The sequence below is a fragment of the Ranitomeya imitator genome, chromosome 7 (assembly GCF_032444005.1).
Source record: "Ranitomeya imitator isolate aRanImi1 chromosome 7, aRanImi1.pri, whole genome shotgun sequence".
Classification (NCBI taxonomy): Eukaryota; Metazoa; Chordata; class Amphibia; order Anura; family Dendrobatidae; genus Ranitomeya; species Ranitomeya imitator.
The window spans coordinates 32957656-33029744 of NC_091288.1; positions in this window are offsets into that span (position 1 = coordinate 32957656).

Sequence of the window (72089 nt, forward strand, 5' to 3'; positions counted from 1 at the left end):
GAGAAAAAATGAACTTTAATCCCCCTTGCAGTGTTCCGGTTTCAATCACAGGAGCGGCGCCGGTGCTGCTTCAGTCACCGATCTGAGTATACAGCCCCATATCTGCAGGTTAATAGCATTTTTTATGGTGACAGGTTCCCTTTAATGTTGGTGTTGCTGCAATGAACAGCTGATTGTGGTGGGTCCAGCCTTTGAGACCCCTATCAAACAGCTGAAGAATCTGTCAGCTGCTCATTTTCTCCACACTACAAGCAAACTGTATTCTTCCATGCAGCCCCTGGATCATAGAGATGGTGCTGAATTGATCGCCAAGATCTTCATGGACACTAATAAAGGATTATCAAGCTGTTTTTTGTTTGCTCTAAACATTCCACAACTCCTCTAATCTCGTGAACTTTTATCAGGTTCCCAGCTGTCCATGACAAGAGTACAACAAAATATTAAATCAGACCCAGTTGACGACGATTATAAGAAAAAGAAAAAAAAAACTGAAATCTGTGCAATAGTGCGATTACTTATTTATGTGGCAATAATGCACTTTTGCAGTACTGGGCGCCATGCCATCTTACCCATATCCCTCTCTTCCTGGGCTTGTCTGTTCTCTAATGTTTTGTAATGGAGTGATTGCAGTGGGCATTGCTGTGTTGTGTGAATGTTCAGGATATCCAACTAGTTCCCAAACTCTGTAACGGTCCTAGTCGTCCTCTCATGGGGAAACATCCAAATCGCTGTCCGGTTACAGTAGTATTGTTCTTCTGCATTAGTGTTATCAGTCATTAGGGTGGTGCCAGTCCACAGACCTAGAACTTTGCATTTACATTTCATCTACAGAGGTGATCGAGTATTAAAATGACCAGATGCTCGTTACTCGATCCGATCAATTCCTAATGCTCGGATGATCGTTCCGAGTAACGAGTATAATGGGAGTCAATGGGAAATCTGAGCATTTTTCCAGCAGACCCTACAAACAGGTCAGCGGGGCAATGAAAATGTTTAAGTGGATGGAAGGAGAACAGCATGGGGAAGACCCCTGGAAGCATCTTTGATTCCAAGATCACTGCTGAGAACAACTTATATTTGAATTTTGGACGTGTACATCCTATAGAACGCTCAGACCTATTGTGGACGGATCCTTGCACCGTTATCTTGATACAGTAACCTACTTCTGGGTATTTTATTGTTATAGATTTCCTCTGCAAAGCCATAAAAACTACCGGTAATTTTGAGTTGGAGATCGTCAACTCTTCCAATTTCTTTTTTTTTTTATTTCCTCTTTTTTTTTTCCATAGTTCTGAATTGATGAAGCCATGGACCCGTCCGCTCAGCCAGTTCCTTTTGTTTAGCGACAGGTCTCGAACAATGCGGAATACACAGGGAATGAACTCTCCTGTTTGAGGCGTCCATCCGAACACACAAAGCAGTGTACACATTGTAATGGGCTCATCATCACCCTTGGAAGGCCGGAGTCTGCCGACAATGACAGGACAGATGGGAGATAGCAGTGATCTATTTTTATATGAACTCTACTCAGGCTGATTGTGTTTTCCCGGCACATCTAAAGGCAGGAGACACACTTTTTTTTATGTCAAAAGTAACTCCACCTACAGATTTGTAAAGTTTATATATTTCTTTTTCTTCTTCCAAACCGTGAGTAGAATCGTAGTTATGAGTCACGGATAAAGACATTATTCAATGAACATGTTTCGACTGCTCAAAAATATTTTCTTTATTAATGTTCTTCTCAGTTGTACGGTAGGTCGCTGCAGGTCAGGACGGAAGGAAAATACGTCGTTCCCTTACAATAGCTGGCTGCCATACAGCCCAGGTTGTTGAGTGAATTGGAATCTGCAAATGTCTTATCTGCAAATGTTAAGAGAACTGTGTTTATTATTATCCTTATATTATCTGCAAAATTGTATTGATTTACTTTTTTAATTCCTTAATTTTCTGATCCATTTGGTTCAGAGTGATACATTATGGATTTTAGTTACCATAGTGTGTATGTGACTAAATGTTTAAAGAAGCACTCCTCCTCCCAAAGTGTTAATATACTGGAGTCATCATATTATTTAATATATTTCAGTCATCATATTATATAGCACTGTGTACTTACAATTGCTCATTTTGCCTTTCTTCCCTGATAATTCTTCTCTCTTCTCTGTTGTATGTAGAAACAGGAAGTTTCTTTTTTCTGCATGAGTCATCCCCTTCTTCAGTTGCTCTGCTCCTCCCCCTGCCAGGGACTTTTGCAGTGATGTCTCATGCAGAGAAAAGAGACTTCTTTTTCTACACAGAGCAGAGAAAAGTCAAGAATCAACTAGGTAGAAAGGCAAAAGGAGCAATTGTAACTACTCATTCTTATAAAATATAATTGCAATATATTAAGAGTATTAAGAAAATCCACCTCTTCAGGAAAGCCTACAGCCTGCAATAACCATTCTGCCATCTCACCACCACCCGAGTTGCCACCTCACCACCACCCAAGCTGCCGCCTCACCACCACCCGAGCTGCCTCCTCACCACCACCTGAGCTGCCACCTCACCAACACCAGAGCTGCCTCCTCACCACCACCCAAGCTGCCTCCTCACCACCACCCGAGCTGCCGCCTCACCACCACCAGAGCTGCCGCCTCACCACCAGCCGAGCTGCCTCCTCACCACCACCAGAGCTGCCTCCTCACCACCACCAGTGCTGCCGCCTCACCACCACCCGCGCTGCCTCCTCACCACCACCAGAGCTGCCGCCTCACCACCACCAGAGCTGCCGCCTCACCACCAGCCGAGCTGCCGCCTCACCACCACCAGTGCTGCCTCCTCACCACCAGAGCTGCCTCCTCACCACCACCTGAGCTACCACCTCACCAACACCAGAGCTGCCTCCTCACCACCACCCAAGCTGCCTCCTCACCACCACCCGAGCTGCCGCCTCACCACCACCAGAGCTGCCGCCTCACCACCAGCCGAGCTGCCTCCTCACCACCACCAGAGCTGCCTCCTCACCACCACCAGAGCTGCCGCCTCACCACCAGCCGAGCTGCCTCCTCACCACCACCAGAGCTGCCGCCTCACCACCACCAGAGCTGCCTCCTCACCACCACCAGTGCTGCCTCCTCACCACCACCCGAGCTGCCGCCTCACCACCACCCGCGCTGCCGCCTCACCACCACCAGAGCTGCCGCCTCACCACCACCAGAGCTGCCGCACCCTCGACCTTGTGTCTCTTCCCCATTATCCTGTAGAATGTAAGTCCGCAAGGACAGGGTCCTCTCCCCTCTGTACCAGTGTGTCATTGTTTACTGTAAACAATATCTATTAATCTATTAATGGTGCTATATAAATAAATAATAATAATAATAATAATTAAGAGTATACCATTTTTGCTTAGCGGACTTCTTTAAAGGGATGTGTTAAAAGGATTCTCTTCCTTCCATCAATGTCAGATATGTGAAGGTCCAACTTCCGGCAACTGCACTCCATCAAGTGTTAAGACATCTTTATTGTTTACCAGGAACAGCACTGTACACTTGGAAGAGGTATTGTCTGGTATTTCAGTTCTGGCTCTGTCACCTGGTTTTTGTCACCTAATCTGAGAGCAAAGACCCTTATTCCATTGATGTGTCACTTATTAGGCTGCTTTCTTTAGTTTGGATAAAATCATAGTTTTATCAACAGGAGATGATCACAAAAAGACTAATAGACCTGATGTCAGTTAGGTCAACCCCATCCTAACCAAAGATTGGCAGCTTTTTGCCTCTGCACAGTGTACACAAAAAGCTGTCCATCAGTGGTGTGTGCGGGGTTATACAGAGCTCAGCATTCAGAGAGCCACTAGATCTGCGGAAGAAAAAACTGTATTTTTATTAAAACTACAATCTGCCCCTACGCCATGCTGCTCTTAGATGGGGTCGCAAGAACTTGGAGACAGATTCAATTTAATGGGACATGTTTCTTCCATATTTTGTATGAGATTCGCCCATTGTGTATGGGTGTGCAAAACAAAATGGATTCCATATGGATGTCATGCAAATGTAAAAAAAGTCGATGTTTTATACACTATAGCCTAAGGTAATTTTACACAGTGCAGAGTGCGGCAATATTTAGCATTTATATTACAATGTCATGTGTATATATAAAAAAAGAAATCTTTCCATTATACTTTTTCTTTAAGGATTTACTCTTAATTTTGGCTTAAAGAGTAACCATCATTTTAATTTTTATTTCATAAATCAATAGTACACATGACAATAATAATATGCAGCTTTCTCCACCTGGACTGATCTTTCATTTTCAACATTCTCAATTTACAGGTAAAATCTGTCTTCCGTGAAGACAGATTTTTACATTACTGAGGTAGGAGATGACAATTGCTGCTGATAATATTGTATGTAGAAGGAAGAAGGGTACAGCTGGGGGAAATGCCCTCCCTTCTACATAGAATCTTATCGGCAGCAACTTCAATCTCCTCCTTTTTTTCTATCAGTGAGTATGCAGTGGCCATAATACTGCAAGACTGTGGGGCCGCATTATACTCTATGGGGGGCTGCATTATACTTTATGGAGGGATGCATTATTCTCTATGGGGGCTGCCCGATACTCTATGAGGGGACTGCATTATACTCTATGGGGGCTGCATTATACTCTATGTAGGGGCTGCATTATACTCCATATAGGGGCTGCATTATACTTTATGAGGGGGCTGCATTATACTCTATGGGGGGCTGCATTATACTTTATGGAGGGGCTGCATTATACTCCATGTAGGGGCTGCATTATACTTTATGAGGGGGCTGCATTATACTCTATAAGGGGCTGCATTACACTCTATGAGGGGGCTGCATTATACTCTATGGAGAGGCTGCATTATACTCTGTGGAGGGGCTGAATTAAACTCTATTGAGAGGCTGCATTATACTCTATGAGGGGGCTGCATTATACTCTAAGAGGGGGCTGCCTTATACACTATAAGGGGGCTGCATTATACTCTCAGGGTGTTGCCTTTTACTCTGAGGGGGGCTGCATTATACTCTATGGAGAGACTGCATTATACGCTATAGAGGGGCTGCATTATACTCTATGGAGGGGCTGCATTATACTTTATGAGGGGGCTGCATTATACTCTATGAGGGGCTGCATTATACTCTATGAGGGGGCTGCATTATACTCTATGGAGAGGCTGCATTATACTCTATGGAGGTGCTGCATTATACTCTTTTGAGATGCTGCATTATACTCTATGAGGGGGCTGCATTATACTCTATGAGGAGGCTGCTTTATACTATTAGAAGGTGCTGCATTATACTCTATGAGAGGGCTGTATTATACTCTATGGGGGCTGCATTATACTCTGAGGGAGGCTGCATTATACTGCAGATATGGTGCTTATAACATGATATTGTAGGTGGACAGATTGATCTATTAGTTCTGTCCCTATCATTGATCCTCAGTCGGTGTAAACAGACTGGGAAACAGGCGTGGAACAACTTCAATATTGTCGATCTCACTCGTTTAGCGGCCTGAACTCAACTCACGTAAATACACCAAAATGTTTCCTTGTGATGGTGCAATATGTTAGCATTTGGGGCCCCATTTTAAACTTTTGCCCAGGGCCCCACTTTGTCTAAAACTGGCCTTTTCTATTGTGCAAAGTAGACCCTGTGTTACTGATATGAAGGTGATATATTTTATTGTAATCCTGACTGTGATGATAATGAGAATGCTGAGAAGTGATCTTTAGAAAACAGGAAGTGTCGGTCTAATACAAGGCTCAGCAGCAAGTGTGAAAACTGCAAGGACAGGTTTTTTTTAATACAATAACAAGGAACAAAACATCTTGAAAAATTCTTTGAAATAATATTTTCAGGATTTTTTTTATATAGAGTCATTTTTTGATGATACATTCCCTTTAATATTGGATTTACACTTTCAGTGCAGTTTCTGGTACTTTCTTTAAGATGGTCTTTATCCAAACATATGTATTAGAATTTTCTTTATAATTTTCGTTCATTTTGGATTCTTCAACTTGGCTTTCACTTAGGAAACTTCAACAGAAACTGCACCCAAAGCTGCACAAAAACTGCAAGGCTTGATTTCAGCCTGTGTGCTTCAATGTATTTTTTTAAACTTTTTTTTTTCAATTATTTTCAAAATATATGTTTCTTTTTTAATATTATATTTTGAAGAAAAATAGCTAATGATCCATGACTTCAATAGAACAAATTGCGCATAAAATACTCTCCGGTCCCATTCAACCAACATTGTCTGTGCTTCCAAATGCCGCTATTATTCACATCTGAATTACTTCTATCATCTCGGCGTTAAATCCATGTTAGTTTTGCATTATCTTTATAAATTGGAAACACAAATCAGACGAATATTGCAGCATCTTTCTTATCAAGAAAGAATAAAAATACAGGACGTTGAACATGAAATCTTTCCGGATGGCTCAATTCATACCAAGAAGGGAGGATTTTTAGGTCATTAATTTCAATGGGATGCACTGGAATTACTACATAGTGAAAATTGTAATGTGCAAAAATCATCTGAAACATACATTTACCATCTGGGATAAATTATTTATATTACAGGATATTTTATAATAACCTATTTCCATTAAAGCAGATTAGTCACCAGATTTCACATTACAAATGGCGTGTATATATATACAGTGGGGCAAAAAAGTATTTAGTCAGTCAGCAATAGTGCAAGTTCCACCACTTAAAAAGATGAGAGGCGTCTGTAATTTACATCAAAGGTAGACCTCAACTATGGGAGACAAACTGAGAAAAAAAAATCCAGAAAATCACATTGTCTGTTTTTTTAACAATTTATTTGCATATTATGGTGGAAAATAAGTATTTGGTCAGAAACAAACAATCAACATTTCTGGCTCTCACAGACCTGTAACTTCTTCTTTAAGAGTCTCCTCTTTCCTCCACTCATTACCTGTAGTAATGGCACCTGTTTAAACTTGTTATCAGTATAAAAAGACACCTGTGCACACCCTCAAACAGTCTGACTCCAAACTCCACTATGGTGAAGACCAAAGAGCTGTCAAAGGACACCAGAAACAAAACTGTAGCCCTGCACCAGGCTGGGAAGACTGAATCTGCAATAGCCAACCAGCTTGGAGTGAAGAAATCAACAGTGGGAGCAATAATTAGAAAATGGAAGACATACAAGACCACTGATAATCTCCCTCGATCTGGGGCTCCACGCAAAATCCCACCCCGTGGGGTCAGAATGATCACAAGAACGGTGAGCAAAAATCCCAGAACCATGCGGGGGGACCTAGTGAATGACCTGCAGAGAGCTGGGACCAATGTAACAAGGCCTACCATAAGTAACACACTACGCCACCATGGACTCAGATCCTGCAGTGCCAGACGTGTCCCACTGCTTAAGCCAGTACATGTCCGGGCCCGTCTGAAGTTTGCTAGAGAGCATTTGGATGATCCAGAGGAGTTTTGGGAGAATGTCCTATGGTCTGATGAAACCAAACTGGAACTGTTTGGTAGAAACACAACTTGTCGTGTTTGGAGCAAAAAGAATACTGAGTTGCATCCATCAAACACCATACCTACTGTAAAGCATGGTGGTGGAAACATCATGCTTTGGGGCTGTTTCTCTGCAAAGGGGCCAGGACGACTGATCCGGGTACATGAAAGAATGAATGGGGCCATGTATCGTGAGATTTTGAGTGCAAACCTCCTTCCATCAGCAAGGGCATTGAAGATGAAACGTGGCTGGGTCTTTCAACATGACAATGATCCAAAGCACACCGCCAGGGCAACGAAGGAGTGGCTTCGTAAGAAGCATTTCAAGGTCCTGGAGTGGCCTAGCCAGTCTCCAGATCTCAACCCTATAGAAAACCTTTGGAGGGAGTTGAAAGTCCGTGTTGCCAAGCGAAAAGCCAAAAACATCACTGCTCTAGAGGAGATCTGTATGGAGGAATGGGCCAACATACCAACAACAGTGTGTGGCAACCTTGTGAAGACTTACAGAAAACGTTTGACCTCTGTCATTGCCAACAAAGGATATATTACAAAGTATTGAGATGAAATTTTGTTTCTGACCAAATACTTATTTTCCACCATAATATGCAAATAAAATGTTAAAAAAACAGACAATGTGATTTTCTGGATTTTTTTTCTCAGTTTGTCTCCCATAGTTGAGGTCTACCTATGATGTAAATTACAGACGCCTCTCATCTTTTTAAGTGGTGGAACTTGCACTATTGCTGACTGACTAAATACTTTTTTGCCCCACTGTATATATATATGTATATATATATATATATAGATAAGAAAAAACGAGAGCAGCACAATGCTCACCGGTGGGTGCCAAGCCTCCTGGATAGGACCATCCACATGTCCAACCACGTAATATGCCAAGCAGAAAAAGAAGGCAGCACTCCAACAACAAATGAAGGTGAAAAAAGGCTGTGAAGTTTATTTCAGACCCACATCTCGCGACGTTTCGGCTCGCACTGAGCCTTTCTCAAGTATATATATATACTAGATGGTAGCCTGATTCTAACGCATCGGGTATTCTAGAATATGTATGTATGTATATAGCAGCCACGTAGTATATAGCACAGGCCACGTAGTATATAGGAGCCATGTAGTATATAGCATACAAATACTATGTGGCCTGTGCTATATACTATGTGGCTGCTATATACATACATACATACATATTGTAGAATACCCGATGCCAAGCATACCAGGCCAAGCAATATATAACAGTGGCCATTCAGTATATAACACAGGCCAAACAGTATATAACACAGCCCACGTACTATATAACACAGCCCACGCGGTATATAACACTGGCCACGTAATATATAGCACAGCCCACGCAGTACATAACACAGCCCACATAGTATCTAACACTGCCTATGTAGTATATAGCAGCCACGCGGTATATAACACAGACCACGTAGTATTTAGCAGTGTGGGCACCATATCCCTGTTAAAAAATATATTTTAAATAAAAAATAGTTATATACTCACCCGCCTGGATCCAACGAAGCTCTGGCGATGCTTGCGCGGCTGCCGCCATCTTCCGTTCCCAGGATGCATTGCGAAATTACCCAGATGACTTAGCGGTCTCGTGAGACTGCTAAGTCTTCTGTGTAATTTCGCAATGCATCTCTAGGAACGGAAGCTGGCGGAGGCCGCATGCGGCTCGGCGGACTACGGAGGGTGAGTATAGCAGGTTTTTTTTTTTTTATTATTATTTTTAACACGACTTTTTTTTACTATTGATGCTGCATAGGCAGCATCAATAGTAAAAAGTTGGGAACACACAGGGTTAATAGCAGCGGTAACCGAGTGCGTTACTCGCGGCATAACGCGGTCCGTTACCGCTGGCATTAACCCTGTGTGAGCGGTGACTGGAGGGGAGTATGCGGGCATCGGGCACTGACTGCAGGGGAGTAGGAGAGGGACTAATCGAACTGTGGCCGTCACTGATTGGTCGCGGCAGCCATGACAGGCAGCTGACAAGACCAATCAGCGACGCGGGATTTCTGTTACGGAAGTTGCAGACAGAAAGACAGACAGACAGACGGAAGTACCCCTTAGACAATTATATTTATAGATATATATGTATTCTTTCAAGTCTCTTGACTTCATGATGCAGGTGTACTTGCTATGAAATTATAAATGGATTATGAAGGCTGTATAATCCTGAAAATAAAATAAATCCATTCTATGAATATGCTAAGATGTTTTCTTGGCGAGTCCGGTGAGATCAGTACACACGAAGCACACTTTATATAGCTCATTTTTTTATATTAGGCTCTTGCTGTACTTGTTTTAATAGTAGGCAGGAAAATGTTCATTATGGATTATATAGCCATTCTGAGATGGATTTTTATAGTAAGTACATCAACATTGTCAGGTCCAGCATATCTATATAATAAGGCATGCACTCTGTATTGTGAAATCAGGTGACAAATCTGTCTCAACATAGTCCTAGCTAGACTAAAGCAGAGCTAGAACGAAGTTATCTTTCAACCAGGGCAAAGATCAAGTTTGCAAGCCCTAAGGCAGCGTAGCTCGTTGGTGCCCCCTGTCACTCATCACTTGGGGGACATGCATTATTAGAGCATATGAATGGCATAGAAAGCACCCCTCTTCTGACCCCACTGCTAAAGCCCTATGGAATAGCCCTAATAATACATATTAGTGCAAACCCTTATAAATAAAAATATTCAAATTGTGCATTTCTAGGTATATACTAGCAAAATCCAGATATAGTTTGTAGAAGGGAGAAGTTGTAATACTGCTGTGTTCTGTTTACTCCAAGAGATCCCATTCTTCTGATTGACTCCTCTTAAAGGGGTTGTGCAGGATACATTTTTAATTAACCAAAGGCTTATACATATATAAAATAATAAACAAAGCGAGTATTCGCCCTCCCTGGGTCCAGCACTGCCCCTCTTCCACTGTTCTGGTCTTTGTTGATTATTATTATTTATTTATATAGCACCATTAATTCCCTGGTGCTGTACATGAGAAAGGGGTTACATACAGGGTTATAGATATCGTTTACAGTAAACAAATTTACAATGACAGACTGGTGCAGAGGGGAGAGGACCCTGTCCTTGTGGACTTACATTCTATGGGATAATGGGAAAGAGACAGAAAGTCGGGGGTGCGGCAGCTCGGGTGGTGGTGAGGTGACAGCTATGGTGGTGGTGAGGCGGCAGCTATGGTGGTGGTGAGGAGGCAGCTCTGGTGGTGGTGAGGCGGCAGCTCTGGTGGTGGTGAGGTGGCAGCTCGGGTGGTGGTGAGGCGGCAGCTATGGTGGTGGTGAGGCGGCAGCTCTGGTGGTGGTGAGGCGGCAGCTATGGTGGTGGTGAGGAGGCGGCTCTGGTGGTGGTGAGGCGGCAGCTCTGTTGGTGGTGAGGTGGCAGCTCGGGTGGTGGTGAGGTGGTAGCTATGGTGGTGGTGAGGCGGCAGCTCTGGTGGTGGTGAGGAGGCAGCTCTGGTGGTGGTGAGGCGGCAGCTCTGGTGGTGATGAGGTGGCAGCTATGGTGGTGGTGAGGTGGCAGCTCTGGTGGTGGTGAGGTGGCAGCTCTGGTGGTTGTGAGGAGGCAGCTCTAGTGGTGATGAGGTGGCAGCTCTGGTGGTGGTGAGGCAGCAGCTACGGTGGTGGTGAGGCGGCAGCTCTGGTGGTGGTGAGCAGGCAGCTCTGGTGGTGGTGTGGGGGCAGCTCGGGTGGTGGTGAGGCGGCAGCTCTGGTGGTGGTGAAGTGGCAGCTCGGGTGGTGGTGAGGCGGCAGAATGGTTATTGCAGGCTGTAGGCTTTCCTGAAGAGATGGGTTTTCAGGTTCCGTCTGAAGGATCCCAGGGTGGTGGATAATCGGACGTGTTGAGGCATGGAATTCCAAAGGATGGGGGATATTCGGGAGAAATCTTGGAGGCAGTTGTGTGAGGAATGAATAAGTGTGGAGGAGAGTAGGAGGTCGAGTAGGAGACGATAATCTATATTGGTTATGTAACGTCAATAGCGCATATGACCACTGCAAACAATCACTGGTCTCAACAGTGATGCCACTGTTGATGGCATGAGCCACTGGGCACAGTGACTCGCGCTGAAGCGTTTACTGGTACTGTCGACATGACGTCACCACTGCAGTCAATCAACAGAGGTTGGAGTAGAAACACACGAGCAGCACTGGACCGAGGAAGGGTGAATAACAACTGTTATGAAATGTTCCCTGGTTGCAGGATGACTTCGGAGAAGGGATAAACAGTGTTCTGGTTATTGTGTAGGCTAAGAAGTGTGGACTGGCCAACCAGCATACATGGTGCTTTTTTGGTGGGCCCCCACTCTTACCCCAAAAATGTTATAGAAACCCAACTCCAATTGTAGCCGTAGCCCGGGGTTTGGGAAACTCCTTATAGACACAATAATAAATCTTCCCCATTGTTCTTTCAGTTGACCTGATACAATATTAAGAACAAACATTTTCACTTTGATTCCATTTATCCAGATGAAAATTTTAGTACCTAGTAATTGATGTGGAGACTGTAATGGCTTAAACATCTTGCACGGTTCCTGAAGGAATACTTTGAGCTTTGTCTACTGGGATTTCTACTTCACCATTAGGATGATAAATAGGGGATAGAGTCGATGAGGCATTGTGGTTTAGTCCTTGATAGACGAAGAAATGGGTTGATGTCTTCAGACCTGCCAAACCTCTCACAGAACACATTGAGGGTAGGCTCACCCAACTCTATAAAAAATCATCAGCGTGTCATCCAGAAAAATGCGACTTTATTCTCACTTGTCGTCTGTATTCAACCTGTCTTCTTTTCTTTACAGCAGCTTTTAATCATTTAGGCTACGTTCACATTTGCAGTGCGTCGGGCGCAACCGCGGCGACGCATGCGCCATGTGCCCCTATATTTAACATGAGGGGCGCATGGACATGCGTTGTGTTGCGTTTTGTGACGCATGCGTTTTTTGGGCGCAAGCGTCAGGGCGCAGAGGACGCTGCTTGTTGCATTTTTTTTGCGCTATAAAAATCAACGCATGCATCACAAAACACAGCGTTTTGCTGCGTTTTGCATGCGTTTTTGCGTGCGTCGTGTGTTGCGTCGCCGACGCAGCACACAACAACGCAAATGTGAACGTAGCCTTACAGGACAATTTACAGTTATAATAATTTTTATTTATATAGCGCCAACATATTCCGCAGCGCTTTACAAATTATAGAGGGGACTTGTACAGACAATAGACATTACAGCATAACAGAAATACAGTTCAAAACAGATACCAGGAGGAGTGAGGGCCCTGCTCGCAAGCTTACAAACTATGGGGAAAAGGGGAGACACGAGAGGTGGATGGTAACAATTGCTTTAGTTATTCGGACCAGCTATAGTGTAAGGCTCGGGTGTTCATGTAAAGCTGCATGAACCAGTTAACTGCCTAAGTATGTAGCAGTACAGACACAGAGGGCTAATACTGCATAAAGTGTATGAGAACATGCAGTTTCTCATACAGTTTCCTATGTACAGAATTACAATGTATATAATGTATGGTATCCGATTTTTTTTTTCTGCACACCTGTAGACTTGAATGAGTGAGTCTCGTCCAATATACTGCAGAAACTCATGAATGCTGCGATTTTTTTTGTACTTGCTGATTCGATCAGTTCATCTGCACTGCCCCATCGAATAACATTGGTCAGAGCGCGATCTTTTTTTTTAATCGAATAACACTCAAACCAAACTTACAGTCGTGTGCACAATCCCGTATACAAAGAACCGCCGAGTTGTGAGACTTAGTCGGGCGGTCACAGAGTATCTTTTTATGTATTATACAGCTGTGGATTCTGCTATTTGCTATTAACTTCCTAAATTTATGTGCAGAACACCTATGTTGATGAAGGGTATAAAATAAATGAACACTCTGGTAAATTTCGGAGATTGCTGGAAATTTGTTCTGTCTTCTGTTCTTACCAGCCATAAACTGATTACTAGAAACTTCTAAGTTGGAGTTACGGCTGCTCTAACACCCCCATTTACTGAAAACGATGCTATCCTGTGAAGTAACTATTCATGCTGCCCATGCATACTTCCAATATAGAACTAAGTAGATTGCCTTTGCAGATAGCTGCACCTCTCGCCTCTACATGGCATACGAAAGTACTTCCGTTTCACTCATGACTTTGAATAAGTAATGGAAAAGCTAACTCTCATACATAAGCTAACTTTTTTTCATGTGAGATGCAGCTTCTCTAATTTAAAGAAGCGCTGCTCCTCCCATAAAAGTTTTTATCCTCTTAAAATTTTGAAGTCATCATATTAGATAGCACTGTGTACTTACAATTGCTCATTTTGTCTTTCTACCCATTTAATTCTTCTCTTTTCCGTTAGGTCTATGACATCACGTGATTAGAAACTGACTAGCTGAATCCTTCTAAGCTCTATGTAGAAACAGGAGGTCAATTTTCCCTGCATGAGTCATGAGTCCCTGCAAAAGTCTCCGGCAGGATGAGGAGGGAGCAGCTGGGTCAGGAGGTGAAGAGGGGGGATGATAAATTCAGAGAAAAGAGACTTCCTGTTTCTACATAGAGCAGAGAAGAATTATCTGGGTAGAAAGGCGAAATGAGCAATTGTAAGTGCACAGTGCTATGTAATATGATGACTGCAATATATTAAGAGGATAAAAAATTTGATGGGAGGAGGAGGAGGGTTTCTTTAAAGACTTGGCAATGATTGAATATTGTTAATAATGATACAGTTTGCAATTTCCCAAATTTGACCAAAATGTTCACATCTCTGTACACAAACGCAGAATTTATGCAGGGACTATCTTTGAATACATCGACTAGCATCAGCTCTGTCTCAGGTTCAAATACACACAGCTGTTTATTCAATGAAGAAAATAGTTTATCCCAGCAGGGCAGAGATTTTCTTTTTTAGAGCTGGCAGTTTTTGGGTTCAGAATTACGTGCTGCTTGAATCAATAACCCGGTTGTGAAAGTCACATGGACGGCCTCCAGCGCTCAAACATTTCTGAATAATTTTGCAATGACTGAGTCACATGGAGTCTGAAAAATAAGAAAAGCAACTGGCAGTAGAAGCAGTAAGAGGAGCGCATCGAGCTGTGTTTTTAATTTCCTGAGACTTGTTTCCAGTAAATGTGTGAATCCCATTATAACATCATCATAAGCAAGAAAACAAATGCCATTGCCTTCCACGGTTTATAAAATGGTTTTATGGAAAAGTCGGCAGCTCAGTTTGCATATTTATTACTATTTAGACTTTTCCACTATAATTTATTCCTGGGGAGATGTCTAGAGCTGGCACTACTTTTCTAAGTTTCCATATATTCTCGAACCCCTCTGCCCAACATTCTGTCAAATATCTACCTTCTGGGTACAGCCTATGGTTTGATCATACAATGTAACCAGCAAATAAATGTAATAATCTGCCAAACAGCCAGGAGCTTACTGCTCAATTTCTCTACACTGCCTCTACAGGAGAAATGAGGTATTACACAATTTTCATTGAGGTCAATGGGCAGTGGAGTCCTCCAAAGCAAGAAAAATTCTGCCTTATTGTCCAACCTTAAAAAATAAAATAAAAAAATAATAGCCTAATTGATTACAAAATAAAGAAGTCATATTTAAAGTATTTGTTACCTGCTGCTTTGGTCCGACACTTCCTGACCTCCCGCCAGTCATGTTATTTTCTTGCAGCCAATCACGTACTGCTTAGACTTGTGATATCTGAAGCCAATTATTAATTGGCTGCAGCGATTTGACCACTAGACATCATGTGATCAGGTGCAGGGAGGTACAGGGATGCGTCAGAACCGTAGCAGCAGGGGATTGGTAAGGCGAGCAGGACTTATTGTTTTATATTATAACATTCTAAACTGCTTTCAGGATTGTTTTGGCTAGATTAATCCCTTAAAGGGGTTGTCCGGCCCTAAACTACAAGTCTGCAGTCACTCTATGTGATTGCCAACTTGTGAATGCTCATGTTGCACGCACTGCGCACTGTGAATATTTTTCGGTACCAACGCGGGGTGGGGGCGCCGGTCATATGACTACAAGTATGCAATATTCATACTCCGAGTCACATTCCGACTAGACAGACGTGACCTCGCTTAATGCAAGTTTCTTGAGCAAGGTTGGAAATAGTCTAGTTGGAATGTAGCCAGAAGTATACATATCGCATACTTGTGGACACATGACCACCGACTCCGGAGAACCTCACAGCGCAGTGCATGCAACATGAGCATTCACATCATTCATATCATAGAGTGACTCCAGTCTTGTAGTTTAGGACCAGGCAATCCTTTTAAGGCTGCATCCCCACATGATAAAAATGCTCTTGGTGTTCCACTATGTATTCACTTGCGGAAAAATATCTGCCTTTTTTACAGTGCCAGCATAGTGCATAAAATTGGCAAGAACTGCGGGTTTAAGATGCCCAGGATGTCAATTTACGCTGCGGATGTAGGTTTGAATTTCATCCTCTGCAATGTGGAGGCTGTAGTGTGCGATCAGCATTGGTAAATTCCGCTGCCAAGTATCACTACCGGACCTCAGCTGTTTGAAAAGGTTGTCAACCCCTTTTCATACCTCACGCTTCACCCCAATAAAATAAAAAAGCCTAAACTCTCCTCCCATGCTGACAACATTCCCTCGGTGTCTGTATTTGCAGTCCTGAGGCTCTTATGCGGTTGCATGACACTGTCACAAGGGTGTCGCGTCTCCCTGGAAGACCTGGAGTTAGATGGTAACGTCAGGTATGAATTGCATGTCTTCTTTAGAGATGGTGCAATTCATGTCCTATTTTGAATGGATTTCCTTTCCTTCAGTGCTTAAAGGGTTAAGGACTCTTTCCATTCTGGCTGAGACCATACAGCCTGGTTGTCCTCAGCTGCAATTGCTTTTCATTTACTCCCTCTATATATACAGGTCCTTCTCAAAAAATTAGCATATAGTGTTAAATTTCATTATTTACCATAATGTAATGATTACAATTAAACTTTCATATATTATAGATTCATTATCCACCAACTGAAATTTGTCAGGTCTTTTATTGTTTTAATACTGATGATTTTGGCATACAACTCCTGATAACCCAAAAAACCTGTCTCAATAAATTAGCATATCAAGAAAAGGTTCTCTAAACGACCTATTACCCTAATCTTCTGAATCAACTAATTAACTCTAAACACATGCAAAAGATACCTGAGGCTTTTATAAACTCCCTGCCTGGTTCATTACTCAAAACCCCCATCATGGGTAAGACTAGCGACCTGACAGATGTCAAGAAGGCCATCATTGACACCCTCAAGCAAGAGGGTAAGACCCAGAAAGAAATTTCTCAACAAATAGGCTGTTCCCAGAGTGCTGTATCAAGGCACCTCAATGGTAAGTCTGTTGGAAGGAAACAATGTGGCAGAAAACGCTGTACAATGAGAAGAGGAGACCGGACCCTGAGGAAGATTGTGGAGAAGGACCGATTCCAGACCTTGGGGAACCTGAGGAAGCAGTGGACTGAGTCTGGTGTGGAAACATCCAGAGCCACCGTGCACAGGCGTGTGCAGGAAATGGGCTACAGGTGCCGCATCCCCCAGGTAAAGCCACTTTTGAACCATAAACAGCAGCAAAGGCGCCTGACCTGGGCTATAGAGAAGCAGCACTGGACTGTTGCTAAGTGGTCCCAAGTACTTTTTTCTGATGAAAGCAAATTTTGCATGTCATTCGCAAATCAAGGTGCCAGAGTCTGGAGGAAGACTGGGGAGAAGGAAATGCCAAAATGCCTGAAGTCCAGTGTCAAGTACCCACAGTCAGTGATGGTGTGGGGTGCCATGTCAGCTGCTGGTGTTGGTCCACAGGAGATTTTGGAGCACTTCATGCTTCCATCGGCTGAAATGCTTTATGGAGATGAAGATTTCATTTTTCAGCACGACCTGGCACCTGCTCACAGTGCCAAAACCACTGGTAAATGGTTTACTGACCATGGTATTACTGTGCTCAGTTGGCCTGCCAACTCTCCTGGCCTGAACCCCATAGAGAATCTGTGGGATATTGTGAAGAGAAAGTTGAGAGACGCAAGACCCAACACTCTGGATGAGCTTAAGGCCGCTATTGAAGCATCCTGGGCCTCCATAACATCTCAGCAGTGTCACAGGCTGATTGCCTCCATGCCACGCCGCATTGAAGCAGTCATTTCTGCCAAAGGATTCCCGACCAAGTATTGAGTGCATAACTGAACATTATTATTTGTTGGTTTTTTTGTTTGTTATTAAAAAACACTTTTATTTGATTGGATGGGTGAAATATGCTAATTTATTGAGACAGGTTTTTTGGGTTATCAGGAGTTGTATGCCAAAATCATCAGTATTAAAACAATAAAAGACCTGACAAATTTCAGTTGGTGGATAATGAATCTATAATATATGAAAGTTTAATTGTAATCATTACATTATGGTAAATAATGAAATTTAACACTATATGCTAATTTTTTGAGAAGGACCTGTACTGGCTCCTTGCCAGTGAAAGATTCCTCTTCCTGTGCTGAGTGTTAAAGCTGACGAGTTGCAGTGATCTAGTGTTCCGTGGTTTGCTGTAGTACGTGTATGTTTATCTCCTGTTCCCTTTTTCCCATTTAGTTAATTCCTCCCAGTCCCCATCCTCCTCCCTATTGTTGGTTTATGTTTTTGTATGATAGAGGTTTTCTGTTATCCCTGATTTGTCTTTGTGTCTTGTTTACCTTACATTTCTGACCCATGTCTCATGGGGTGGCTGAGGGGACAGAGTAGGGTTTAATAGGAGCATAGTAAGGTTGGAGAACTGGGCTTCTCTACTTTCAAGAGTACCCCCCGGACAGGGTTCCAGCTACCAGGGACAGTTTGAGGTCCATCTGCCTTACCAAAGACCATCACAACATGGTCCAATCAGCGCTGGCGTCACCACCCCTTCGGACAAATTGAACATGAAGAGGAAGTCAGAGATCAGCTGCAGCCCGGACTTCCTTTTCACGTTCAATTTGTCCGAAGGCAAGGACAGTGATGCCAGTGCTGATTGGGCGCTGGGTCACTTGTCACAACAACCACACGGGAGCCCTGGGGAGAGCAAGCGCTGACATCGCGGGAATGGCGCCGTCATGGGAGGTGAGTAAAAACCTTTTTATTTGATCTGGGCCTAGTTTGGGGTCTGACAAGGAGTTATTCAAATAGAGGGCAACTTCTTTAAGGTCCACAGTAAACAAGTTTTGTGAGAACTCCGCCTAGGTGTTTTTACTTATCTTACTGCATATCCACAAGGGCATAAACATTTTTATTATTTTTCATAATGATATGAAAACACATTATATCTTCTGTGTCTAAGGGTACCGTCACACAGTGGCATTTTGATCGCTACGACGGCACGATCCGTGACGTTCCAGCGATATAGTTACGATCTCGCTGTGTCTGACACGCTCCTGCGATCAGGGACCCCGCTGAGAATCGTACGTCGTAGCAGATCGTTTGAAACTTTCTTTCGTCGTCTAGTGTCCCGCTGTGGCGGCATGATCGCATGGTGTAACAAAGGTGTGCACGATATTGTATACGATGTGCGCATAGTAACCAACGGCTTCTACATCGCACATACGTCATGAAACTATCGCTCCAGCGTCGTACATTGCAAAGTGTGACAGCAGTCTACGACGCTGGAGCGATATTGTTACGATGCTGGAGCGTCACGGATCGTGCCGTCGTAGCGATCAATATGCCACTGTGTGACGGTACCCTAAGATGTATTAATATTATTATTTATAATTATTATAGTGCCATTTATTCCATGGCGCTTTACGTGTGAGGAGGGTAATACATAATAAAAATGAGTACAGTAAACATTAAAAGTCATGACTAGTACAGGAGGAGAGAAGACCCTTCCCATGAGGGCTCACATTCTAAAATTTGCCTTTATTTCTTCACAAAGTGATTAAAAATGCAGGCAAACATTAGGAGATGCGTTTTGGACTACACAGCCTTACTTATATTCGATACATTTTGGACTTCACGGTCTAACTCATAGCAGAATTTATTAAAAAATAAAGGCAAATTTCACACTAAGGAGATGGAGTACCGGTGTCTTCACATTATTGTGCAATTTGGCTCTGATCCGGGTAACCGAGGGTGATCTGGATGACAATATTTTGCACAGTTACATGTTGTCTTATTCCTAGAAGATAAGTAGGTAAATATTGGGAGCCCCAGTCACCCTAAAAGCAGCTTTTTACAGTCTATTAAACTGCATATACGAGGGACTGAACCTATAAATACCATGGCTATCAATTACTGGTGAAACATGGACTGGATAGAGCGTCTCTTTTGGGCTATATAAGACCCCAATACTGTTCTTGCATGGTGGGGCCATTTACAGTCTGTGTCTAGTTAATTCTGGAATGATGTAGATAAGCCCCTGATGTTACCTGAAAGATAAGAAAAAGAGGTTATATTATACTCACCCAGGGGCGGTCCCGCTGCGGTCCGGTCTGATGGGTGTCTCAGGTCCGCTCCGGACGTCCTCTTCTGGTCTTCACGCCACTGCTCCGGCGCAGGCGTACTTTGTCTGCCCTGTTGAGGGCAGAGCAAAGTACTGCAGTGCGCAGGCGCCGAGCCTTTCTGACCTTTCCGGCGCCTGCGCATTGCAGTACTTTGCTCTGCCCTCAGCAAGGCAGACAAAGTACACCTGTGCCAGAGCTGTGACAAGAAGACAAGAAGAGGACGTCATGGAATGAAGATGGGAGGCGCCGGAGCGGACCTGAGACGCCCATCGGAGTGGGACCGCCCCTGGGTGAGTATAATCTAATGTCTTTTTCTCCTCTTTCAGGATACATTACATTATCTACAGCATTACAGAATGCTGTAGATAAGCCCCTGATGACGGTGAGCTTACCTAACCATCGATTTTGGGGGTGACAGGTTCCCTTCAAATACACAAATGGAAAGTTATATGTTTACCGGTAGACAATGTAGCCTACAATCTTTTGGGAAATCCTGGTGATTAATGAGCACCGTATTCTCAAAGTATGTCTTTTTTTTTTTTTACTGCTAATACTCACTCATTCTAATGTCCAAATATTAATTCTGAATTTTACGTCCTTACATTTCCAAAATGAGCTTTCTATGTAAATCCGCAGCTTCCTCCTTTAGTAAACATGGTTGTATGTTTTATGTAGACGATTGATTTGGATCAGTGAGTATTACATTTAAAGGTCAGGTTATGTGAGCAATATACAGTACGTTAGTGGTGGAGGAAATGCCAGACTGGGTTTGCATATCTTTAATAGAGCAATACATTCACTGTTATTATCAGAGAAACAAGCGCAATTGTAAACTGATAAGGAATAATTTACAACCTGATAAATATTCTGCTGCGGCGGGTTCATTCCTTTCCATACTAATTACACATGTAATTTACAAAAGGAGAGCTTCGCTAATTTTATTTCTCCATCTCGTAACACACATTGTCTGGATTGTCAGTGGAGAGCAGAAGGCGATATGTAAATGAGTCGGCGTGTTTGGGAACCAAAAGGTCTAATGTCTTTTATTCACTTAAATGCTCGGTAAAACCATGTGATTGCAAAATAAATACTCTTAAAAGCAGAATAGAAAAAATATATTTATTATGTTTTTTATTGGAACAGATTTCTAGCACTGTGGTGCCCAAAAGAGCGAAGCCCTACCGAGGTTCATGCCACCCATGGGTGGAGGGTTTATAGCACTGATGTCTTCTCTTGAGTGGTTTCCCTTTAAAAGAAGACAATTACAGCTCAAACCGTCAGCTCACCGTAAATGCTGCCAATAGGTTCACATTATTATTATAGGCTGCATACATTTATCATTTAAAATGTTAATGATTTAAGTCTCCTTAACGTTTTTTCAGTTTGTGATTTTGGGGCAAGTTGTCCAGAAAAAAATAAATAAAAAAACCCTGTTGGCAATCCTTATTTTCGGTGGACATTTCTAACGCTATTTTTCAGAACCTAATCTCTACTAAGCAAACCTCACTCTCAATAGCGCTGCTTCTCTTTATAAGACATCATCTTTCTGGTATGGACCATGCACTTCAGAGATAACCCCATTCCGGCTGACAGTACACTTCACCAACCCGACCACCTAAAGTCTTGCAAAAGTACATCGGGTTCATCTCCACACAGGTCTTCCCACGATCTATGTCACAATCGGAATTATTCATTAAAAAAAAAATGTTTTCTCTAAATTGTGCAAACACTACTGCTAGAGATGAGCGGATCTTTTGTAATTCGGATTTGCCGGCTTCATCAAAGTTTCCCCAAAAGTTCGCTTTGCAGCAAATAAATTTGCGGGAATCTCAATGCTTAAAAACTTGTAATTGCTTGGAAAATGCACAAGGGGCAGAGGAGAGAGAGGACACCAGTGATCATAAGAGCTTACACTCTACAGGAGAGAGAGGACCCCGCTGACCATAAGAGATTACACTCTACAGAAGAGAGAAAGCACTCCGCTGACCATAAGAGCTTACACTGTACAGAAATGAGAGAGAGGACCCCACTGACCATAAGAGCTTACACTCTACAGAAGAGAGAAAGGACCCCGCTGACCATAGGAGCTTATACTCCACAGAAGTGAGAGAGAGGACCCCACTGACCATAAGAGCTTACACTATACAGAAGAGAGAGGACGCCGCTGACCATAAGAGCTTACACTCTACAGAAGAGAGAGGACACCGCTGACCATAAGAGCTTACACTGTACAGGAGGGAGAGGACCCCGCTGACCATAAGAGCTTACACTCTACAGGAGAGAGAAGACCCCACTGACCATAAGAGCTTACACTCTACAGAAGAGAGAGGACACCGCTGACCATAAGAGCTTACACTCTACAGAAGAGAGAGGACACCGCTGACCATAAGAGCTTACACTCTACAGGAGAGAGAGAGGACCCCACTGACCATAAGAGCTTACACTCTACAGGAGAGAGAGGACACTGCTGACCATAAGAGCTTACAATCTACAGAAGAGAGAGGACTCCACTGACCATAAGAGCTTACACTATACAGGAGAGAGAGGACCCCACTGACCATAAGAGCTTACACTCTACAGGAGAGAGAGGACCCCACTGACCATAAGAGCTCACACTCTACAGGAGAGAGAGGACCCCACTGACCATAAGAGCTTACACTCTACAGGAGAGAGAGAGGACCCCGCTGACCATTAGAGCTTACACTCTACAGGAGAGAGAGAGAGGACCTCGCTGACCATAAGAGCTTACACTCTACAGGAGAGAGAGGACCCCGCTGACCATAAGAGCTTACACTCTACAGGAGAGAGAGGACCTCACTGACCATAAGAGCTTACACTCTACAGGAGAGAGAGGACCCCACTGACCATAAGAGCTTACACTCTACAGGAGATAGAGGACCCCGCTGACCATAAGAGCTTACACTCTACAGTAGAGAGAGAGGACATCGCTGACCATAAGAGCTTACACTCTACAGGAGAGAGAGGACCCCGCTGACCATAAGAGCTTACACTCTACAGGAGAGAGAGGACCCCGCTGACCATAAGAGCTTACACTCTACAGGAGAGAGAGGACCTCACTGACCATAAGAGCTTACACTCTACAGGAGAGAGAGGACCCCGCTGACCATAAGAGCTTACACTCTACAGGAGAGAGAGGACCTCGCTGACCATAAGAGCTTACACTCTACAGGAGAGAGAGGACCCCGCTGACCATAAGAGCTTACACTCTACAGGAGAGAGAGGACCCCACTGACCATAAGAGCTTACACTCTACAGGAGAGAGAGGACCCCGCTGACCATAAGAGCTTACACTCTACAGGAGAGAGAGGACCCCACTGACCATAAGAGCTTACACTCTACAGGAGAGAGAGGACCCCACTGGCCATAAGAGCTTACACTCTACAGGAGAGAGAGGACCCCACTGACCATAAGAGCTTACACTCTACAGGAGAGAGAGGACCCCACTGACCATAAGAGCTTACACTCTACAGGAGGGAGAGGACCCCACTGACCATAAGAGCTTACACTCTACAGGAGAGACAGAGGACCCCGCTGACCATAACAGCTTACACTCTACAGGAGAGAGAGGACCCCACTGACCATGAGAGCTTACACTCTACAGAAGAGAGAGGACCCCGCTGACCATAAAAGCTTACATTCTACAGGAGAGAGAGGACCCCACTGACCATAAGAGCTTACACTCTACAGGAGAGACAGAGGACCCCGCTGACCATAACAGCTTACACTCTACAGGAGAGAGAGGACCCCACTGACCATGAGAGCTTACACTCTACAGAAGAGAGAGGACCCCGCTGACCATAAAAGCTTACACTCTACAGGAGAGAGAGGACCCCACTGACCATAAGAGCTTACACTCTACAGAAGAGAGAGGACCCCGCTGACCATAACAGCTTACACTCTACAGGAGAGAGAGGACCCCACTGACCATAAGAGCTTACACTCTACAGGAGAGACAGAGGACCCCGCTGACCATAAGAGCTTACACTCTACAGGAGAGAGAGGACCCCACTGACCATGAGAGCTTACACTCTACAGAAGAGAGAGGACCCCGCTGACCATAAGAGCTTACACTCTACAGGAGAGAGAGGACCCCACTGACCATAAGAGCTTACACTCTACAGAAGAGAGAGGACCCCGCTGACCATAACAGCTTACATTCTGCAGGAGAGAGGACCCCACTGACCATTAGAGCTTACACTCTATAGGAGAGAAGCATTGATCTTTGATGACCCCAGTACTGACCACTACTGGACAAGGTACGATAATCCATAAGATGTCATAGCTGCAGAGCATTATAGTAGGCCCCCCAACAAGATATTCACCCACTCTCTCATGCTTTAACAATATGTGAACTGGTGCAAGGCAAATTTTTTTTTATTTTGGCAAAATGTCAATCGATTCTCAGCAAACTGAGTATTTCAGGAATTTCAACTCAAATTTGATCCTCCATGGATCGATCCTCTCATCTCTAACTAATACCGTTGCAAAACATTGAACTAATTATATTTTATATTGTATTTTGCAAGCAAAATCTCTGCTCTTCTTCATGTAGCACCAGGAAAGTCAGCAGCAATGTATATTCAAGCGATAGAAGATATGGAAAAACATGCTTCTCACCCTTAGTTGACGTGACCGATGTGCCCGACATACAAATATACCGGCATAATATATTGTGCTGTTGGCAGCTGTACAATAAATAGTTCAGGAAACACATAATTTGCTTTTCATAGATTGAGGTCTAGTACAGCAGAGTTTGGCTTAGAATCTAAAACACTTAAACAGAACTTGTCATTTACACCTTAAACATACATCTAAACAGACACATAAATGAGCCTACTTTACATTTACTATGTGGCAGCTATAGTCCTGAGCTCCCTGGAATCTGCTGTCGCTCAATATTTTAAGGGTATAACATATCACAAGGGAACAGTATAATCAAATAAATACATTTGTAGCCATTTGTTACTGCAGTAATGCATCCAAAATGAATAATGAATATTCGCTAATAATCCCGATAAAATGAATAAAATATACTAGTGTTTTTTAAATCCGCTTCTCTGCAGACCTACATCTCCTTGTGCATACAGACCACCATAGATGCATATGGCAGATTTTGGCCCCGGTTCATTAACACTGGTGCTTTGCACGTCAACCATAATGAAGGAAGTGCCGGAGTCAGATGCGCCAAATTCATAAAGAGGTGTGTGCTCCCAATGAATTTGGGGCATCACCGCCAGACATTTCCAACAGCAAGGGGTTGGCATACATTTCTGTCAAAATTTATGCCACATTTATGGCATAAATTAGAAAGAACCTGGCCGCCGCTGCTGGTATAAAAACGGCAAAGGTTGCAAAATTGTTCAGGTTGCGCAAAAGTTTTGCAACATTTCAAGCAGTTTCCAAAATTGTGCCAAAAATTGCTAGACGAATCAGAGCCATACTCTCGGTCCTGTACTTCTAGTGAACGTATATAGTTGGGAGATTAGCAAGAAACACAATGTAGGATTTGGGTCTTTGCACGGAGTTTGTGCAGTGGCGCATGGTTTTAGACGTGCAAGTTGCACATCAGAGATGGTAAAATTGATTCAATGTCATTTGAATTTTTGTCAACATTTTTGAAATTCACTGAACTCTTGAATCACCGGAAATAGCAGGTGCCATTTTACACATTTCAGAAAATTATATCGTCAATAGAAAATGTCACATGATCTCAGGTGCAGCCCTATGGGCTCCCACATAATGCTTGGCAGCTTTCACATCGCATGGTGTGGCACAGCCAATCAGGGGAGGGACTATCATAGCCTATATAAAAGTTGAGGCAGGGAATGCAGCTACTACTTTGTAGTGAACCTTGTTAGTGAGAGGACATTTTCATTCACAGTTAATAGAGAGGTGATGCACATTTTAGAGCCTTGTTCTTGGCATCGATAGTGATCACCCTATTCTGTGGATAGATCACAATGTACCGATTTGTGAATAGCCAGTTAGGTCTTTACTATTTTTCTAAAACGAACTGTCTGTATGTCATGTGGTTGTGTGGCGTAACAAGCACAATATTCAAGAGAGTCATTCTAACCCATGATGCTATAATAAGATAGTCCAAAACTCAATGTAAAGTCCAACAATAATTTGAAATTTGAATTAAATAAATCCTCCCGTAAGTTTTTATCCTCTTCATTTTTTGCAATCATCATATTACATAGCACTATGTACTTACAATTGCTCATTTTGCCTTTCTACTCAGTAAATTCTTCTCTTTTCTCTTCTCTATGTAGAAACAGGAAGTCTCTTTTCCCTGCATTTATCATTCGCCTCTTCAACTCCTAATCCAGATGTTTCTTCCTACCCCTGCCAGGGACATTTGCAGTGATGACTAGGGTTTTACTTTTTTAAGGTCGAGTCGGGTTGAGCGAAACCCGACTTTCTCAAAAGTCGAGTCGAGTGAAATCGGCTGATTATCGCGAAAAGTTGGGGTCGGGGATCGACCGAAACACAAAACCCAATGCAAGTCAATGGGAAATATGTAATCCGTATGGCATCCGTACTGCGAGATTTTCTCGCAGGCTTGCAAAACCGACATACGGACATACAATGAATCCATGTGCTCAAAAAATCATAAAAACTGTACTGTCTATATATATATGCTGATTTATATATATATATATATATATATATGTCATTGAGACACATATATATATATATATATATATATATATTTACTTCAGCGCGATATAGCAGAAAAGCCGGTAATTCAATTGCCGGCTTTTCATTTCTCCTTCCTAAACCCGACATGATATGAGACATGGTTTATATACAGTAAACCATGTCATATTCCCATTTTTTGCATATTACACACTACTAATGTTAGTAGTGTGTATATGCAAAATTTGGGCGCTGTAGCTATTAAATTTAAGGGTTAAATCGCGGAAAAAATTGGCGTGGGCTCCCGCGCAATTTTCTCCGCCAGAGTGGTTAAGCCAGTGACTGAGGGCAGATATTAATAGCCTGGAGAGGGTCCACGGTTATTGCCCCCCCCTGGCTAAAAACACCTGCCCCCAGCCACCCCAGAAAAGGCACATCTGGAAGATGCGCCTATTCTGGCACTTGGCCACTCTCTTCCCATTCCCGTGTAGCGGTGGGATATGGGGTAATGAAGGGTTAATGTCACCTTGCTAGAGTTGAGCGACCTTGACCTTTTTAGAGTCGAGCCGAGTTTCGCGAAACCCGACTATCTCAAAAGTCGGGTCGAGTGAAATCGGCCGATTATGACGTAAAGTCGGGATCGACCGAAACACGAAACCCAATGCAAGTCAATGGGGCAGCATAGTCGGCAGTGAGTGGGGGCCAGGAAAACACCTAGAGTGCCCATTTTAATGTCAAAACCATCCATTCTTCTTAATGAAGCTTGTCAAGCGTAATTTACCTTATAATAATTGGAAGGCATTTGAAATTGGGGGTCATTTGGCTAAAGTTGTGGTGGGTAGGGCTGGTTCAAGTAATTAGTGGGCCCAGGAAATCTGGACCACGTCACGGCAGTGGAGCAGGGAGAGGTAAGTATTTCAACTTTGCAAGTGCTGTGAACCTGAGCAAGCAGGGGGGGCCCACTCGTTGGCATTGGCACTGGCACAGGGCCCCTCAAAGTACAGCGGTGTGTTTGCACGGCGGGTGTGCCTCCCACCGGCAGCAACACTTTTGCGTACCATGAGAGGCCCTGTGCCAGTGACGTCGCCAACTAGTATTCCTCCCCCCACCTGATGAAGGAACCTGCACTTTCATCTGCACCTTCCTGTTTGTCCCCGTGTAAGGTGGTATGGTATGCGGGAAGGGGGACCTGACTTTCAGCAGGGTCACAATCTTGCAGTGTAGCGTGCACGGGAAATGTTGCGTTATGGGTCAATGTACCAGCAGACTCATCTATCACTGGCTGGGCAATGGGCAGGATGAGGAGGAAACACAGATATAGGCCCAAAGAATAAAGTGGGCTAAATGCAGTTCAAAATTGGTAACACAGGACTAATCAGGGGGCATTGCAGTGGAGGACAACTGGAATGAGAGGCTGACACAGAGAGTAGGCCCAAATCAGTAAGTAGTCGAAATGCAGTTCAAAATTGGCAACAGTAGTAAACAGGCGGCACAGCTTTGTTCAGTGGAGGAGAACAGCAAGGAGTGGCAGACACCGATAGTAGGCCCCAACCCAACTAGTAGGCCAAATGCAGTCTAACATTAACAACTACTTAACGAGCGCCTGAAAACGGAATTTCAGGACAGGAAACCAGGAGAACAGCAAGGAGCGGCAGACACCGATAGTAGGCCCCAAACCAACTAGTACGCCAAATGCAGTTGTTCCGTTTAACCACAATTTAATGAGAGCCTGAAGATAGAAGTTCAGGAAAGGCAACCTGGAGAACACCTTGGAGTGGAACACACCATCTCTCTACACCCCATACCCAATTTGTAGGTCTAATGCAGCGTAGTTTCCAACAACTACTAAACGAGAGCATGATGATCGAAGCATTGGCGAGGAAACCTGGGGAACACCTTGGAGTGGAACACACCATCTCTCTACACCCCATACCCAATTTGTAGGTCTAATGCAGCGTAGTTTCCAACAACTACTAAATGAGAGCATGATGATCGAAGCATTGGCGAGGAAAGCTGGGGAACACCTTGGAGTGGAACACACCATCTCTCTACACCCCATACCCAATTTGTAGGCCTAATGCAGCGTAGTTTCCAACAACTACTAAACGAGAGCATGATGATCGAAGCATTGGCGAGGAAACCTGGGGAACACCTTGGAGTGGAACACACCATCTCTCTACAGTGGAACACACCATCTCTCTACACCCCATACCCAATTTGTAGGCCTAATGCAGCGTAGTTTCCAACAACTACTAAACGAGAGCCGGAAGATCGAAGCTCAGGAAAGGCAACCTGGAGAACACCTTGGAGTGGAACACACCATCTCTCTACACCCCATACCCAATTTGTAGGCCCAATGCAGCGTAGTTTCCAACAACTACTAAATGAGAGCCGGAAGATCGAAGCAATGGAGAGGAAACCTGGGGAACACCTTGGAGTGTAACACACCATCTCTCTACACCCCATACCCAATTTGTAGGCCTAATGCAGCGTAGTTTCCAACAACTACTAAACGAGAGCCGGAAGATCGAAGCAATGGAGAGGAAACCTGGGGAACACCTTGGAGTGTAACACACCATCTCTCTACACCCCATACCCAATTTGTAGGCCTAATGCAGCGTAGTTTCCAACAACTACTAAACGAGAGCCGGAAGATCGAAGCAATGGAGAGGAAACCTGGGGAACACCTTGGAGTGTAACACACCATCTCTCTACACCCCATACCCAATTTGTAGGCCTAATGCAGCGTAGTTTCCAACAACTACTAAACGAGAGCATGAAGATCGAAGCAATGGAGAGGAAACCTGGGGAACACCTTGGAGTGGAACACACCATCTCTCTACACCCCATACCCAATTTGTAGGTCTAATGCAGCGTAGTTTCCAACAACTACTAAACGAGAGCATGATGATCGAAGCATTGGCGAGGAAACCTGGGGAACACCTTGGAGTGGAACACACCATCTCTCTACACCCCATACCCAATTTGTAGGCCTAATGCAGCGTAGTTTCCAACAACTACTAAACGAGAGCATGATGATCGAAGCATTGGCGAGGAAACCTGGGGAACACCTTGGAGTGGAACACACCATCTCTCTACAGTGGAACACACCATCTCTCTACACCCCATACCCAATTTGTAGGCCTAATGCAGCGTAGTTTCCAACAACTACTAAACGAGAGCCGGAAGATCGAAGCTCAGGAAAGGCAACCTGGAGAACACCTTGGAGTGGAACACACCATCTCTCTACACCCCATACCCAATTTGTAGGCCCAATGCAGCGTAGTTTCCAACAACTACTAAACGAGAGCCGGAAGATCGAAGCAATGGAGAGGAAACCTGGGGAACACCTTGGAGTGTAACACACCATCTCTCTACACCCCATACCCAATTTGTAGGCCTAATGCAGCGTAGTTTCCAACAACTACTAAACGAGAGCCGGAAGATCGAAGCAATGGAGAGGAAACCTGGGGAACACCGTGGAGTGTAACACACCATCTCTCTACACCCCATATCCAATTTGTAGGCCTAATGCAGCGTAGTTTCCAACAACTACTAAACGAGAGCCGGAAGATCGAAGCAATGGAGAGGAAACCTGGGGAACACCTTGGAGTGTAACACACCATCTCTCTACACCCCATACCCAATTTGTAGGCCTAATGCAGCGTAGTTTCCAACAACTACTAAACGAGAGCATGAAGATCGAAGCAATGGAGAGGAAACCTGGGGAACACCTTGGAGTGGAACACACCATCTCTCTACACCCCATACCCAATTTGTAGGGATAATGCATCGTAGTTTCCAACAACTACTAAACGAGAGCATGATGATCGAAGCATTGGCGAGGAAACCTGGGGAACACCTTGGAGTGGAACACACCATCTCTCTACAGTGGAACACACCATCTCTCTACACCCCATACCCAATTTGTAGGCCTAATGCAGCGTAGTTTCCAACAACTACTAAACGAGAGCCGGAAGATCGAAGCTCAGGAAAGGCAACCTGGGAAACACCTTGGAGTGGAACACACCATCTCTCTACACCCCATACCCAATTTGTAGGCCTAATGCAGCGTAGTTTCCAACAACTACTAAACGAGAGCCGGAAGATCGAAGCAATGGAGAGGAAACCTGGGGAACACCTTGGAGTGTAACACACCATCTCTCTACACCCCATACCCAATTTGTAGGCCTAATGCAGCGTAGTTTCCAACAACTACTAAACGAGAGCCGGAAGATCGAAGCTCAGGAAAGGCAACCTGGGGAACACCTTGGAGTGGAACACACCATCTCTCTACACCCTATACCCAATTTGTAGGCCCAATGCAGCGTAGTTTCCAACAACTACTAAACGAGAGCCGGAAGATCGAAGCTCAGGAAAGGCAACCTGGGGAACACCTTGGAGTGTAACAAACCCTCTCTCTACACCACGGAAGGGCTGATTCTTAGGAAGGAAGGCTGTCGGAAAGAAGCAGGGCGCGTCCGAGGGTGATTATATTCTTATTAGGTATATACTCACCCTCGGACGCGCCCTGCTTCTTTATTTGTAATGAATGTTTATTTGCAATGTGGTTTTGACTTACTCTATTTTTTTGGTAAATAATGATTTTATTATTTTCATTGTTTTGCATCTTCTTGGCAATAATATAAAGAAGACGCGACAGGACAACACTCGGTGGATGCCATATCTGTGTTTAAAATTGAAAAAACCTTTCAGTTAACTACTTGCAGGAGAAAGTTATTGTAGCTGGTGGCCATTTTTAGTACTGTACCAGATTTTTGTTGTATGTGTTTGTTTTTAATGTTAAAATGTCTGCATTTGATATCTCTCCAGTATTTTCTTTTTTATAAGCAAAATACTTATTTTTATATTTTCTGATGTTGGTTTCAGGGGTACACGGGCAGCAGTGGTGTGGTCAGTGGAGGCCTAGTGGAAGGAGTGACCGCAGACAGGCATCGAAGGCCTAAAATAATAACACATGGCTGTAGGCAATTTTAAATTGGTTCCAGGGGTACACGGGCAGCAGTGGTGTGGTCAGTGGAGGCCTAGTGGAAGGAGTGACCGCAGACAGGCATCGAAGGCCTAAAATAATAACACATGGCTGTAGGCAATTTTAAATTGGTTCCAGGGGTACACGGGCAGCAGTGGTGTGGTCAGTGGAGGCCTAGTGGAAGGAGTGACCGCAGACAGGCATCGAAGGCCTAAAATAATAACACATGGCTGTAGGCAATTTTAAATTGGTTCCAGGGGTACACGGGCAGCAGTGGTGTGGTCAGTGGAGGCCTAGTGGAAGGAGTCACCGCAGACAGGCATCGAAGGCCTAAAATAATAACACATGGCTGTAGGCAATTTTAAATTGGTTACAGGGGTACACGGGCAGCAGTGGTGTGGTCAGTGGAGGCCTAGTGGAAGGAGTCACCGCAGACAGGCATCGAAGGCCTAAAATAATAACACATGGCTGTAGGCAATTTTAAATTGGTTACAGGGGTACACGGGCAGCAGTGGTGTGGTCAGTGGAGGCCTAGTGGAAGGAGTGACCACAGACAGGCATCGAAGGCCTAACATAACAAAAATGTCAATACAATGGTATTGTCAGTGGCAGGCATTGAAGGATGTCAGCGCATAGACTAAACATTGGTGGAGCTGTGAGATAATTTTGCAAGTGGTAGAGCACTGTTTGAGCTGGGGTGGGGGGAAACTGTCTTGTGGCCGGCGGTACAGGCCCAGGGCCCCTCATATTACAACAGTGTGTCTGACGTTGGGTGCGCACCACCACCGCCAGAGACACTTTATTGTACTAGGAGGGACCCAGTGGCAGTGCCGTCGACCAAAAGCGGGCTCACCCACCTCTTCAGACAAACTGCACTCTCACGGGTGCTGTCGCCAAGTGTCGATACCACGGCCCCGTGTGGGGAGTTTGGCCATTTAGTGAGGTGTAAACATGTCGTATGCTGGACAATCAGGTGCAGAAAATTACGAGATTGGAAAAGGCATTCAGAATAGTCCACAGGCAAGACCTTTTCATAGGAAAGCTAGGTGTCAGCCGGGCAAGGTGGGGCAAAAGATTTCGAAATCCAGTTGTGGTTCATTTTAATGAAGGTTAGATCATCTACATTTTGGGTAGCCAGACGAGTCCTTTTTTCTGTTAGTATTGAACCTGCAGCACTGAATACTCTTTCTGATAGGACACTAGCTGCCGGGCAAGCAAGCTCCTGCAATGCATATTCTGCCAATTCTGGCCAGGTGTCTAATTTTGATGCCCAGTAATCAAATGGGAATGACGGTTGAGGGAGAACATCGATAAGGGATGAAAAATAGTTTGTAACCATACTGGACAAATGTTGTCTCCTGTCACTTTGAATTGATGCTGCAGTACCTGTCCTGTCTGCGGTCATAGCAAAATCACTCCACAACCTGGTCAGAAAACCCCTCTGGCCAACGCCACTTCTGATTTCTGCCCCTCTAACTCCTCTGGTCTGCTGGCCCCTGCAGCTCGTGTGAGAACGATCACGGGCGCTGTGTGCAGGGAATGCCAGAAGCAAACGGTCAACAAGAGTTGATTGTTTGGTTGCTAATATTATTTCCAAGTTCTCATGTGGCATTATATTTTACAATTTGCCATTATAGCGAGGATCAAGGAGGCAGGCCAACCAGTAATCGTCATCATTCATCATTTTAGTTATGCGTGTGTCCCTTTTGAGGATACGTAAGGCATAATCCGCCATGTGGGCCAAAGTTCCAGTTCTCAAATCTGCGGTTGTGCTTGGTTGAGGGGCAGTTTCAGGCAAATCCACGTCACTTGTGTCCCTCAAAAAACCAGAACCCGGCCTTGCCGCGCCACCAATTTCCAGTGGCCCCGGAAAAGCTTCCTCATTAAAAATATAATCATCCCCATCATCCTCCTCGTCCTCCTCCTCCTCTTCGCCCGCTACCTCGTCCTGTACACTGCCCTGGCCAGACAATGGCTGACTGTCAACAAGGCTTTCCTCTTCCTCAGCTGCAGACGCCTGATCCTTTATGTGCGTCAAACTTTGCATCAGCAGACGCATTAGGGGGATGCTCATGCTTATTATGGCGTTGTCTGCACTAACCAGCCGTGTGCATTCCTCAAAACACTGAAGGACTTGACAAATGTCTTGAATCTTCGACCACTGCACACCTGACAACTCCATGTCTGCCATCCTACTGCCTGCCCATGTATGTGTATCCTCCCACAAAAACATAACAGCCCGCCTCTGTTCACACAGTCTCTGAAGCATGTGCAGTGTTGAGTTCCACCTTGTTGCAACGTCTATGATTAGGCAATGCTGGGGAAGGTTCAAAGAACGCTGATAGGTCTGCATACGGCTGGAGTGTACGGGCGAATGGCGGATATGTGAGCAAAGTCCACGCACTTTGAGGAGCAGGTCGGATAACCCCGGATAACTTTTCAGGAAGCACTGCACCACCAGGTTTAAGGTGTGAGCCAGGCAAGGAATGTGTTTCAGTTGGGAAAGGGAGATGGCAGCCATGAAATTCCTTCCGTTATCACTCACTACCTTGCCTGCCTCAAGATCTACAGTGCCCAGCCACGACTGCGTTTCTTTCTGCAAGAACTCGGACAGAACTTCCGCGGTGTGTCTGTTGTCGCCCAAACACTTCATAGCCAATACAGCCTGCTGACGTTTGCCAGTAGCTGCCCCATAATGGGAGACCTGGTGTGCAACAGTGGCAGCTGCGGATGGAGTGGTTGTGCGACTGCGGTCTGTGGACGAGCTCTCGCTTCTGCAGGAGGACGAAGAGGAGGAGGAGGGGGTGCGAACGGCTACAGCCAATTGTTTCCTAGACCGTGGGCTAGGCAGAACTGTCCCAAACTTGCTGTCCCCTGTGGACCCTGCATCCACCACATTTACCCAGTGTGCCGTGATGGACACGTAACGTCCCTGGCCATGCCTACTGGTCCATGCATCTGTTGTCAGGTGCACCTTTGTGCTCACAGATTGCCTGAGTGCATGGACGATGCGCTCTTTAACATGCTGGTGGAGGACTGGGATGGCTTTTCTGGAAAAAAAGTGTCGACTGGGTAGCTCGTAGCGTGGTACAGCGTAGTCCATCAGGGCATTGAAAGCTTCGCTTTCAACTAACCGGTAGGGCATCATCTCTAACGAGATTAGTCTAGCTATGTGTGCGTTCAAACCCTGTGTACGCGGATGCGAGGCTAAGTACTTCCTTTTTCTAACCATAGTCTCATGTAGGGTGAGCTGGACTGGAGAGCTGGAGATCGTGGAACTAGCGGGGGTGCCGGTGGACATGGCAGACTGAGAGACGGTGGGAGATGGTATTGTTGCCACCGGTGCCCTAGATGCAGTGTTTCCTACTACGAAACTGGTGATTCCCTGACCCTGACTGCTTTGGCCTGGCAAAGAAACCTGCACAGATACTGCAGGTGGTGCGGAAAATGGTGGCCCTACACTGCCGGAAGGGATGTTGCGTTGCTGACTAGCTTCATTGGCCGAGGGTGCTACAACCTTAAGGGACGTTTGGTAGTTAGTCCAGGCTTGCAAATGCATGGTGGTTAAATGTCTATGCATGCAACTTGTATTGAGACTTTTCAGATTCTGTCCTCTGCTTAAGGTAGTTGAACATTTTTGACAGATGACTTTGCGCTGATCAATTGGATGTTGTTTAAAAAAATGCCAGACTGCACTCTTTCTAGCATCGGATACCTTTTCAGGCATTGCAGACTGAGCTTTAACCGGATGGCCACGCTGTCCTCCAACAGGTTTTGGCTTTGCCACGCGTTTTGGGCAAGATACGGGCCCGGCAGATGGAACCTGTTGCGATGTTGATGCCTGCTGCGGCCCCTCCTCCTCCGCTTCAGAACTACTGTCGCCTGCACCCTGTTCCCCCAATGGCTGCCAATCGGGGTCAAGAACTGGGTCATCTATTACCTCTTCTTGTAGCTCGTGTGCAACTTCGTCTGTGTCACCGTGTCGGTCGGTGGTATAGCGTTCGTGATGGGGCAACATAGTCTCATCAGGGTCTGATTCTTGATCAGCACCCTGCGAGGGCAATGTTGTGGTCTGAGTCAAAGGACCAGCATAGTAGTCTGGCTGTGGCTGTGCATCAGTGCACTCCATGTCAGATTCAACTTGTAATGGGCATGGACTGTTAACTGCTTCACTTTCTAAACCAGGGACGGTATGTGTAAAGAGCTCCATGGAGTAACCCGTTGTGTCGCCTGCTGCATTCTTCTCTGTTGTTGTTTTTGCTGAAGAGGACAAGGAAGCGACTTGTCCCTGACCGTGAACATCCACTAACGACGCGCTGCTTTGACATTTACCAGTTTCACGAGAGGAGGCAAAAGAGCTAGAGGCTGAGTCAGCAAGATAAGCCAAAACTTGCTCTTGCTGCTCCGGCTTTAAAAGCGGTTTTCCTACTCCCAGAAAAGGGAGCGTTCGAGGCCTTGTGTAGCCAGACGACGAACCTGGCTCCACAGCTCCAGACTTAGGTGCAATATTTTTTTTCCCACGACCAGCTGATGCTCCACCACTACCACTACCCTCATTACCAGCTGACAATGAACGCCCCCGGCCACGACCTCTTCCACCATACTTCCTCATTGTTTTAAAAACGTAAACAAACTAACGGTATTTGTTGCTGTCACACAAATTACACGGTGAGCTATAACTTCAGTATGATTTAGCTACCCCTTTACAGGTGAGTGAGACCACAACGAAAATCAGGCACAATGTTACACACTCTGTTGTTGGTGGCAACAAATGAGAGAGATGCCACACACGCAGGACTGTCACTGAAGCACAAATGTAAATATTAATCTCCCACTGATTTGATTTTTTTTTTTTTTTAAGGGAGACTTTAGGAAAAAAAAATAATAGAATAAAATGATTTTTTCAGGAAGAATTTAGAAACCAAATAAAATAAAATGATTTTTTCAGGGAGAATTTAGAAAACAAATAAAACAAAAAAAGGCTTTCTATGGCCCACTGAGTGAGAGATGACGCACACAGGAGTCAGGAGTGGCACACAAGCCCAGAGGCCAATATTTATCTCCCACTGATTGATGTAGTGATTTTTTCAGGTAGATTTTGGAACCCAAATCAAGCTAAAAAAATAATAGGCTTTCTATGGCCCACAATTGGAGAGAGAGAGAGAGATGGCACACCCAGGAGTCAAGACTGGCACACAAGCAGAAAGGGCAATATTAATCTCCCACTGATTTGTTTTTTTTTGTTTGTTTTTTCAGGGAGACTTTAGGAAAAAAAAAAATAGAATAAAATGATTTTTTCAGGAAGAATTTAGAAACCAAAGAAAATAAAATGATTTTTTCAGGGAGAATTTAGAAAACAAATAAAACAAAAAAAGGCTTTCTATGGCCCACTGAGTGAGAGATGACGCACACAGGAGTCAGGAGTGGCACACAAGCCCAGAGGCCAATATTTATCTCCCACTGATTGATGTAGTGATTTTTTCAGGTAGATTTTGGAACCCAAATCAAGCTAAAAAAAATAATAGGCTTTCTATGGCCCACAATTGGAGAGAGAGAGAGAGATGGCACACCCAGGAGTCAAGACTGGCACACAAGCAGAAAGGGCAATATTAATCTCCCACTGATTTGTTTTTTTTTTTTTTTTTTTTCAGGGAGACTTTAGGGAAAAAAAAAATAGAATAAAATGATTTTTTCAGGAAGAATTTAGAAACCAAATAAAATAAAATGATTTTTTCAGGGAGAATTTAGAAAACAAATAAAACAAAAAAAGGCTTTCTATGGCCCACTGAGTAAGAGATGACGCACACAGGAGTCAGGAGTGGCACACAAGCCCAGAGGCCAATATTTATCTCCCACTGATTGATGTAGTGATTTTTTCAGGTAGATTTTGGAACCCAAATCAAGCTAAAAAAATAATAGGCTTTCTATGGCCCACAATTGGAGAGAGAGAGAGAGATGACGCACACAGGAGTCAGGAGTGGCACACAAGCCCAGAGGCCAATATTTATCTCCCACTTTTTTTTTTTTGTTCCAGGGAAAATTTATAAACCCAATAAAAAAAATAATAAATAGGCTTTCTATGGCCCACTATCTGAGAGACAGAGAGAGATGGCACGCTTAGGACTGGCACACAAGCCCAAAGGCCAATATTAATCTCCCTTTTTTTTTTAAGGGAGAATTTATAAAACCAAAAAAAAATAAATAAATAGGCTTTCTATGGCCCACTATTTGTGAGAGAGATGGCACGCTCAGGACTGGCACACAAGCCCAGAGGCCAATATTAATCTCACACTTTTTTTTTTTTTCCAGGGAAAATTTATAAACCCAATAAAAAAAAAAATAAATAAATAGGCTTTCTATGGCCCACTATCTGAGAGAGAGAGATGGCACGCTTAGGACTGGCACACAAGCCCAAAGGCCAATATTAATCTCCCACTGATTGATTTATTGATTTTTTTCAGGTAGAATTTAGAACCCAAATAAAGCAAAAAAAAAAAAAAAAAGGGCTTTCTATGGCCCACTGAGTGAGTGATGATGCACACAGGAGTCAGGAGTGGCACACAAGCCCTGAGGCCAATATTTTTCTCCCACTGATTGATGTAGTGATTTTTTCAGGTAGATTTTAGAACCAAAATCAAGCAAAAAAATAAATAGGCTTTCTATGGCCCACTGAGTGAGAGATGACACAGACAGGGATGGCACTCTAGCAGAAATGTCAATCTTAATCTCCCACAAAAAAAAAAAAAAACAGGGAGTGTCCTTCAATTACTATTTCCCTGCAGTAATCTCAGCCAGGTATGGCAGGCAGCAATAAGGAGTGGACTGATGCACAAATTAAATAAAAAGTGTGTACAAACCAAAAAGATAGCTGTGCAGAAAGGAAGGAACAAGAGGATTTGTGCTTTGAAAAAAGCAGTTGGTTTGCACAGCGGCGTACACACAGCAATGCAGCTATCAGGGAGCCTTCTAGGGCAGCCCAATGAGCTACAGCGCTGAGGAAAAAAAAAAAAAAATGTAGCTTCCACTGTCCCTGCACACCGAAGGTGGTGTTGGGCAGTGGAAATCGCTACAGCACAAGCGGTTTGGTGGTTAATGGACCCTGCCTAACGCTATCCCTGCTTCTGACGAAGCGGCAGCAACCTCTCCCTAGGCTCAGATCAGCAGCAGTAACATGGCGGTCGGCGGGAACGCCCCTTTATAGCCCCTGTGACGCCGCAGACAGCAAGCCAATCACTGCAATGCCCTTCTCTAAGATGGTGGGGACCAGGACCTATGTCCTGCGTTTACCTTCATTGGCTGAGAAATGGCGCTTTTCGCGTCATTGAAACGCGACTTTGGCGCGAAAGTCGCGTACCGCATGGCCGACCCCGCACAGGGGTCGGATCGGGTTTCATGAAACCCGACTTTGCCAAAAGTCGGCGACTTTTGAAAATGAACGACCCGTTTCGCTCAACCCTACACCTTGCTATTGTAAGGTGACATTAAGCCAGATTAATAATGGAGAGGCATCAATTATGACACCTATCCATTATTAATCCAATAGTTTGACGGAAGGTATGTATATTGTTGGTTTATTATTTTTACTTTGTTACAGGTCGAGGGTCTTCAGGTGGATTGAGAGTGGAATAAAATATTACAACAACCTGTGTGTTTATTTCATTAAAATACTTTGCAATATTATGTGTGTGTTTTTTTTAACCATTTCATGCTATTGGATTAATAATGGATAGGTGTCATAATTGACGCCTCTCCATTATTAATGTGGCTTAATGTCATGTTACAATAGCAAGATGACATTAACCCTTCATTACCCCATATCCCACCGCTACATGGGAGTGGGAAGAGAGTGGCCAAGTGCTGGAATAGGCGCATCTTCCAGATGTGCCTTTTCTGGGGTGGCTGGGGGCAGATGTTTTTAGCCAGGGGGGGGGCCAATAACCGTGGACCCTCTCCAGGCTATTAATATCTGCCCTTAGTCACTGGCTTTACCACTCTGGCGGAGAAAATTGCGCGGGAGCCCACGCCAATTTTTTCTGCGATTTAACCCTTAAATTTAATAGCTAGAGCGCCCAAATTTTGCACATACACACTACTAACATTAGTAGTGTGTAATATGAAAAAAAAATGGGAATATGACATGGTTTACTGTATGTAAACCATGTCTCATATCATGTCGGGTTTAGGAAGGAGATAGCAAAAGTCGGTAATTGAATTACCGGCTTTTCAGCTATATCGCGCTGAAGTAAATATAAATATATATATATATATATATATATATATATATGTCTCTCAACGACATATATATATATGAAAATGAAACCCGACTTTGGTGCGAAGATCGCCGACCGCATGGCCGATCCCACACTAGGATCGGGTCGGGTTTCATGAAACCCGACTTTGCCCAAAGTCGGCGACTTTTGAAATTGTCCGATCCGTTTCGCTTAACCCTAGTGATGACTCATGCAGGAAAAATTGACCTCCTATTTTTACGTAGAGCTTAGAAGGATTCAGCTAGTCACTTTTTAATCAAGTGATGTCAGAGACCTAATGGAAAAGAGAATTATCTGGCTAGAAAGGCAAAATGAGCTATTTAGTAAGTTCACTGTGCTATATAATATATTATATTAAGAGGATACAAATTTTGATGGGAGAGCTTCTTTAAGAGTTTTTAATAGTTTTTACATTTTTCCTACCAGCGGCGATTTAATAACATAATAAAAAAAATTCTTAACTCGCCTTTCACATAGCCCACCATTCCGGCACACGTTAATTTTTGTGAAAAACATCCCGACAACTATGCTCATGGCTACAACACCTGTCACAGCTGGTTGTCACAACATATTTTATTATTATCGAAGCTCGAGATATCATATTGAAGCAGAGCAGAACAGCCCAGCGACCCATCTACTGTTTAGTGTTAGTAATCATTCTCATAGAGTTACATACAACGTAAATTTCCTTTTATTGCATTCCCTTCAAAGTTCCATTTATTTCTATATTACAGTAAACATCCTGTGTCCGAGATTTCCTGCAGCAGAGCTCCGATGAGTAATTCACAAATGAATGACTCATGCATACTCGAGACCCACCTAACCTTTTCCTTTGTGGATAGAGAATTTCTAGCGGTCACTTGACACATTAGTTTCATTTTTGCAGCAAAGCAAATGGGATCCACAGGCCTCTGATAATAAATCAGAAAATCTTATTTAATATTATTAATTAACCTTCCTATATTGAATTTTAATTAAAATGTGCCCATAAATAACAGGCTGCTGTGATTAGACAGGAATTTATTACTAGTGCACATCTGGGGGCCAATGCTACAATTGCAGAATTAGTATTCCTACTGATCCGAGCACCATGGGGAAAGATGTATCAAAGCCAGAGAATAGAAAAAGTGAATCATTTCACGGACTGCTGCAGCAAAATGAGAGGTGGAATCTGACTGGTCGGTATTGGCTTCTCTTTTGTATTTGTCACAATTATGGAGTAGATATGATTGAAAAGAACAGCAATTCCGCCATTATTTTTGAAAATTTTCAACAACCCTAACAATAGCAAGTTATTGCTAAGTTGTTACAATTTCCAAATGTATATCGATTTTTAAACTTAGAAGGAGCACTGCTGTACAGGTTAAACCCAGAAGGAGCACTGCTGTGCAGGTAAAACTTAGAAGGAGCACTGCTGTGCAGGTAAAACTTAGAAGGAGCACTGCTGTGCAGGTAAAACTTAGAAGGAGCACTGCTGTTCAGGCAAAACTTAGAAGGAGCACTGCTGTGCAGGTTAAACCCAGAAGGAGCACTGCTGTGCAGGTAAAACTTAGAAGGAGCACTGCTGTGCAGGTAAAACTTAGAAGAAGCACTGCTGTTCAGGCAAAACTTAGAAGAAGCACTGCTGTTCAGGCAAAACTTAGAAGGAGCACTGCTGTGCAGGTTAAACCCAGAAGGAGCACTGCTGTGCAGGTAAAACTTAGAAGGAGCACTGCTGTGCAGGTAAAACTTAGAAGAAGCACTGCTGTTCAGGCAAAACTTAGAAGGAGCACTGCTGTGCAGGCAAAACTTAGAGGGAGCACTGCTGTGCAGGTAAAACTTAGAAGGAGCACTGTGTAACAACTCTGCTGGCATCACGGCATGGCCTCACATCTCTCACACAATCTTACCCACTGCTCCAGGCCATGATGTGGTTTCTGTTTCATGCCAGCTCCATGTTCTGTGTCTCTGCTCTGTGCATGCTTCATGGCTATGTGTATAAGGGGGCCGGCGCCTGAACTCTCTGGTTCTTATAGGAATCAGATGCATCTGTCTAATCAGTTCCTGACCAAGTACCAAGAGGCCTCCTGTATATAGTGCAGCTCCACCCTGTGGTCTGGGCCTGTGCAACTTACTCCCTCAGTCAGTTCTTAGCTGCTGAGGTGCCAGGTCCTGTCTCGGTTACTCATTCTTGTCTGCCACCCAGGGGGGCGTTGTACCCTGGTCTTGTCCTATGTAGCCACCCAGTGGGGCTTTGTACCCTGGTCTCTGTCTTGTGTAGCCACCCAGAGGGGCATTATACCCTGGCTTGTGTCTATGTCTCTGTGTCTTGTCTCGTTCCTGACTCTGTCTTAGTCTAGTCCTATTCCTCTGTCTGTTTATATCTGTCTTGGTTTGCCTTTTCTGCTCTGTTCGCCACTGTCTGTGGCTCTGCTTCTCTTTGCTCTGCACTCTGACCTTGCTTTACACTCTGTGGCTTTGCTCTCAGCTCTGCACTCAGACCTTGCTCCGCACTCTGTGGCTTTCCTCTGTGGCTCCGCTCCTTGCGGTTCTACCTGACTCCGCTCTTTGCGGTTCTACCTGGCTCTGCTCTTTGCGGTTCTACCTGGCTCCGCTCTTTGCGGTTCTACCTGGCTCCTCCTCCTGCGTTTCTGAACTTGGCTCCGTCTCCGCTCTTGGCTCCGCCTCCAGCGTCTCCGCTCTTGGCACTGCCTCCAGCGTCTCCGCCTCCAGCATCTCCGCACTTGGCTCCGCCTCCAGCGTTTCCACTCTTGGCTCCGCCTCCAGTGTCTCCGCTCTTGGCTCCGCCTCCAGCGTCTCCGTTCTTGGCTCCGCCTCCAGCATCTCCGCTCTTGGCTCCGCCTCCAGCGTCTCCTCTCTTGGCTCCGCCTCCAGCGTCTCCGCTCTTGGCTCCGCCTCCAGCATCTCCGCTCTTGGCTCCGCCTCCAGCGTCTCCACTCTTGGCTCTGCCTCTTGCGGCTCCGTCCTTGGCTCTGCCTTCTCCTTCTCTTCTCTTAGTTCCACCTTCTACTCGTACTCAGCCTCCTGCGTTTCTGTTCTTGGTTCTAGCTCTTGTGCTTTCGCTCTGCATCCGCTCTTGCGGTCTTTCTCTACTTGTTATTTAGTCCTCCTGTCTGAACAGGTTCCTACCTGTTTCACATACCTGCCTGCAGACCGGTCCCTACCGGTTCTTCCTATGTTCCAGTGTCTCTATTGTACCCGTCTGCCTGCCTGTGTCCCAGCCGTGCCCACCTGTCAGCCAGAGTGCCAGCCGTGCCCGCTCCGTTCCTTAGTGGGATCAGCAGCCACAGCCTGACATCACCCTGGAGTGGCACCTGGTAGCTTCCTATTGCACAAGTCTGACCTCACCATCAGAGGCTCCAGCGAACACCTAGGAAGCTACTTAGTTACGCCCCTTCCAGGGAAGTTTGGTCTGTGGTCCAGTGGGGCCACACCCCCATATGCCTGCACCAACCAGTCTGGGCGCGTGCGTGACACACTGCTGTTCAGGCAAAACTTAGAAGGGGCACTGCTGTGCAGGTTAAACCCAGAAGGAGCACTGCTGTGCAGGTAAAACTTAGAAGGAGCACTGCTGTGCAGGCAAAACTTAGAAGGAGCACTTCTGTGCAGGTTAAACCCAGAAGGAGCACTGCTGTGCAGGTAAAACTTAGAAGGAGCACTTCAGTGCAGGTTAAACCCAGAAGGAGCACTGCTGTGCAGGTAAAACTTAGAAGGAGCACTGCTGTGCAGGCAAAACTTAGAAGGAGCACTTCTGTGCAGGTTAAATCTAGAAGGAGCACTGCTGTGCAGGTAAAACTAAGAAGGAGCATTTCTGTGCAGGTTAAACCCAGAAGGAGCACTGCTGTGCAGGTAAAACTTAGAAGGAGCACTGCTGTGCAGGCAAAACTTAGAAGGAGCACTTCTGTGCAGGTTAAATCTAGAAGGAGCACTGCTGTGCAGGTAAAACTAAGAAGAGCTTCTGTGCAGGGAAAACGTAGAAAAAGCATACTGTGCAGGGAAAACTTATACAGGGACGAAACTCTATCCTGAGCATGGTAATTTTGTCAGCAGTGATTGGCAGATGAGCATAAATTATCATTCTCAATTACCTCATTAGGGCGTATTGAGTCACTTGTGACTTGATGACCTCCTTTGATTAGCACTGCAGCCTTGCAGTGCTGGGGTCCTGGGTTCTAATCCCACCTTGTGCAACATCTGCAAGGACTTGGCATGTTCTCCCTGTGTTTGCGTGCGTTTCCTCCGGGTTCTCCGGTTTCCTCCCACATTCTAAAGACATACTGATGGGGAATTTATATTGTGAGCCCCATCGGGGACAGTGATGATAATGTGTGCAAAACTGTAAAGCGCTGCGGAATATGTTAGTGCTACATAAAAATAAAGATTATTATTATACCATTTGCAAGTGTCCTTTATCCCAATTGCTATATCACTTGCTGGATCTCCCAAACACCCTAAGTCCCTGGATATGAGTTGATTGTATTACTGAGTCAGTCACTTTTGTCTGTTTCCATCTTTCTATCATCCAGCTTATCATATTTACCTACACAACATAAGGCTTTACAAGGCAAATACATCTTTAATATTTAATATAGCAAACGTGCAGACTTCCTTTGTGTGTGGACTGGATATTTGTTTCTTGGGTTATTTCAGGAATCAGACGCGATTTATCCAGCTTATGATGAGAGGCGATGACGTGTAATGACAGGACTATAGATGTGCCCAACCAAATGCTTCACATTTATATAGCTTGACATGTAAATAGCCAACTTTTGAAAAATCCAATCAGACTGTTTATCGGGTCTATAGACCAAGATATTGTATGGATTTAATAATTTCCTGATTAAGGAAGTTCTATTTCCTCTTGAATGTTTCCTTTATCCGAGGTACACAGGTTACATTTCCTGTTATCGATCACAAGGGTCTGTTAAGGAAAGTGGAAAAAGTCCAGGAAGGTAACAGCCTTGGAGTCTAGACAGTGGAGTATTTCTGAATTTTTCCATAGCGGTGAAGGTGGTGACAAATTAAATTTGTCATGGACCTAGAACAGTGCTAACGTCATAAATCCTTCCTCCATAGTCTTTTTATATCACTAGGTTAAATTTGAAAGGGCTGGATTTGTATTGAAAGGGCTGGATTGTTTTTTTTAAAGCCATGGGAATAGCATATTAATAATACTCTAATGTGTATGGAGGCGCTGGCCAACTGATCGCAGGGAGAAATGGCAATTGGGCATGTCTGATTTTGGAATGGCTGTCAAAAGTTGGAATTTGCGGTGAATAAATCTCTACAGGAGAGACAGAGAGGACCCCACTGACCATAAGAGCTTACACTCTACAGGAGAGAGAGAGGACCCCGCTGACCACAAGAGCTTACACTCTACAGGAGAGAGAGGACCCCACTGACCATAAGATCTTACACTCTACAGGAGAGAGAGGACCCCGCTGACCATAAGAGCTTACACTCTACAGGACAGAGAGGACCCCGCTGATCATAAGAGCTTACACTCTACAGGAGAGAGAGGACCCCACTGACCATAAGATCTTACACTCTACAGGAGAGAGAGAGGACCCCGCTGACCATAAGAGCTTACACTCTACAGAAGAGAGGACCCCACTGACCGTAAGAGCTTACACTCTACAGGAGAGAGAGGACCCCACTGATCATAAGAGCTTACACTCTACAGGACAGAGAGGACCCCGCTGACCATAAGATCTTACACTCTACAGGAGAGAGAGGACCCCACTGACCATAAGAGCTTACACTCTACAGGACAGAGAGGACCCCGCTGACCACAAGAGCTTACACTCTACAGGAGAGGGAGGACCCCACTGATCATAAGAGCTTACAGTCTACAGGAGAGAGAGGACCCCACTGATCATAAGAGCTTATACTCTACAGGAGAGAGAGGACCCCGCTGACTATAAGATCTTACACTCTACAGGAGAGAGAGGACCCCTCTAACCATAAGAGCTTACACTCTACAGGAGAGAGAGGACCCCTCTGACCATAAGAGCTTACACTCTACAGGAGAGAGAGGACCCCTCTGACCATAAGAGCTTACACTCTACAGGAGAGAGAGGACCCCACTCACCATAAGAGTTTACACTCTACAGGAGAGAAAGGACACCGCTGACCATAGGAGATTACACTCTACAGGAGAGAAAGGACACCGCTGACCATAAGAGCTTACACTCTACAGGAGAGAAAGGACACCGCTGACCATAGGAGCTTACACTCTACAGGGGAGAAAGGACACTGCTGACCATAGGAGCTTACGCTCTACAGAAGAGAGAGGACACCGCTGACCATAAGAGCTTACACTCTACAGGAGAGAGGACCCCGCTGACCATAAGAGCTTACACTCTACAGGAGAGAGGACCCCGCTGACCATAAGAGCTTACACTCTACAGGAGAGAGGACCCTGCTGACCATAAGAGCTTACACTCTACAGGAGAGAGAGAGGACCCCACTGACCATAAGAGCTTACACTCTACAGGAGAGAGAGGACACCGCTGACCATAAGAGCTTACACTCTACAGGAGAGAGGACCCCGCTGACCATAAGAGCTTACACTCTACAGGAGAGAGGACCCTGCTGACCATAAGAGCTTACACTCTACAGGAGAGAGAGAGGACCCCACTGACCATAAGAGCTTACACTCTACAGGAGAGAGGACCCCGCTGACCATAAGAGCTTACACTCTACAGGAGAGAGGACCCTGCTGACCATAAGAGCTTACACTCTACAGGAGAGAGAGAGGACACCGCTGACCATAAGAGCTTACACTCTACAGGAGAGAGGACCCCGCTGACCATAAGAGCTTACACTCTACAGGAGAGAGGACCCCGCTGACCATAAGAGCTTACACTCTACAGGAGAGAGATTCCCACTGACCATAAGAGATTGAACTCTCCAATGGAGAGAGTCTTATCCAGTGACTTTGGAGATTAAAAATGACTCTTACATACAAACTGTGCTCCACTGGGAACCACTGATCTGTGATGGAATGATAATCCGCTAGATGTCATAGATGCAGGGCATTATGGGGAAGCCTGAGCGGCAATGCAAGATGACGGTAGCTTTTTGATGCTTCTGCAGTGTGAGAAATTGTGCTGGGCAAGTTTTTTCTCTTTTTTTTGCAAACCACAAATTAAATCTGTGGGTGGAACCAAACCAATATCTTTCCACAACCAACCCTTCTCATGGGTCCTATTAGGGCATATTGATGTCTTAAAGGGGTTACATACTTGACATACCACTTTAAAGAAGACCAGTAAGGCTCAAAATCTATGAAAATATATGTCTAAGACAAATCAGGAGAGCCAACAGATTATTTACGTGTCTTTTTATTATTTTATATTAACTATTTTACATACCGCTTTCGTACCCCGAATAACATTGCTACTTTACGGAATAACTCTCATTGATCTTCCCAAAGTATGAATTTAGATTACATTATATTTCACTCGCTGGGTAACTTCGCTAGATTCAGGCCGGTGAGATTTACTTACCTAAATATTTATTTTATGAATTTACCGGGGAAAAAAAAAAAAACCCTGAAAACTTTTGTTCTCTCTGAGCCAAACTTTGCTTTTTTAATTTCATCTGTCTGTGGGCTCCAGTGGAGGAATAGATCAGATTTCTGCTTGTATCTAAGTGAACAGGAGATAAGCGATGATCCGTTATTTGAAGACGCAGCGGCACAATCCCTGCGCAGCTCACTGCAGAACACACAGCAATTGTGTAGGTGGTTTTATTGGCTCTGAATGGCGGCAATTATCAGACTTTATTGCTTGATGTTTTATGTAAGCATCTAACAGTAAAATAAAAAACAAAACAAAACAAGATTCTTTGCACTTTACTGAGAGTTTACAACTTCAGCACATGAAAATAAATGTTCCCCTATAGAGCACCCGTTTAACGTGGCCAGTTTTAGAATGTATTTTATCCCTGCTGCTCCTCCTCTGATTATTATTATTTTTTCTTTTTAAAATCCGTTATACAATTCCAGAGATATGTGATAATTTTTATGGTCTTTACTAAGGGGGCGTGGCTGACGGGATCCTCAGGGGCGTGTCTTTAAGCTGCTCGGCATTATTACCCCGTGAGCCACTCCCACTTGTTAAATGACAAAAACTGAGGCACTGATTTAAAAGGCCCATATATCTGGAACCGTATTCTGGATTTACAAAAAAAAACAAGAAATGGAATACGCATGAGAGCAGTGGCAATAAAATGAGAACATAAACTGGCAATTTTGACCTGGTGACAGATAATTTTTAACTTGACCGATATAAAAAAATTCAATATGTATTTCCTTACTCATATACTTCTGCATGGTTTTATAAGCAATGCCCCTTAGTTTGGCAAGTCTTCTGGGCCATGCGCTCAGCACTTTTGCCCATGGACTGTGGTAGATAGAAGGACGTATAACCAGATACTTCACTCATTTCCCTCCATTAAAGGGTTATTAGTAAAAAAAATCAAGTCATCCCCTATCCTACAGATATGGGATAACTTGCCGATTTCAGGATTGGGGTTCAACAACTTTGCCTTTAATGCAGCGAAGATGCACACGCATGGCTTCCGCTCCATTCATTGTCTATGGGACTACCCATTATAGTGTTCAACTTTCTCAGACAGTCCCATAGACAATGAATGGAGCAGAGGCCAAGCATGAACACCTCTGCCGTGTTCAATATGGCGCCGCAGAGCCTTGTTCTCAGGGTTCCAAAGCCCCAAGCTTCAGATCCCAGGGGTTCCCAGTGGTCAGATACCCCAATGATCTGCAAGTTATTCTTTATCTATAGGATAGGGGATAACCTAGATTTTTTTTTTACCATTTAAAATCATGAATGAGGGTAAAAACGACCCAGGTCAACACACAAGAGCATATTAGCAAACACATATAATAAATATTTAAAATACATTTTAACATTGTTCTAGTGGCCAACTCTAAGAAATTGCAATATTCTTTCAAATCATTAAAGTTTTTTTCCCCCAGGACTTTAATATGATGCTCATTAATATTTAATTAGAGGAGGTATAGCTCCCAGCATGCCCCCTGTTTAACTGAATGAAATGACAAGCCTTCATTGTTGCATTATAGCTATGCTTGGTGCTGCAGTATAGCCCAACTATGAGCTGCAGTACCAGGGATAGCCACAACTACAGTTATGGCGCTGTGCTTGGGTAAAATAATGATGATTGATTCCTTCTTTCAGCTGAACAATGTTTGGGGAACCGGTCAGCAAGTAACATTATGATTTCCTTAGATATATTGAAAAGTCATAATTTCATAATCCTCATTTTTAATTACTTTATAACTGTTTCAAACAGTTTTATATAACATAGTCTGAACATGGCCTAATTACAATTCTTTTGGAAAATTCTTTTTTGTTAACCTCCTTCATGATCCAGCCTATTTTGACCTAAATGACCTGGCCGTTTTTTGCAATACTGACCAGTGTCCCTTTTTAAAGGTAATAACTCAGGAACGCTTCAACGGATCCTAGCGATTCTGAGATTGTTTTTTCGTGACATATTGGGCTTCATGTTAGCGGTAAATTTAGGTCGATAATTTTTGTGTTTATTTGTGAAAAAAATGGAAATTTGGCTAAAATTTTGAAAATTTTGCAATTTTCAAATTTTTAATTTTTATTTTGTAAACCAGAGACTTATGTGACACAAAATAGTTAATAAATAACATTACCCACATGTCTACTTTACATCAGCACAATTTTGTAAACAAATTTTTTTTTTGCTAGGCAGTTATAAGGGTTAAAATTTGACCAGGAATTTGACCAGCGATTTCTCATTTTTACAACAAAATTTACAAAACCATTTTTTTTAGGGACCACCTCACATTTGAAGTCAGTTTGAGGGGTGTATATGGCAGAAAATACCCAAAAGTGAAACCATTCTAAAAACTGCACCGCTAAGGTGCTCAAAACCACAGTCAAGAAGTTTATTAACCCTTCAGGTGTTTCACAGCAGCAGAAGCAACATGGAAAGCAAAAATGAAGATTTAACTTTTTAGTCACAAAAATGATCTTTTAGCAACAATTTTCCCATGGGTAAAAGGAGAAAGTGGACTGCGAAAGTTGTTGTCAAATTTGTTCTGAGTATGCTGATACCTCATATGTGGGGGTAAACTACTGTTTGGGCGCACGGCAAGGCTCGGAAGGGAAGGAGCGCCATTTAACTTTTTGAATGAAAAATTAGCTCCAATCGTTAGTGGACACCATGTAGCGTTTGGAGACCCCTGTGTGCCTAAAGATTGGAGCTCCCCAACAACTGACCCCATTTTGGAAACTAGACCCCCCAAGGAACTTATCTAGATGCATAGTGAGCACTTTAAACCTCCAGATGCTTCACAAATTGATCCGTAAAAATAAAAAAGTACTTTTTTTCACACAAAAATTCTTTTAGCCTCAGTGTTTTCATTTTCACATGGGTGACAGGATAAAATGAATCCTAAAATTTGTTGGGCAACTTCTCCTGAGTGCACCGATACCTCATATGTGGGGGTAAACTACTGTTTGGGCGCACGGCAAGGCTCAGAAGGGAAGGAGCGCCGTTTGACATTTTGAATGAAAAATTAGCTCCAATCTTTAGCGGACACCATGTTGCGTTTGGAGAGCCCCTGTGTGTCTAAACATTGGAGCTCCCCCACAAGTGACCCCATTTCGGAAACTAGACCTCCCAAGGAACTTATCTAGATGTGTGGTGAGCACTTTTTACCCCCAGGTGCTTCACAGAAGTTTATAACGCAAAGCCGTGAAAATAAAAAATCTTTTTTTTCCTCAAAAATGATTTTTTAGTCCGCAATTTTTTATTTTGTCAAGGGTAACAGGAGAAATTGGACCCCAAAAGATGTTGTCCAGTTTGTCCTGAGTATGTTGGTACCCCATATGTGGGGGTAAACCACTATTTGGGCACATGTCGGGGCTCGGAAGGGAAGTAGTGACGTTTTGAGATGCAGACTTTGATGGAATGGTCTACGGGCGTCATGTTGCATTTGCAGAGCCCCTAATGTGCCTAAACAGTAGAAACCCCCCACAAGTGACACCATTTTAGAAACTAGACCCCCCAAGGAACTTATCTAGATATGTGGTGAGCACTTTGAATTTATAGTTTATAACGCAGAACCGTGAAAATCAAAAATCATTTTTTTCCCACGAAAAATTTTTTAGCCCCCAATTTTTTATTTTCCGCTGATACCCCATATGTTTGGGTAAACCACTGTTTGGGCACACGTCGGGGCTCGGAAGGGAGGGAACACCATTTGACTTTTTGAACGCAAGATTGGCTGGAATCAATGATGATGCCATGTCGTTTGGGACCCCCTGATGTGCCTAAACAGTGGAAACCCCTCAATTCTAACTCAAACACTGCTTTGTGTGGATTTACAGATGATTGCCTGCATTTTTTGTGCGGATTTCACCTGCTGTTTTACACCTGCAGATTCCTATTGAGGAACAGGTGTAAAACGCTGCGGAATCCACATAAAGAATTGACATGCTGCGGAAAATACAACACTGCATTTCCACGTGGTATTTTCCGCACCATGGGCACAGTGGATTTGGTTTTCCATAGGTTTACATGGTACTGTACACCGCATGGAAAACTGCTGCGAATCCGCAGCCAAATCTTCACCGTGTGCACATACCCTAATTCCAACCCTAATTCTAACCCTAACCCTAGTTCTAACCTTAACCCTAGTTCTAACCCTAACCCTAGTTCTAACACTAATTCTAAAGCTAGTTCTAACCCAAGTTCTAACCCTAGCCCTAACCCTAACCCTAGTTCTAACCCTAATTCTAACCCTAACCCTAGTTCTAACCCTAACCCTAGTTTTAACCCTAGCCCTAACCCTAACCCTAACCCGAGTACTAACCCTAATTCTAACCCTAACCCTAGTTCTAACCTTAACCCTAGTTCTAACCCTAACCCTAGTTCTAACACTAATTCTAAAGCTAGTTCTAACCCAAGTTCTAACCCTAGCCCTAACCCTAACCCTAGTTCTAACCCTAATTCTAACCCTAACCCTAGTTCTAACCCTAACCCTAGTTTTAACCCTAGCCCTAACCCTAACCCTAACCCGAGTACTAACCCTAATTCTAACCCTAACCCTAGTTCTAACCCTAACCCTAGTTCTAACGCTAACCTAGTGGAAAAATAAAAATAAAATATTTTCTTTATTTTATGATGTTCACTACCTATGGGGGTGATAAAGGGGGGGCTATTTACATTTTTTTTTACATTTTGATCACTGTGGTAGAACCTATCACAGTGATCAAAATGAATGAACGAAGCTGCCGGCCGGCAGATTCGGCGGGCGCACTGCGCATGCACCCGCCATTTTTGAAGATGGCGGCACCCATCCTAGATGCCGGACGGACATCGGGAGGGACTCCGAGACTCCGGAGGTATGGGGGGTGGGATCGCACAGCGGGGGTGCGCCGGACAGGATGGAGGGGAGAGAAAGGGAGAGGGCGAGGAGGACTGGATGGAGGGGTAGGAAACAGTGATGGTGACTGCAGATCGCCGCTGTCAGTCGGTGGGGGGTCAGATTGGGTCTCCAGCCATGGCCGATGATATTACAGTATCGGCCATGGCTGGATTGTAATATTTCACCAAGTTTCATTGGTGAAATATTACAAATTGCTCTGATTGGCTGTTTCACTTTCAATAGCCAATCAGAGCGATCATAGCCACGTGGGGGCAAAGCCACCCCCCTGGGCTGAAGTACCACTCCCCCTGTCCCTGCAGATCGGGTGAAATTGGAGTTAACCCATTCACTTGATCTGCAGGGATGCGATCCCTCCTTGACGCCACATAGGCGTCACAGGTCAGGTTGGCACTGACTTTTATGATGCCTACGTGGCGTCACAGGTCGGGAAGGGGTTAAAGGACCTCTCAAAAATAAACTAATACAAAGTTACCCTGCTGCTGTGACCCCCAAGAGTTAGTTCCAATCAAATGTTTAATTCTCCTGCAGCACCCCCAAAGGTGAAATTAGGTACTGCACGATGTTAAATGAGTGCTCTGGCAGTGTAATGTCTGCCTGTTCTAAGTCCTCCATAGAAGTTTTTTTAAATTATTATTATTTCCATATGGTTAGTATGTGAGTAGGTGTGGGAACTGAGCTAGTAATCAAAACTCAAAAATTTAAAGAGGATCTGACATTTTTCATAGACATGTTTTTTTTTTAAACCTGGTATAAATGCTGCTGTTCTCCTGAATCTGGCGTTGCTTTTCTTTTATTCCAGCGCCTTTCCATTCTTAAGATATAGCCCCTTCTTCCCTATCTAGTCTATTCAGCCAACTGGGCGTTGTCTTTAAGAACACGCCCACGAACTCGATTTAAGTACCACGCACTTTTGGAAAAACAAAATACTAGATTTCCATACAGGCAAGAGGAGGCCATATCTCAGGAACGGAGAGGCGCAGGAACGAAGGAAAAACAACGCTGGATTCAGGAGAACAGCAGCATTTATATAGGAGTTACAAAAAATACAGATTTATGGGACATTCAGCAGAATAACAACCAACATCCACATCGACTCTTTGACTTTTTATACTGAGTAAAATTGCTCTTCCAGACAAGGAAAAAAGTGATAATAAAAAATTGAGTTCATGAAGAAGAAGTGATCATCCTTCGGAGGATTATTCATAACTTACATTATTATTGCCCTTTTATTCCTTCAGTGCGATGTACTAAAATCTCTGTTTGTCATCATTGTGTAGCGGGGAAATACTGGGGTCTTCGGAATAAATGTCACTGATGGAATGATGTTATTGTTCTTGCAGGGTAATAGATAATTTCAGACAGTTTCTGTCTTATGCCACGTGTGCCCTTTCCCATCTCCGATGATTGACTGCGCATATTACATTCCCGGGAAGCAGAGAGTGGGGACACTTTTTATGTGTAATATATTCCGCAGCCTCACACATTCATGCAGAGTTAGCAAAAAAAAAAAAAAATCGAAACAAAATCCAGATAAAATAAGGTGATGTAGAATGAGAAGATGAAGGGTACGCAAGCCTACATTTTATTAAAAAAAAGTTTAAGAAAAAAAACACACAACAATTTGCAATTTGTCATGACACAAAGAGAGCAAAAATCTAATAAATAACCCAAACCTTATTAGTCCTTATTATCCTCTTCAACCTCTCACTCACAACAGGTGTCTTTCCCTCATCCTTCAAGCATGCCAAGATCACACCCATCCTCAAAAAGCCCTCCCTCGACCCATCCTCTGTGTCTAGCTATCGCCCGATATCTCTTCTCCCTTATGCCTCCAAATTGCTGGAGCAACACGTCCATCTTGAACTGTCCTCCCACTTCTCCTCCTGCTCCCTCTTTGATCGGTTACAATCAGGCTTCCGTTCCCATCACTCAACTGAAACTGCCCTAACTAAAGTCACCAATGACCTACTAACTGCCAGGAGCAAGCGACACTACTCTGTCCTCCTTCTCCTGGACTTGTCTTCTGCCTTTGACACTGTAGACCACTCCCTTTTGCTACAAATCCTCTCATCCCTTGGCATCACAGACTTGGCCCTTTCCTGGATCTCGTCATATCTAACAGACCGAACATTCAGTGTCTCCCTCCCCCACACCACCTCCTCACTTCGCCCCTTGTCAGTCGGTGTTCCTCAAGGCTCTGTTCTAGGACCCCTACTCTTCTCCATCTACACTTTCGGCCTGGGACAGCTCATAGAATCCCACGGTATGCAGTACCATCTCTACGCTGACGACACGCAGATCTACCTCTCCGGACCTGACCTCTCCTCCTTGCTTACCAAAATCCCGCACTGTCTGTCTGCCATATCAGCCTTCTTTTCTGCTCTCTTTCTACAACTGAACATGGACAAAACAGAATTCATCATCTTTCCCCCATCTCACTCTACCCCTCCACCAGACCTATCCATCAATGTCAATGGCTGCTCACTATCCCCAGTCCCACACGCCCGGTGCCTCGGGGTGATCCTCGACTCTGCCCTCTCTTTCAAGCCACATATCCAAGCCCTTGCCTCCTCCTGTCGTCTCAAACTCAAAAATATTTCCCGGATCCGTGCTTTCCTTGACCGCAACACTGCAAAAACGCTAGTGCATGCCCTTATCATCTCCCGCCTCGACTACTGCAACCTCCTACTCTCTGGACTCCCCTCTAGCACTCTGGCACCACTCCAATCCATCCTACACTCTGCTGCCCGACTAATCCACCTGTCCCCCCGCTATTCCCCAGCCTCTCCCCTGTGTCAAGCCCTTCACTGGCTTCCTATCGCCCAGAGACTCCAGTTCAAAACCCTCACACTGACATACAAAGCCATCCACAACCTGTCTCCTCCATACATCTGTGACATGGTCTCCCGGTACCTACCTACACGCGACCTCCGGTCCTCCCAAGACCTCCTTCTCTACTCCCCTCTCATCTCTTCTTCCCATAACCGCATCCAAGACTTCTCCCGTGCTTCCCCCATACTCTGGAACTCTCTACCCCAACACATCAGACTTGCGCCTACCATAGAAACCTTCAAAAAGAACCTGAAGACTCATCTCTTCCGACAAGCCTACAGCCTGCAGTGATCCTCAACCTACTGAACAGCCGCACAGCCAGCTCTTCCCTCTCCTAGTGTATCCTCACCCACCCCCTGCAGACTGTGAGCCCTCGCGGGCAGGGTCCTCCCTCCTTATGTACTCGTGTGCCTTGTTATCTGCTCATGTTTAATGTATTTGTCTATATTTGCCCCGTATTCACATGTAAAGCGCCATGGAATAAATGGCGCTATAAAAATGTATAATAATAATAATAATAATTAGTAATTAAAGTGTTACTGGTATTTTATTATATCTATTTAGTTATAATAAAGACTGTAAATAGCTGCCGATTGGTTGGACTCCCAGTCCTAAGACCACCACTCAAAACACTGCGCTCAATCCTAACGCTATTCCTCCATATTGCACTCTCACAGAGCGGTGTACGGACTTAAGGAGTTTCTCATGAGTCCATACATTCCTTACACTATACAAGATCAGTGCACTTCGGAACAGCGTTTGGAGCAAATTAGTGAGGGTCTCAAGATCCGGACCCTCATGGTTTGGTAGTTATTTTCAGTGTTTATTATTAAAAAGAAAAAAATGACAGTTACCCTTTAAATCTGCCCTGTAGAGTTCAATGATAAAATTCGTAGTGCCTAAGTCCACCACTAGGGGGAGCTTTGAAGCATGCAGCGTTAGGTTACGTTACTGAATACAGGAGGGTATGAACAGTATTCGGTGTTCATTCAAGGGCTCATTTAATTTAAGCCTTCATTCAAATTACAACGTTTCAGATTCTATTTATATTTATTCAATCTATTCTTTCTTTTAGTTGTCACAAGCATCTATTCTACTGCCCCCCAAAAATCTCACTAGATCTGAGTAAATTACCTTAAAGGGGTTTCCTATGTGAATCTTATGGCACATTGATAAAAAAAAAAGTTCTTTGGATGCAGATCCCTCCAATAGGACCTGCATGTATCATGAGACGCACTGAGAGATGCCTTTCTTCTTCTCCTTGACTGGTTAAGCCTCCTCTCCTGATTTCCAGATGAACCTCTCAAACCAACACAGACACCTATGACGCCACTTTGTTATATTACTGCAGAGGTCTCAGGAGGCGAGATGCTGCCTGAGTATACAGGTAGTTGGCGTAGTGTTACAGCTTTGTGCTGTGAAGCTTCTCGCTGCCTCAACGCTGTTTATTCCTTTCTTCCTGCACTGCTACCTCGGCATCTTCTGTACAACTCTGCTACACCGTGGTTCCATCACTGATACTCACACATTGCCGTTACAACGTTGCTGCTTCACTGTTGATCCAGTACTGATACATTGCAGGACAAGTGTGTTAGAACTCGGTAACGACTCTGCTACATTTTGTACCTGCTCTGCTATGTTATGTTACTACTCTGCTACTTCATTCCACCAAATCTGCTTTAAGATTTATTTCTGAACCAACTCTGCTTCCCCACTCATTTTTTTTTCTGGCTATGCCATAACAGTCATTTTGTTTCAGCTCAACATCTTCTCTAGGACCCATTCCTCCACCCAAATGCTCCAGTGCCTCGCGCATGTTCTGCTCGACTACGGGCTTTCCGGATCTTTCTCACCAGGAGACATAACATCAACATGCACAGTGTTGGCTTCATATCCAGAGCTAGTCCTGCACTGTACACCTCCCTACATACTGGTTAGCCTGGCCCAAACCATCTTGTGATATGCTGCGAAAGTCAAAAGATTCAACTGCGCATGCGCCTGGAAACATCGCTCCATCCCAGCGCACTTCCTCATTTCCTCTGACTAATTAAAAATAAATTGACAACTGGGTGGTACCAATCCCTTGGTCAAACTGTTTTTTTTTTCCCTTTATCAACAATTATGGTGGAATGTGAGCACGTGTAGGAGGAATAACAGGAGGACGACATATTGCAACGTTCTAAGTAAAATCGCTGCAAAATTATTATTTGATGAAGAATATAAATGTTTACTAAAACAGACAAGTCAGTAGAACTTATTTCTTATAAATCCAACTTTTTATCCACATTTTCATTACCAGATACGTTTTTTTTATCAATTTACACTATAATCACCAGGAAAAGTAAGATTATAATATTATATATTTTCCACAGCGTCTAATTATGTCTGCGATACGTTACTCATATCTTATCTCGGTTTCATAAAACAGACTATTTCACACAAAAAAACATAGCCGTTTACCAGAGCTTTCATGTTCTTGGTTCTCATTTCCATTTTTAGAGCACAGAGGAGTTCTGCAGATTTTGATGTGAGGGTTTGTATATGGTTTGGATTCAACTTTGCACTTTAGTTCAAACAGGGATTTCAACTTGACATTCCTCCCTGAACAGGGCCCGCTGCTTTCTTTGACAACTACATCTTATTTTCTTCACGGAAACAGCAGCATTTGAAGACAGCAATAGAACAAGACAAAGGTCTTCAGAAGATGTAACTTCACAGCCGGGAAGGTGAATTTCAGAATTTTTATTCAAATTCAAATATACTTTATAGTCAAGTATTATTGCTCTGACGACAAGCTGTGCATAGAAAGTATCTCTTAAACCCTCCGTGTTCTTAGAAAACGCTTAGTCTTACTGCAGTAATAAGAGTAAAATACATAGAAATTCTATTCTTTGACTTAAAGGGATTGTCCAGGCTTGGAGCTACAAGTCTGCAGTCACTCTATGTGACTGCAGACTTCTGAAAAATCTCAGCACGCACATTGCGTACTGTCAGGATTCTTTGGTGTCGGGAGCGGGCAGTCAAGTGATCGCAAGTGTGCAATTTCTATACTTCCTGTCACATTCCGACTTGACGTGTCCGACGTCTCTCAATTCACTTATATAGAGCGAGGCCGTGAAGTCTAGTTAGTATGTGTCGACATATATGCAAGTCACATTCTTGTGCTCATGCATGCCGGCACCTTAGAATCCTTATGATGTGTACACTGTAAACTGTCAGGATTCACGAGTCTGCAATCCCAAGCCTAGACAACCCCGTTAAGTGAGTGTTCACCCATTACATCATTTTTTTTTAAGGAAATGTTTAATCAAAAAATGACCTACTGATTAAGTCAGGTTTTAATGTTAAGTATATTTTGAAAAAATTTGTTAGCGTTTATTAAAAAAGAAAAATGAGAAGTATGGCCATTTTCACACAAGCCACTGGGGCTTTTTAAAACTCATGCTTCCTTTTGTTTCAGGAAACAACACATGTACATTATTATTATTATAGCGCCATTTATTCCACAGCGCTTTACATGTGAGGAGTGGTATAGATAATAAAAAACAAGTATAATAATCTTAATCAATACAAGTCATGACTGGTACATGAGGAGAGAGGACCCTGCCCGCGAGGGCTCACAATCTACAATAGCCACAATGAACAGATCCTGACCCTATCTTTTGTATTGAAGTATCTAATAAGCATATGCAATAGTTATTGTGAAGGGAGGGGGGTGGGATGACACCCATTATTGTGATTGATGGATCCTGTGTTATGAGTTGTATATAGAGATGTTATCTGATTATCTGACATTGCAATTCTGTCTGCTATGATAAGGAAACTGCTGTAAACAATTCCTGAAATGATAGGAAGTTAGAATCTAAAATAGCCCCAGTGGCCAGTGTGAAAATTGCAAGTCTATTATTATTTTTTTTTAAAAAAGGTAAATGAAAAAACATTGCCAATAGAGATGGGTTAACCCGAACTGTAAAGTTCGGCGTCCGTAACGAACACCTACTGTTCAGGCACGGACACCGAACAGGAACTTCATCAGGAAGTCCATGTTACTGTTTGGGTTCGGCTGCCCGAACACCGGGCATTTGTCACGCTGTCATGTGCAGGACAGAGCGGCAAACACATGCGCAGCTGTGATCGGAGGTATAAAGTTAACCTCCGGTCACTGGTGTCAGCGGATGGGACTACTGCTCCCATCATCCGACACCTGCTGCCGCTAATAACAGCAAGAGCAGGAGCGACTGATGGGTTTATTCATTAGCCGTCTCCTGCACTGTAAATAAATAATTAAAAAAAAACGGCATGGGTTCCCCTGTATTTTTGATAACCAGCCAGGCAAAACTCACAGCTGGGGGCTACAACACTCAGCTGTCAGCTTCAGCAAGGCTGGTTATCAATAATAGAGGGTTCCCCATGCCGTATTTTATAATTATTTAAATAAATAATTTAAGAAAATGGCATGGGGTCCCTCACATTTTCAACAACCAGCTTTGCTAAAGCAGACAGCTGGGGGCTAGTATTCTCAGGCTGGAAAGGGGACATGGATATTGCCCCCAACCAAAAAATAGCATCCTGCAGCTACCCAGAGAAGGCGCATCTATTAGATGGCACTTTGCCCGGCTCTTCCTACTTGCCCTGTAGCGGTGGCAAATGGGGTTCAGATTTGTGGGGTTGATGTCACCTTTGTATTGTCCGGTGACATCAAGCCCACGGCTTAGTAATGAAGAGGCATCTATAAGACACCTATCCATTACTAATCTTATAGTTGTATTGTAAATAAAGACACAGCCAAGATAAAGTCTTTTTTTTTAGAAATAATACAAAACACACTTTTACTTTTATATTTAAAAATAACAAACACAGTTATACTCAGCAAACTCCTATTCCACCGAAGCCCTCGATGTCCTGTAAAAAAAACAAAAATAAAAAACAACAATATCCCTCCCCTGTGCGTCATTCTGTCCCACACCGCAATCCATGTCTGAGGGATTAATAGTTTTCAACCTGGACGGTGCCAAGATGCGACCGTCCAGGCTGAGAACCTAATAACCCCAACCCTGGAGCAAAATACCCTTATAAAGACATAGAAGCTTTTTGGTGCCCCGCCCCCCTCAATACTCCACAAGTCCTTCTAGATGTGAGAGTGCTATTTTTAATCTATAAAAACTATAAGTGAATTTTTGTAGCAATTTTAAAATCGTTCTTCAATTAAAATGTAGATCATATTATACCTGTACTGTATCCCTATGCTCTGTTACATACAGGTGCGTCCTTCCTCACATTTCTACATATTAGAATAAGGACTCTAATTTCTCACACTATAAACTAAATACATAAAGCCTCATGATTAGTGTTGAGCATTCCGATACCGCAAGTATCGGGTATCGGCCGATACTTGCGGTATCGGAATTCCGATACCGAGATCCGATACTTTTGTGATATCGAGTATCGGTATAGGATCAATAGGGATGTGTAAAATAAAGAATTAAAATAAAAAATATTGATATGCTCACCTCTCCGGCGGCCCCTGGGCATCACGCTGGTAACCGGCCGGCTTCTTTGTTTAAAATGAGCGCCTTCAGGACCTGCGAATGACGTCGCGGCTTCTGATTGGTCGCGTGCCGCCCATGTGACCAGCACGCGACCAATCAGATGCAGTTGAAGTTCAGACTTTCAGCTTTCATTTGAGGGTATCCACATTAAAATTAGATGAAGGGTTTAGAAGTTTCAGCTCCTTAACATGTGCCATCCTGTTTTTAAAGGGACCAAAAGTAATTGGACAATTGATTCCAAGGCTATTTCATGGACAGGTGTGGGCAATCCCTTCGTTATTTCATTCTCAATTAAGCAGATAAAAGGTTTGGAGTTGATTTGAGGTGTGGTGCTTGCATTTGGAAGGTTTTGCTGTGAAGTAAACATGCGGTCAAAGGAGCTCTCCATGCAGGTGAAATAAGCCATCCTTAAGCTGCGAAAACAGAAAAAACCCATCCGAGAAATTGCTGCAATATTAGGAGTGGCAAAATCTACAGTTTGGTCCATCCTGAGAAAGAAAGAAAGCACTGGTGAACTCATCAATGCAAAAAGACCTGGGCGCCCACAGAAGGCAACAGTGATGGATGATCGCAGAATAATCTCCATGGTTTTCTTGGTCTGTCAAATATATCCTCTAACAGCTCCGATCCGTAGGATTCGTCTCCCAATGAATCCAAGAAAAACAAATATTAGATCCGATGCCATTGGACTCGCGTCCATGTGAAATTTCAAACAGCCGCAGCACAGATGTGTTTCGTCTTTTTACACCCTACCTTAATATTTCTGCTACGGCTTTTTTTTTTGTACATCGGGGTCCTTGAATCCTTATCTTAGCATAAGACATAAACATTGGATAGCGACTTGGGGCAATAAGAGCATAAAAGTTTCTTGAAGTCTTCGTTGACATGGGTGATACGGTGGCTCAGTAGTCGAAGTGTTGTCTTCAAGACTACTGGCATTTTGAAAAATTTCCACTATGGGCTGACTAAACATTGATTGGGAGTAAGTAAAAAGTGATCTTTCTTTAACTCCTTAATGACCAGGGGTATTTCAGTTTTTGAATTTTATGTTTTTTTTGCGCCTCTTCTTTGAAGAGCAATAACTTTTTTATTTTTTGGTCAATATGGCCATTTGGGGGGCTTGTTTTTTGAGGGACGAGTTGTACTTTTGAACAGCACCATTGATTTTCACATATCGTGTACTGAAAAATGGGAAAAAAATAAAATTCCAAGTGTGGTGAAATTGCAAAAAAAGTGCAATTCCACACTTTTTACCATGTTCACTAAATGCTAAAACCGACCTGCCATTATGATTCTCCAGGTCATTACGAGTTCACAGACACCAAACATGTATAGGTTCTTTTTTATTTACATGGTGAAAAAAAATTCCCAAATTTGTTACAAAAAAAACACGGGGTGGAGCTCATAGCAATTCGACAATGACAGCCATAGATGTTTGCTTCAGACCTCTGGTTGTCATGCCCGACTCATCAGTGACTTGTGATCAACCATGTGATGGGGTCACTGATAGGCGGGATTAGCGACGTGCCTCCGGTAAGTGCGAGTTATATGCCGCTGTCAGAGATTAACTAGTTAACAGCCGTGGGTGAATCTCGATTCCATCTGCGGCTGTTGCAGGTACATGTTAGCTGTATAGATCAGCTGACATGTGCCCGGAAAGGTGCGGTCTCTGGTGCTGGGGTAGTCCAACGTGGGCGTACTATTACGCCCAATGATGGAAAGGGGTTAAAGAAAAAGATTACTAGTTATGTTCAGTATAGAGTCTTAACAGGGTCATAGAATTAAAAAAAAAAAGTGGAACAGTAGTAAATTGACCCCTTCAGCCTCAATCATCAGTTTACATTGATGTATACTCAAATGGGAGCTTCAACTTCCTAACATATCAACCTGTTGGCTTACCATAATATTCTTTTTTTGCATACAGGGAAATATGAGAAAAATGGTTGATCGTAGTCTTTTAGCACTGAAGGAATAATGATGTTACCTATACTTTGTCAAATTTGTGCATAAAAGCTCAAAATGTAGTCAAAGCCTAGTTAGGAACCATTAACATTACACAGCCAAAAAATAGTAGGTGCTGAGAATGGTCAAACTCAAGGATTAAGCTGTGGTCAATAACCAGAAAAGTAAAAAAAGAAACAAACGTTGATCTAAAAAATGAGGGTCAGATACAAGTTGATGTCAGGAACTGGATTAGAGTCTAAGGCTACTTTCACACTTGCGTTTTTCAGCTTCAGTCACAATCCGTCGTTTTTTGAGAATGCATTTTCCCATAGACTTGTATTAGCGATGGATTGTGACGGATGGCCATCCGCCGCGTCCGTCGTGCACTGGATGCATCGTGTTTTGGCGGACCATCGGCACGAAAAAACATTCAATGTAACGTTTTTTTCGTACGTCGGCGCCACCATTTCCTACCGCGCATTCGCGGCCGGAACTCCGCCCCCTCCTCCCCGGGTCTTAGAATGGGCAGCAGATGTGTTGAAAAGCTGCTTCCGCTGCCCACATTGTGCCAAATTTTCACAACGTGCGTTGGTACGTCGCGCCGACGCTTAGTGACGGACCCATACCGACGCAAGTGTGAAAGTAGCTTAAAGGGTAACGTGTCTCCTTGTAGAAAGTAAAATGCCTGACATGCTAGTGTAAGGAGACAAATAGGCCATGCAATGCTCCTCTGGGAAATTAAATACGGAAATTGTCTCTTGAGAGAGGAAGAGGAGTTGAAATCTAGTGCCACCTATTGGAAGTAGCGATCCTCTCCACACTCTCACTCTCCACAAGGATAAATATTACACCTTAGACTCCAGTCAGAGGCCTTTCACTTAGCCAAATCAGATCTCATGATTTGCACTGAGGAGGGGCAACACCCCAAAACAGGTGTCTGCACATTGAGGTTGTGGTTTGGCTTTTATACCAACTCATGTGGCAATACTCGTTCAAGGGTCGATATTGACTTTTAGGATTGCTAGTTCCCTTAGGTGGCGCTAAAATTCAGATCCTCTTCCTCTCTGAAGAGACAACTTGCCCAAACTGAATTGGAAAAACACAGAGGACCAATCAGAAATAAGGATCTGCAAGTTAACAGTACCTATCACCAGATAGTGAGTGAATAAAGTTTGTATAGCTTGCCAGATCAGCTCATCAAGGATGATGGATAAGCAGCAGAGCACAAGACATTGAAAAATATAAAGCAAATAAACACAAACACAAACACACTGCTGCAACAGATGAGGAGAAAAAAAGGAACAGAGGTACACAGGAACATGGGGATTTGTTTGAATTAAAAAATCTGTGAACTTTTATTTTTTTATACATAAATTTGTCTAGCATGGAAAGTTATGAAACTTTGCAAATCAGTTAATTGGGGAATGTGTCTTCATTACCGTAAAAAAAGCATAAAAGTGGTTTCCAAACCTCTGCTTTACTCCAGTCTATTTGCCTGCATTCAGCTGCATTAATATCAGAATGTATTCATTTGGAATACTGATGCTGGCAGTGAAAGGCTCAGCTCAGCAACTATGTCTCATTAACTCTGGGGATAAACCGCTGCAGGAGATTGTTCTGAAAGGTACAACACTCAAGGATACAAGTGCTGAGCTGACCCTTTCACTGCCATCGCCTGTACTCCATATGAGTTCTGATTTCAGTTGTTTCTGCATTTATATAATTTGCACATACTGCTCCACAAGATCTGCTGGTTAACCTATTATTTGCTGTAAGCGTTACGAACTGTTAGAGTCTGTTTGCATTACGTTGCAATCTGGATTCTTTAACTTGCAACTACTGCTTCTGTGACCTGCTGCTTACCCCATTACGAACAGGTATTAGAGTTTGTTCACATTATGCTTCCATGTGCTGTGGATTATATAACCTATACCTGTTTCACACCTGACATTTTCTTCTTCATCTACCCTCCTTACTCTGTGGATTCTGGTGTGTCCTGCCTCACTTGTTTGTATGTCTTCCATCATAGCCTGTTGTCCTTACGGTTCCACGTGCCTGACTTGCGGTCTCATGAATACACCTCACCGAGTAACCCTTAAGGGGGTTGTCCGGTCTTGCATACAATGACTGCAGACTTGTGATCCCTCACTTTGCGGTCACTGTGCACTATGAGGATTTTCCGGTGTCAGCGCTGGGGTCGAGCGGCAATTTGCATACTCCCGGACATATTTTGACTAGACTTTTTCCGACCTTGCTTAATAAATGTGACTGCTTGGTCTCGGGGCTGGGGAATTCTAACAGCACGATGACGATGCGCATAATGTGAGGATTCACAAGTCTGCAGTTACAGAGAGTGAGTGCAGACTTGTAGTTTAGCTGCAGACTTGTGAACCCTCACATTGCGCTCACTGTGCACTATGAGGATTTTCCGGTGTCAGCGCTGGGGTCGAGCGGCAATTTGCATACTCCCGGCCATATTTTGACTAGACTTTTTCCGACCTTGCTTAATAAATGTGACTGCTTCGTCTCGGGGCTGGAGAATTCTAGCAGCACGATGACAGTGCGTGTAATGTCAGGATTCACAAGTCTGCAGTTACATAGAGTGAGTGCAGACTTGTAGTTTAACTGCAGACTTGTGAATCCTCTCATTTTGCGCACTGTCATCGTGCTGCTAGAATTCTACAGCGCCAAGACCAAGCAGTCACATTTATTAAGCAAGCTGGAAAGAGTCTAGCCAGAATGTGGCCGGGAGTATGCAAAATTGCATACTTGGGGTCACATGGCCGCTTGACCCCAGCACCGACACCGGAAAATCCTCATAGAGCACAGTGAGCGCAATGTGAGGGTTCACAAGTCTGCAGTCACATAGAGTGAGTGCAGACTTGCAGTTTAAGACCCCTTTAACTTATTATACTTATTAACTATTTATTAGCTTATAAAGCTTTTTCTTTTTTATAATTGGGAAATATTTTAAATTTATACGTTTTATACCACCAACATAGGAAAATAGGAATTTTTTGGGGGGGTGTAGTAAGGACACCCCCAAGTAAAATGTTGCTCCAAACTGTGGCACAAATATGACTCACTTATTACTAAAGCATGGGAGTTCCCTCCATCCCAAATCAGGCGCCTTTATCTTTTATCATTAATCTAAACCTGGCATGCTGTAGCAGAAGGAAAAGTTTAGAAGGGAAACATTTGACCGCGATTCTGTGCGCAGATGATCTCTAGCAGTGGATTGATGTTGTTCTCTAATCCTCAGTATTATAAATACGAATCAATACCGCAGAACGATGCTGGCCGGGTTCAGATACAGATATAACACCAGGCAGTAAAATTCACGTGGATGAGCTTTAGAACTGCAGACAGTATCAAAGGCCAAGTTGTCAAACAATTCTGAATTATGGAGCTCACTCAAAATCATTAAACAACAGAGATTGAAACAGAACATGACCTTTCGCAAGTTTTGGGGACCATCCAGTGGAAATTAATTGACTGGAGCCTGATTCTCACAGAACGATGTCAAGTTTTATCCATATTTATATTTCAGAAGAATCTTTTTTCCATCGACATTCCAAAATAGAATTTAGTCATTTATGATCTTGAATTGTATGCGGTGAAGCCCCATTATATTTCTTATGGGAAGTCAGTGTTGCAATCTATATTTTACACTATTTATTATGTTTTTTACTCACGTTTTCATTTATATAATTTTACTTTTTTTTGTTATATCATCTGTTATTTGGTTAGTTCTGAACTAGGACACACCCGATATCTCGCTGACAATTACAAAATGTAGGTCATAATGACTGTATAGCTTTCATATCATAATGAGCATTTTATGAGTCCAATGAAAGAGAGAGAGAGCTCATGAGTCCAAATGTATTCAGTCTTCTTCCCTCCAGCCTGACTGGCAGTTGCAGCTTTTACTGGGCAGTGTGAGATCTCAGCAGCAGCAGCAGGGAGGAGGGACACTGAGGATCTGTCAGCCAGGTATGTGAGCGGAGATTCAGAAGTTGGGAGGAAGGACTTTGAGGATTTTTTGGGTGGAGATTGAGCTTGACATACATTGTCAAAGAAAGTACACAAGCCTCATCAGGTGTCAGAAATTATTTAATATTTTTATTAAATTTACATTGGGAAATCTGATGACACACAATTGGCCATTACATTTCAGATATATTCTTAGGACTGGACCAATTCTCACCTTTCTCAGCTGTTATGAATTACCTAGAATAAAACTTATTTTATTTCCTATAATGAAGTTTTTATCTTTTTCATATATCTCACAGATATTTCTTTTAACGTTCAATCATTCTGATCGGCAATCAAATTTTTAAAGCTCATTGGATGAATTTTATGGCAGATTAGACGGATTTTCATAAGATCAATGGGACACACACACCTAGTTGGAAAATTAATGGCGTGAATGTTAAGTTGTTGGTTAATTGGCAGAGCAAGTGATCAAAAGATCATTGGCTTATGGTAAACATGCAGCAATTAGTTGGCGGATAGCATCTTTTATGCTACCTAAAAAATAGTCACTGTCTGATTTACGTCAACTTATACAACCCCTGGCAAAAATTATGGAATCACCAGCTTTGGAGGATGTTCATTCAGTTGTTTAATTTTGTAGAAAAAAAGCAGATCACAGACATGGCCCAAAACTACAGTCATTTCAAATGCCAACTTTCTGGCTTTAAGAAACACTAAAAGAAATCAAGAACAAAAAATGTGGTAGTCAGTAACGGTTACTTTTTTTTAACCAAGCATAGGGGAAAAATTATGGAATCACTCAATTCTGAGGAAAAAATTATGGAATCATGAAAAGCAAACAGCCAAAAAACACTCCAACACATCACTAGTATTTTGTTGCACCACCTCTGGCTTCTATTACAGCTTGCAGTCTCTGAGGCCTGGACTTAATGAGGGTCACACAGGACTCTTCATCAATCTGGCTCCAACTTTCTCTGGTTGCTGTTGCCAGATCAGCTTTGTAGGTTGGATCCTTGTCATGGACCATTTTCTTCAACTTCGACCAAAGATTTTCAATTGCATTGAGATCCGGACTATTTGCAGACCATGACATTGACCTTATGTGTCTTTTTTCAAGGAATGTTGCACAGTTTTTGCTCTATGGCAGGATGCATTATCATCTTGAAAAATGATTTCATCATCCCCAAACATCCTTTCAATTGATGGGATAAGAAAAGTGTCCAAAATATCAACATAAACTTGTGCATTTATTGAAGATGTAATGACAGCCATCTCCCCAGTGCCTTTACCTGACATGCAGCCCCATATCATCAATGACTGTGGAAATTTGCATTTTCTCTTCAGGCAGTCATCTTTATAAATCTCATTGGAACGGCAACAAACAAAAGTTCCAGCATCATCACCTTGCCCAATGCAGATTCGCAATTCATCACTGAATATGACTTTCAACCAGTCATCCACAATCCACGATTGGTTTTCCTTAGCCCAGTGTAACCTTGTTTCTTGCGTTTAGCTTTTCTGTATGTAAATCCCATTTCCTTTAGGCGGTTTCTTACAGTTCGGTCACCGACATTGACTCCAGTTTCCACTCATTTGTTCCTCATTTGTTTTGTTGTGCATTTCCTATTTTGGAGACATATTGCTTTAAGTTTCCGGTCTTGAGGCTTTGATGTCTTCTTGGTCTACCAGTATGTTTGCCTTTAACAACCTTCCCATGTTGTTTCTTTTTGGTCCAGATTTTAGACACAGCTGACTGTAAACAACCAACATCTTTTGCAACATTGCATGATGATTTACCGTCTTTTAAGAGTTTGATAATCCTCTCCTTTGTTTCAATTGACATCTCTCGTGTTGGAGCCATGATACATGTCAGTCCACTTGGTGCAACAGCTCTCCAAGGTGTGATCACTCCTTTTTAGATGCAGACTAACGAGCAGATCTAATTTGATGCAGGTTTTGGGGTATGAAAATTTACAGGGTGATTCCATAATTTTTTCCTCAGAATTGAGTAATTCCATAATTTTTTCCCTATGCTTGGTTAAACAAAGTAACCATTACTGACTACCACATTTTTTTGTTCTTGATTTCTTTTAGAGTTTCTTAAAGCCAGAAAGTTGCCATTTGAAATTACTTTAGTTTTGTGCCATGTCTGTGATCTGCTTTTTTTCTACAAAATTAAACAACTGAATGAACATCCTCCAAGGCCGGTGATTCCATAATTTTTGCCAGAGGTTGTATATACAGGGGATGAGGCGCAAATTAAGTGTGCTTGAGTTATCATTTTAATGTTCATTCACCCCAGTTTGCATTAACCAATGCTGAGGATCCATAAAAGAGGACCCTTCACCAAACTTTTAGCAGCAAAGTAGAATTAAACTTTTATTTTTTGCCTCTCCGTTATGGAGATATTAGCAATCCAAATATTTGGAACTCAATGAGTTAAGAGCCACTTACACTTAACAAAAGTTAGCCATAGGAATTCATACAAGGAGAAGTAGAGACATACCCTCCCCTGGAAAAAGTATCTAATAAAACTCACTTGGACGAAACCCCTTGGGTGCCAAATACTTTGTTTGCTAATATCTCCGCAATGGAAAGGCAAAATGATATATATATTTTTTTTTTAAAGAGTTTTTTTTACGCTTTGCAGCCACTACTACATTGCGTGTCTAGAGCAACATGAAAAATTTGGTGAAAGGTCCTCCTGAAGCGAGTGCCTATCAATTTTCTATATTATCAATCAGACTTCCTGATTCCACATCCTATCCTAAACTTGAATATGATTTTGTGGGAGTATATTATTTTAGCATACTCTATAGTTTTATATTTTTGTCATGTTTATTTCTTGGAAAAATAAAACAAGGGAATAAGAGAGCACTCCTCTCAACAAGAACAAATGTTCTGACAGTAGATTTCATTTCAGACAATGCCAGAGGTCAAAATTGAAGAAACAAATGTGAACACAAAACAGAGGGGAAAAAAATAGCAAATGAGCAAAACAAAGAGCAGTGTTATATAAGGACAAGATAATAAATACAATGTAATCACAAAGTTTATAAACTTTGTAATGCAGATCATTTCCTTATATGTAAAATGTTAAAAGGTGAACAAGCTTTTTAAGTTTGTCGCATCCTTGTGATGAGACGTGACAAGTGAGAGGCTGATCACAAACACTAAGTATGTGTGTTGTGAGAATGACATAGTTCGTGAATGAGTAAAAGAAGAGCTGCTGAAGAGATTGTCAGCAGGTTGTATAAAGTGTCATAACTGCAAGCTCACTGTTATTATAAGTACCAACTATCTACCTTGAATGACCAAAACAAAGTGCAGTGTTATATAAGACTAAAATAAATTGCAGTATGTATTCACATATTGTAGATTGTCAACTTCGTAAAGCTGATCATATTCTATATATGTAAAATTATGTAAAATTATGTTAAAAGGTGAACACGCTTTTTAAAGTTGTCACATCCTTGTCAAAAGACGTGACAAATGAGGGACTGAACCAAACACTGAGTATGTATGTGGTGAGAGTGAGATAAAGTTTATGCATGAGTAAAGGAAGAGGTGCTGAAGAGATTGCCAGCAGGTTGTAAAACGTGTCATCATAACTGCAAGCCTACTGTTGTTATAAATACCAGCCACCTACCTCGAATGACCAACACAAAGTACAGTGTTACATAAGGCTAAGATTCGTAATACTATGTTTTCAAAAAGATTCTCAACTTCGTAATGCAGATGATTTCTATGTAAGCAAAATAATGTTAAAAGGTTAACATGCTTTTTAAAGTTGTCGCATCCTTGTCAAGAGATGTGACAACTGAGGCGCTGAACACTGAGTATATGTGCTATGAGAGTGAGATCGAGATTGTGCATGAGAAAAGGAAGAGCTGCTGAAGAGATTGGCAGCAGGTTGTATAAAGTGTCACAAGTGCAAGCCCACTATTGCTATAAATACCAACTATCTACATCTTTTCAAGCCTTTGCTTTTTGTGAGATTGCCTATAACTATAAAAATTGATGACACAGTTGTTTGTGGACTGTCCTATATCTTTGTCTGTGTTCCTTACACCATCCCTGAATGGGGTACCACTCTACTAGTAAGGGCCATTATGTTCTATTTCTTTACTTATAGAGGCACACCACTACTTAACTGCCCATTACAAAGGTAGCCATATTCCCTCAACTACTGGTTTGAGTAGTGAACAGTAGATCCAGTGATTTGCTTTAAATGAGGTATTGAGGCACCTGATCATGAGAAGCTTACCTGTGACCAAACTAAAGTTAGAAAATGACTTATGGAGCTATGAGAGTGTGTTGGGGGCATGGTATATGTCAAGTTCAGAAGTTACCATAAAGGGATGGGTAGGGATGAGGTGAGGATGAGCTGAAGGTGGATACTGGGAAATTCACCTTCAGTTCTATAATGAAGATGTAACCTGTCACTGTAATCTTGTCTCTGATGATAATAGGGTGATTACAAACCAATCCTGTTGCCAGTTTATATAGGACAAAAAATGTATACAAGACAAAATAGAAGGGTTAGCTTTTTGTGAGAGCTTACCGATGAGTATGAACATGTAAAATGTAAAAAACATATACCGTATGCTTGACATATTTAAAATAATGTATTTTTCTAAGGATAGATCAGCTTTAAAAAGGTAGAAACAGGAAACAGATATGAACAAAGACAAAACCAAAATTTTCAACTTTATCTGATAGCATAGCCCAGAGGGAGTTGATGATGATGATGATGATGATGATGATGATGATGAGATCGGACATTCAATACCAGACACTGTTTGAACACAGGACAAGATAAATGAAATACAACCTTACAAAATGAGGTGCTGGTAAACTAGTAGCAGAGACATTGCTTACCAAAGGAACAGAGCAACAACAGAGAGAATGTATAATAATAATAAAAATAGATGATGGTAAGTGCATCCATTCAGAAGATCAAGGAAGATCTTTCTTTAAAAACTCCTGTCGCCACTCTTAACCAGTCAGTTAATAAATACTCGCCTCCCCCATGAAATAAAAATTCAAGAACATCTTCTAGGACGCTGTATTGTGCAGTCCCTCGGTGACTTCTCCTGGAAATGTATAAATAAATTTAGAATTGGACTTCACTGTTTTACTAGTTGTGAGCAAGATTTGCCCCTAAATAGTTTGACACTTTCCAATCAATGCTACCTCTTCCGTTTAGGTGCATGCAGAACCCCAAAACTGGCCCAGAGTACTTGTTAATATAAGTGCAATGTGCAGGTTCACACTCACAACCCATCCATTAACAGACTAACCCAAGAATAAAAACAATAAATACCCTACAGTGAGT